Here is a 72,089-nt window from a genome sequence, read left to right on the forward strand (position 1 = left end):
TGACCGATTGAGCTCAAATTTTCACAGGTTTGTTATTTCATACATAAGTTGAGATACACTAACTGTGAAGGCTAGTCTGTGACAATTACCAATAGTGTCCAGTGTCTTTAAACATGATGTTTTTATACAAGTGGGTACAAGCAGATTGTTTTACAGTGTAGAAAGTAACTGCTGCCAAGATTTTTTCCGAGTAAAATCATTTATCAATCTCTTTTGGGAAGAGTGTTGGCTCTGAGAAGAGCCGGTGGTCTCGACGTTTCGAACAGTATACTCTAGTTGTCTTCAGGTGAAGCTTCCAAGCTTGAACTTGTTTTTGATTTCCGTCTCAATTTTTTTTTTCTTTTTCGTACTTATTTCGCTTCTATTATTTAATAATACATGTGGACACTATTGGTTATTACTCAAAACAATCATTAGCATAAAACCTTACTCGGTAACGAGTAATGGGGAGGTTGATGGCATAAAACATTGTGAGAAACGGCACCGTCTAAAGTGACGTAGTTTTCGAGAAAGAAGTAATTTTCCACGAATTTTCGAGACCTCAAGTTTAGAATTTGAGGTTTCGAAATAAAGCATCTGACAGCACACAACTTCGTGTGACCAGGGTGTTTTGTCTTTCACTTATTTTCTCGCAACTTCGATGACCGATTGAGCTCAAGGTTTGTTATTTTATGCATAATGTTGAGATTCACAAAGTGAGAAGACTTGTCTTTGACAATTACCAATAGTGTCCAGTGTCTTTAATTGGACGAACCAAATAAGTGGAAACGGTTATCATGCACAACATAGCTTAAAACACAGTTAGAACATAAAAATCAAAGGTATTGTGTAATTTTCCATTCAGTAAAAATGGGTAGACCATACTGCGTATAGTTCACATACAATCAAGACAACTTAATAAAAACTGCTCCGGTAGCAGTAGTAACATAACCATTGCTGCATATTGACTCCCGGGTATAATGTAGGCCCTTTGTTCCTTAATAATGGAACAAGCTATTTCATAATCAACTTACACAAAATGTCGATCTTAAACAAAGGAGACTAATTTGATATGGATAGTAGATCGAGGCTACCCTCAGCGTCACTTAGCAAAGCTTGACATTTCGAAGTCGCTATAAATCTTAAAGGGAGTAGTGTTGGGTTTAATTTTTTTTCAGAAGTGCACTTATTTTCTTTTGTTTTTTTTAACTACATCATACAATTACCTGAACAAAAAAACAATTATTAGGAATGGAATTAAGGTAACAATTTAGGCGTCATTCTTTACATTGTGACATTACGTTTCATTTAAAGGGAGTACTAATAATGTTCACAGGATGTGGAGTTTTTACCTTTCAGGAGTAGTTATCTTGTTTTTTAATAACAACATCATACAACCAATTTCTTGTAAAAATGCACTACACGATTAGGCATGGAGTTTAGGTGAATATTTAGGCGTCAATCAGAAAGTCTTGACATTTTGAAGTCCCATAAATCTTTACATGTGTACCATTTAATTTAAAGGGAGTAACACTACTTGGTGTATAGTTTGCATGTGTTTCTTCTGGGGTACAGTCCTCTGTGTTTGTATAACTATTTCTAACTGATTTGCTGTAAAAATGCACTTGATTTTAGGCGTTACTCGGAAAGTATTTACATTTTGTAGTGCCATAAATCACTGCATGTGCAACGTTTCATTTTAAAGGGTGCATACATGTCACTGGATTATACATAGTCCTCCGGGTTGTTATAACTACACATTTCAAACGGCTACCCGTTAAACTGCAAACAAATTAGATGTGGATGTATGGATTTATGTGAAAACCATAGGAAAACAATTAATTGGTTTGCCAGGGAGTTTGTGTCGTTCACATCTGGCCTATTTATTGATCTTAAAGCTGATCTTCTCAGAGTGGACGCTATTTCAAAAAGAAATATTTATATGGAAGTTGTGTGTAATAATGGAATGACGTTTAATCAATGAGATTTATAATTAAAACCAATAAACCTTTTTCGAAATTGACGATCTGGGGTGGATTTCACAAAGAGTTAGGACTAGGCTTATCTCGACTTAGGACGAGTTACTCATCCCAACTGAAGACTAGCAATGCGTTTTTGATATCTCTAAGGACTAGTCCTAAGTTAGGACTAGTCCTAACTCTGTGTGAAATCGACCCCTGGTGACCTGTCTTCTAAAGCAAAGTATACATTGGGGGTTTGGAACCGTTCGTTTGTTCTAATCAAATTTAAAAACAGATCGTTGCAATAAATGTTATTTAGAAAATGTCATTTGAACAGGTGGCCGCGTTTTGAAATATCGCCGAAAATCCGGGAAAACGCAATGGAGACTTTGGAACACCAGGTGGCAGCAGACTTACCAGGTAAACTTCCGCGTCCCAAAGGTCTCTTATTCTTGATTTGAATACACAATCTGAGAAACGTTAAGACAGTAACACTTCTCAGATCAAAATTTCAGGGCATACACATGGATATGTTTAATTAATAACTACATTTCTTCAAAGTAAAATGTTTCTCAAAATGCTTTGTACTACGGAAAGCTGCTTTAGTCTTCAATACCGAACTTTGTATTGCAATGTATTTTAGGAGTGATCACCAAACGTAACTTCCCTTTAATGTTTTAGCTCTTTCTAAAACACTGCTAGCAGATCAATGCGCATGTATGTTAGCTACCTGGTAACTAAAGAACTGAGACTGTTGAATACGTTCAAGGTGGTATCAGAGGTAACAAATGCAGACAGAGTTAATTCGGTATCTAATATCAAAGTCTCTTTATTCGACGTTGACTGATCGAATAATGGCAGTATGTCACTATTTAAAGTATTAGAGTGTTGGCGCAACGAGATAATACCAGTGAAGTGTCCGGTTAAACCACTATTCGTCTCTTTAAAGGTACTTAAACTCACCACGAAGACGTTAGACGTAAACAATCTGGCCTCGACTCAGTGATAAAGTGAGGAAGGTCGGAGGTTCGTATCCTACACAAGGATAATTTAGATGTCTTTCCCAATCACATGGATACTAGACTTGACTCAAGTCCCAATCCCGTGCCATCCCCGAAGAAAAGAAATTACCCCAGAAAACTACTGTTTCGGTGTGATGCTCTGCATTTCTGCTCCCCATTCTCGGGACCACTTTGACGGCGACCACGCGCTGTACTGTATGCTTGATAGTAAGTTGGCGTGATGTGCTTTTTAGGGACCTTTCACACGAGAATTGGACTTGAATCAAGTCTATATGGATACACGTGACAACCTTAATGTTTTGTCTGACTGCATCAACGAACGGACAACTAAATTATTAATGGGTAAAATTGAATTGAGACAAGTAGCAACAGTACGTGCAACGCCAATGTATCCAACAGCGATAATGCAATAACTTTGTTTGTATTCGTAATGACCAGCCTACCCCCAACACACATCCAGGCACCCCGATCGGAACCTCCCAGACTTGCTGCCAATTTCCCTCCTTTTTACTGTCTGAGATAATGTCCCCCTTACACAATGCCACATGGCAATCTAGCCCCCTGTAAAGGAAATGAATTCAGTTTCAAAGAGTATAAAGAATTCCAACAGTGTTCTGAGTATAGAGGATATTTATGTTGCTTGTTAATTTTGATGCCATGTGATGGTAACGTACGTTCAGTGCGTGTCTGGGCCCTAGACGGACCATCAATCATGTTTTGATTTTGAATTATGTATTGGACGTGCTTGTTGACTGACTGTCTTCATACCCTAACATGTACGCCGTTCAGGATGGCTGCTGGGCCCTCAGGACCTATTATATCGATCAATGAGATAAATGTTTTTGTGGAACAAATTGGTAGGTCTTTTAAAAAAAATGTATGTGATTTACAATTATCATAAATAATTAATTGATTTCGGTCTTTTGAGTTTATTTTGTGTATCGATACTGACACCTTTCTCTGAGTTGTTGTTTGTTGTTGTCGTTGCCGTTGTTGTTGATGTTGTTGTTGTCGTTTTCGCTGTCATTGATGTTGATGTTGTTGTTGTCGATGTCGTCGTCGTCGTCGTCGTCGTCGTCGTCGTCGCGGTCGTTTTCGTTGTTGTTGTTGTTGTTGTCGTCGTCGTCGTCGCTGTCGTCGTCGTCGTTGTCGTCGTTGTCGTTGCCGTTGACGTTGCCGTTGCCGTTACCGTTGTCGTTGTCGTTGTCGTCGTTGTTGTTGTTGTTGTTCTTCTTCTTCTTCTTCTTCTTCTTGCTGTTGTTCTTATTCTTGTCGCCAGGGAGGGTTGGCTTGAGCCCCTCATCATCTACCTCTGGGTGCTCTAGCTCTTTCTGACTCAGTTGAACTAAGGTAAAAACCGTTTCCATGGCGAGAGCATTGACGGCCTACCTACTCAAACTAATCAACGTAACCAAACTTCTGAAGGACAAAATTTATCTCTGAAAAAAAAAAACATGTTTCCGTCATATAGTTCGGTAAAAATATCAAACTTAGACCAATTAAGAGTAAAATGTGCTTTGACGTAGGGGCAACATGATTTGTTTATGAAATACTGCATGCTGTTCATTTTTAGCCTCTGTACAGCAATTGCATTCTTCTAAAGATACATTCTTGATTTAAAAGAAATGCCCGACAGAGCCGATCACCATCATTCCGTCTGAGATATTTACGCAGTCAATCCAAACATCAATTTGGAATGTTGTTTCCGATGTGGCATACCGTCATCTATCTACGACGTGAACATCCTCTCACGCCGCCACAAAATACTTAAATCTTAAATCGTTCTTGAAATGTTAAATTTGACGGTGCCTGCCCTCGTTAAGGTACCGTTAATCGCAATTCCAAACGGCAGCGAGCTGAGGGACTTGCAGGTCGCGAATCCTTTACTCGATCCGACAGCTGACGTTCTACATTCTTGAGTCGTTCTAACGGGAAAAAAACCCCATGAAACTCACATATTAAATACGATATAGCAATCACTTCGTATTTAAAGTGTTGGTTAGTAGTCAATTTTATACAACTTAAGATACAAAAAACATTGCCGTGGGTGGGGAATCATAACCCGGAAGATTTTGTGGGGCAGAAAATAAAATTTGTTGAAATCTCTGAACTAGAAATTATAACTCTACAAAAAGGTTTTTGTGGGTCACATAATTTACCACCCTGCATTTGATTCCCCTCCTATACACACGCGCCCTAAGAGCTGATAGGGATTTTTTGAAGTCATGAGTGATTTATACATAATACCGTGTGGGTGACGTCATTGGTGCGCCATTTTGAACGGTGAAAATTGCAGGCATCTTTTGTGTAGTGCCCTGTATCATTTGCCTCCATAGGCATAATTGCAGTATTTAGGGGACCATACTTTCTCCTCTTTCTGTTAATGTTGTGGGCTAAACATCGGCTTGTGCTCCGGTACCCGCTCCGGTACCCGCTCCGGGTTCGGATTGAGTTGAAACACCTTGCGTTTGGTGGGGGCACCGAAGCTGAAGCTGTAACCGGAACCAAGTCAATGTTTGAAAAAGACATCGATAGTTCCTTCAAATGTCGCCCATGTGTTTTAACGCTACAAAGGAAGTGTGAACCTGAGAACCTAAGAGGTCCACAAAGTGTAGGAACTTGAAACACTATGTGGACGTACATACGTACATATAGTTTTCTTTTTACAGTGTTGAAGAATACGAGTTTCTTTGGTGTAAAGAGCAACGGAATGTACACACAGTCTGCAACACAGAGCTGTGCCCTTCTAAACACGTTAACTTACCAGGGCCTAATTTCATAAACACTGTAAGCACAAACATTAATAATTATGCTTAGCATGAAATTGCTTCCTTGATAAAAACCGGATTACCAACCAAATCTTCACGTGATTTTCAGGATTTAGCAAACAACATTTGAATACCAGTATCAAGCAATATGCAACTAATGAAAATTTGGTTGTTAATCCTGTTTCTATCAAGGAATAAATTTCATGCTAAGCAAATGTTTGTGCTTACAGGCTTTATGAAATTTGGCCTTGCTACTTTTAGCAAGAGAACGAAGATACCCAAACATATGTTCTTTGTTCCACTGGTACCCCACAGAGAATTTCTTAGATAGGGAATAACATAACAGCAAAGGAAGTACCCCACATACCGGATCTGTAGGGATTGGTGTATGCTTGAGGGGGGATGTAGGGCGCCTTATCAGCATAAATACATTAATTTAACCGATGTAGATGTTTGTGTATGGCCGTTGAGTTGTGAAACAAAAACAATTTGTCTTTTTTTCTCTAAAAATATTGTAACTTCACCCCAAATAAAATGTCAACTATCCTTTTTAACAAACAAAATAAATAAGAAAAGTAGTATTTGATACCACAGCCCGATCGAATTCCATGTGGAGTATTATTTTTGTCGCAATCCGCAAAATGTCATACTGTTGTCAATTAGAACTCAACTTCCGTCCGCAAGGGAACGTGAAGAGCCGGTTAAAACTGTAAAGTCTGATCCCCGTTTTTGTTTTGATTATGAAATATTTGGTTGGAAGGGTTCGCATGGGAAATCTTGAGTCGGTTCAGTCTGTTCTCTTTTATGAATCAGAATGCTTCATCATGTTTTAAACCAGCTCATTCCCTAAAGTGTTATGTGATTTTAGTAAATTTATTGGAGTTAAAAATCACCTGACATTTGTATCGGCACGTGAGCGAGTTCTTATTAAACGGTAATTTAATTCCTGAATTGGGTTTTAAGACTGTATTTTGTTATCACGATATTCAGGCTAGAGGTGGCAGTAATGCCATTCTTTATCTGCTAAAAAAACAAATAGGCGATAATATACCGAATATTGAGTGCACTTAATTGGGCAGTTTTTAATATTTGAAATATATTGCGCTATTTGGTGTAGAGCAATATTTGTTTTGTCATCCAGTGTGTATCACTTATTCGGTATAGTAGCTTTATCCACAACGAAACAACAACTACAAAAACAAACAAACAAACAAACAAACAAACAAACAAACAAACACACAAACAAACAAACAAACAAACAAACAAACAAACAAACAAACAAACAAACAAACAAACAAACAAACAAACAAACAAACAAACAAACAAACAAACAAACAAACAAACAAACAAACAAACAAACAAACAAACAAACAAACAAACAAACAAACAAACAAACAAACAAACAAACAAACAAACAAACAAACAAACAAACAAACAAACAACAAGAATACAATGATACTACTTATCCGTCAGTGCCGTTAAAGTTCAAAATCTTACGATCCAATCTGAAATGTTGTATATTATAATACGAACTTTGGTTATAGTATAGGGACCATGAACTAACAGTAGCTTTATAGTTTGTTGTTAAAAATAAAAAGTGAAAGGCATTAATTGATATTATTTGTTTTTTATGTTTGAGTTGGAAATAAAACCTGCAACCCGTCGATCCCAGCTGGGAATTTATTTACAACAAGTACCCTGGTTCGTTCTCTACGTCTCCATGTATCTCTGACGCTATATATAAATACATTATTATATAAATGAAATAAAGTCCCTGACATAATTTATACAATTGTTCCAGCAGAACTAGAGTCAGACTCAATTAGAAATACACTACGCATGAAAGCCCTTAAAATCGCACTGTCACGTCGACTAATTGGATAAGACGTATAGGGGCAGAATGCAAATCCACCGCTAACCCCAAATCCCAACAAATTGCCATTTTCTGCGACCGCATTATTTTTTTTTCGTGCGACCTAGTTTTTTTTTTTTTTTTTTCCATTCCGAAGTAGATAATTCCACGGTGTGTGCTTGTTTTCATATAAACGGTCTCCAGAATGGATTGCTTGGTCGCTGTTTTGACGGTGAGTCCGGTGGGGGCTGATAACGTAGACTTCGTACCCGAGGTCCAAAGTGCGAACGGCCACCTTAAAGAGTTGCTCCGCCCACCTTGCGCCAAAAATTAACAAGTATGAAATTCGCTTAACTTATTATGAGAGGCTAAAGTTAAGCGCATCAAGTTTTTAAACAAAATAAATCGGTCACTGCAACTTTCCATAAGTTACTGAAACGAGTTTCCTTTTATATCTAAGTAAACAAATGAAATGTCAAATTTCAAATAGCAAAGAAATACTGCAAAAACGTTTGTCCCACCCACTCAAAAAACTAAGTCACACGACTTATTATCTAATAATAAAGAAAAGTGATACAAAATAAATGGAATCTTTGGAAATTTCTGTGAAACATTTCTGTCTTTTCTTTAGGATAGGTAGAAGACTTGGTGAGATTAAAGTTAATGTGTTGGAAGGGCTGTCTCAGATCGTCTTTGATCGTATTTAAGGGGGGGGGGGGCAAACGGGTCGATTTTTGAAGATGTATTTTAGCAAATCCCTTGGTGTAGATGTGGGTTTTTTTGTTTTTACGAGTGTACTAACAATTTGTCCAAGGAATGGGGATAAGCCTGCGTGTTTGCAATCGATTTGATCCGGTGGTAATATTTATTTTGCTTGTTCCGAAGCGCTTAAAGGCACTGGGCATAAAACATTGTGAGAAACGGCTCCCTCTGAACTAACATAGTTTTTGAAAAATATCGCACACAATTAATAAAATACTTCAGGCATGAAACATTGTATTATTTATCTAAAAGCACACTATTTTGTGCAGCAAAGGTGTTTTTACTTTCATATTATTCGCCTGCACTTTCGATGACCGATTGACTCCAATTTGTCCTAGATTTGTTATTTTATACATACTAATGTTGGGATACACCAAGTGAGATTACTGGCTCTTTGACAATTTCCAAAGGTGTCCGTCAGTGCCGTTAAAGTAAAATGGCTATAAAAAAAAAACAGCGATGCAAATTGTATTAATATCAGTACCCATTGATCACCCCAAACTTCCCAAGTCAGTTAGAAGTTCACTTTTTTTTGCTTTGTCACTTTACCAAAGATCTTCTTTTTTTTGTCCCGATCAAAAATGTCGCCACCCCCCCCCCCCCCTTCAAACCAGATTGCTAACCCACTTCTGTACACATTTACTCTCGTTCTACAAGATTGAATTCATTGCCGACCCCTTTTTGATAAAAAGAAAAACCAAGAAGTCGGCACGCTCACAGTCAACAAATTATTGAGTGTAAATTCATAGCAGGAGTCCCTCACTTTTGATTCGAGTTTAATCGAGTCAAAGATCACTTTGACTGCACTGCAGTCATCTTTATTCGTCGTACTTTGAGAGGAAAACAAAATCACTGTTTGTTTTTTAGCAGCCCCCATCACTAGGGACAGTTTTATAGAACGCACGTCCATGTTTATCTTTCAACTCTCAGATGTGTAATCCTATACACCAATGTTTGCAGCAGGTTTTTTTGCTTGATCTTTAAAATCACTCCACCCCGGAACTTTCAGCCAAACAAAGATCAGTCTGTGGATTTAACCACCGCCACATCTTCCAGAACAACATGGCAGATGTTAAACGCATACTCGTTAAATTTTCCATCCCTGTGGAGAATTTCTTTGAAAGTTGAGAAACTCCCGTATAGACTTTGTAAACTAAATGCCTTGTTGAGCACACCAGTCTTTAGAATTCCCCCTATGGAGTCCGTTTTCTGTTCCCTTTTCTGTTTTGTTCTCGGTCTCCATAAGGTAATGAATAAGAAATCATAGTTGGTACACACAGCAGTTTTTAAATTAATTTTTGTATAAGAACTTATACTTGCAAATAGAATAGTTAATAAATGTCGTTTGAAAAAGTACAGCGTTTTGGGAAAATCGTTCATGAAGTCAGAGAATAGACTCTTAAAGGAACAGGTTGCCTTGGATCGGACGAGTTGGTCTACAAAAACGAGGTTAAAAGAAAACCACGCAATTTCGAGGCATATTTGTGTAGATCATTGTATCCTACTTTTACAACATCTTTCTACCCATGTCCATTTTATAACAAACGGTTACAGAACAGTTTTCAAAGACCAACTCGACCGATCCAAGGCAACGTGTTCCTTTAAGTGTATATTCGTGGATACAATGTACTCGCTTTCGGCTCGTACATTCTATCCACGAATCTACACTTTCTCGTTCATTCTCCCTGACAGAGTCGGCGCTACAGACGCCATCTTTGTTAATGGTGTGGTTACTTGATGTTGTCTGTTGTTTCCACGATCCAACTACCACCTGCAGTCGAACACACCTTATATGACGCATATCTATCACTTTGTAGACGTAGGGAAATTCGCATTTTATTGAAAACAGCAAGATTTCTAAATCACGGTATTTACCCAATTGCAGAAATTGCACTTACGGGTTTTTCCATTAAAAACAATCAAAAGTAGCAACAACAACAAAAACCGAAGCTCCTGTGAAAGATTTGTTAAATTTAGCTCTTCATTAGTTTCTGTATTTTGTGCAACAGCGCCAGCCAAGACTTCAAGTTCGATTCATTTTCCAAACCTTCTACGACCACTAATGAAATAAAACAGAAAAATAAACTCATCATTGATAAGTGAGGATCAAAGTGATATTTTTAAGTGTTCCCTAACAAACAATACGTCATGCAATCTTAAGGTTGATTCCAGTGCCTTTGGGCTAATACTGGTTTGCACCGGTAATCATGGTGTCGTGTCTGGACTAGAATAAAGAACAAAAAGCCCCATTCGGGAGCTAAAAGAATGAAAAAAGAAAAAGTTGACTGGATCCGTGTCTCGCCTCGCCGAACTGTTGTCTCTATCAACAGTTTATGGTCCCTTGCCGTACGAACGCGGTGTTGTTTTACATTTTTCCGTAAAAGGACGGGGACATACTGCGACGGGTTACGGGGGCTGCTGAAACTCGAACCCACGCTCTGTGCTTGATTAATTGGTTGAAAGCATTTCATTTCCTGGGTACTTTGTAGAAATGTGAGGATCGAGAATCATCGATTTGGCCACGGCCAACTGTTTTCCTCTATTTCTTTCGCGACTTGGATTTTTTAAGTTGAGAATTGCTTAATTGCGAGGATGTTGGTTTTTGTTGGTGTATATAATAAGTTGAAATAAGCTAAGGGGTCTATACTAGCGCGGTATTTAAGTGTATAGAATTAAGCGGCTGAAATGGATACCCGTTCTTAAAGACGGTTATGCCGGGTATTTCTGTTCGTTTGTTGTGTCCTTCCTCCAACGAAGTGTTTTCAATTGGCATTGAGTCTGTACTAATTTACATAAACTCGCAGTGTAATTGATATAATCTCGGGTGTATTTTTGTTTATCAATAAAGTAGTTTTTAAACAGGTGTGGAAATTGAGCCAATCAGATGCTCATGTTTGTGCAACAGAATTTCGATTGTAATTTTCTACACGATAGGGTTCCATTGTATACAGAGCTGTCTTAGTGTAAAGCAAAGTGTAGGTATAGGGTGCCAGTCGTAACAGGGTTTAAATCTTTATGCAATGTTGCTGGTTTTGTGGAAGAAATTTGCCCAGTATAAAGGTGGCTTTAAAGGTATATTACACTATTGGTAATTACTCAAAATCACTGTTAGCATAAAACCTTACTCTGTAACAATCAATGGAGAGCTGTCGATAGTAAGTATAAAGTTAGAAACGGTCCCCTTCGAAGTTACGTAGTATTTGAGATATTAGAGTTAATTTCTCACTCAAATGTTAAAATACTTAAAGCTTTGTTATGCATATGAAAGCACACAAGGAATGCAACATTGGTATTTTTCTTTCATTATTCTCTTGCCACTTCGACGACCAATTGAGCCCAAATTTTCACAGGTTTGTTATTGCATGTATGTTGGGATACACCAAGTGAGAAGACTGGTCTTTTACAACTCCCAACGTGTACATACAGTGCCTTTTTTAAGGTACATATATTTTTTCAAAGATGTGTTCCGTCTAAACACTTACAAAATATTCTTCATGCACCTTTGACTTTTCCAACCAACAGTTTATAAACGATCTTTAATGCCATTCCACTCAATGATTTTGGTCAAGTTGAATTACCAGTGACCGATTTCACAAAGAGCTAAAGATCGATCTTAGCTGCGTATCAATCTTAATTGCTAAGCACTGTGTGATGTCACAATGCAAACCACTATGGTGATATTGACATCTCATCGTGCTTTGTAAAATCGAGCACAGTGTTTGATTCCACTTAGAGCAAAGATTGATCTTAGCTGCGGGTCACCTTTAATATTGCTAACTTAAGTGTGATGCCACAAAAGAAAGGGGCCGATTTCACAAAGCGCCAAGATTCAGAGTTGTCAGTTTCACCGTAGTTGTTTTTTTTTTTTTCTGTGACGTCAAACTTTCTCTAGCAGTTAAAATGGATACATGGTTATAATCGATCGTATGGCTCTGTGTAAGTATAAGTCGGCCCTCAATTCACAAAATGCAACGGCTGTTGTCCCAACGTGCGTTCCGTTTGTACATCAACATTACCACTGTCGTTGGTAGTGCTTTTCAAAGTGGAATTTTCGCGTTTCTAAATCGTATTTCCTCTGATCTATCTTGTGTATATAAGATCTGTCTTATGTACGTCTGTCCGTATGTTTGCATGTGTGTCTGTTTGTCTGGCTGATTTAACAAGCTTCTGCTTATTAAAACAGCCCATACTTTATTTAATACAATAACCCTGCTCACTGTTTACTTGGTGTTTTTTTTCTGCTTTACTCCTCAGTACAATTTAATGTCGACATTTTGACATGGAAGTTTGGAAACAAAATATGTATTTTTAATTTAAATTGAATTCTACACTACAGACAAGAACAATTGCGTTCCGTTACCGTCCCACGTGCCTTTCGACTTAATAAACAAACCACGCATGAGACTCGGCTCAAACCGGAACAGCTTCAAAAACACTAGACGACCAGTTCTCCCGGAACAACTGTCCCCTCCCATCAACCGACATACCGTCATTCAAACCCTCACCTGGAATTTCTCTCGAAACAGATTTCTAATTAGCCCCCGACTCCGGGCGCACGTGTTTTTATCATACCCTCTTTATCGGAGCCAGTACTTAGTTACCAACAAATCCCTAGATATCTTACTCAGATTATTTTAAGGACCAGTGGATGTATTATTAGCCTTAACTGGTGTACAAGTGAAGGTTGACCTGCTTTGGGGTTTTACACAAACATAAAAAAGACATTGACCGTTACCCGGATATAATAAATCTGGATATTAGTTTACGCGCGGTCGACTGAGCTGTATTTACGACAAATACCTGTCAACTCAATTCAATTCACATCCATACTGTCAAAAACACAGCAATACATAATGCAATATATATGTAATGTAATAGCGAACAGATTTAAGGTTTGTACAGTCAAAGAAAAGGAACAGTATGGAGGCTGATTTGATACCGGTGTCAGATGCTATTGTGACCACTATGCAATACTCTCCGCTCCGGACACTTTTGCATGTGCAATCGTGTCCGGGGCTATGCAAAACACCGTCCGGTGGACATGTTTAGACTGTACATGTATGTGAGCGTGCATGCACTGCACGTATATTCAGCATGAATATTCACGTATTAATTTTATGATTGCAGCGAATACCCAACGGCCGAACATTTCCCATGTCATTCATGACATGCACACTTAGCTTGTAAACAAATTGCGAACTTGTTTCGTCGACCAAGGGCGTTTAATTTACTCCAAGTACGGTTTTGCACGGGGCGGACACAGTTGCATATGCAAGTGTGTCCGGGCGGACACGATTGCATAATGCATCAGCGTCCGGGCGGACACGATTGCATATGCAAAACCGTCCGGCGGACTATATTGCATATGCATAGAGGACATAATTGCATGCGACACCGGCAAGGCTTCGGATTGATGATACCCAAGCCTACATCTGTATGGACTGTAAAAGGAGTAACCCTGTTTCAGCCCTAGGAGTAGGTGGCAACGGCCTCTGGAAAAAAAATTGTACCTCACACCTTGAAGTGGCCTTCAGGCCTTGTGTGTCTGGCAACTTGCATAGAAAAGAAAAACGAAAACAAAACGAGGCTTGTAGTAACCAGCCTGTGGACAGACAGAGACAAGACAAAACGGACAAACAAATGACGTATGTGCGGCACCATAATGTAGCCCGAGCCCTAAATGTAGCCCGACCTAAATGTAGCCCCAAACATGTACCTAGATGTAGCCCGGACCTAAATGTAGCCTTAAACATGTACCTAAATGTAGCCCGGACCTACATTTAGGGCTCGGGCTACATTATGGTGCCGCACAGACGTACGAATAGGAACAAACAACTTACAAACAACAACAACGCTTTTAAGTTAAAACCAAAATTTGAAATATTATGTATTATGAAAAGAACAAATGTTAATATACCCGGCAAAGCAGTCAATGGAAAGAAAGCTCTGTTACATGAGAGTTAATGACTCTCTTGAAGGAGGCTTGAAAACGGTCACCTTTCTCGAGATGACATTGCATCAATTATCTTGCAGCTGGCTGGACGGAAACATTTGTTTTCCTATAATCAACTGTATGAAGGTTTCAATTTCCCAGTCACAGCATATTTGTGTTTGATTGGAATGTAACAACTGTTTGTTGAACCTCGATGTTGCCGAACCACCAATGCTAAATTAATCGGACACCATTCTTTCTTGATAAGATCGCTTCAGAATCATGGTGTAAATCTTCTCCAACCCTTTATCCAAATGTCTTGATCCCTTGCAGAGGATTACGCGATGCTGTATGGCAACCAATAAATTATTCGTTTTGAGACATGACAAGGGTATTGCACTCTGCGAAAAAGGGTAACCATACAGGTGCATTTAAAAAAAAATACATATATATATATATATAATGAATAGGGTAGATGGCCTTAGCTTTCGATCCAATCCGGACCTTCTTCAGAGGCATAAAACAAGTACAAACAAATACATATCCATTTATAGAAAAAGAGAGGGGGAAAGGGATTAAGGAAAGGATCCAGAAAGAAGCGGGAAAATAACAGCCAATCAAAGTTCCTATTTCAGAAACAATATTGGTGGCTATGAACCAATAGGAGTGGAGTGGCGAGGACAAAGGATGTTTAGAATGAAAGGAAGGGTTACTGGACCATAAAAGTGGTAAAAGTATTGTTCGACAACAATGCAGGGAGACATGAAAGGGTAGGATTAGAGAGCAAGTTGCATCATGATGAAACTAACAATGGTCAATTAATAAGAATAGCAAGATCAAAGGTATGATGATTTTTAAAAAAAGGTATGAGGGACCTGTGGAAAAAGGGGGGGGGGTTACTTACATCAGATAGTTACAGTGATGAATTTAATAAAAACAACTTTAAACTAGGTTAATTTATACTTTATGTACAGAATATATACAACATATAAGTTCTTAGGCAGAAGTGAAGTGGAGGGTAATGAGAAGTTATTTAACACCAGTGTTTATGTTAAGTCCAAAGGGAGGGCTTAATGTGCAGACACGTTTTGCATTTGGAACGGGTACATTTGTGACAGCCCAGTATATCTGTCGGGGGTTGTGTTTGGACTGTACCTGGGGGAAGTTTGGCCCTGACTAGTATGTCACCAAGGTTCTTAGGGCGGCGGAATGCAACCATGGGAACCTCAGTGATTGCTGAGTGTAACCTGCTGGAGGAGTGAAGTATAGGCATGTTATTATTGAGAATTGAGGGAAGTTTGGGTAGTTTGGGGTGGAAAGTGGTGACCAAAGCAACTCTATTGGTAGGAGCTTTTTTAGCTCCCGTGTTAGTCAACAGAGTATGACGAGGTACGTTGAGAGCCCTGTTGATAGCAAGTTGGACCCTACGTTCGCTGTGTCCCCTAGATACAAGGTGTTTCCTTAGCTCTGATGAGCGCCTCTTGTACAGGGTATCTGTGGAACAGATACGCCTGATACGTAAGGCCTGACTGTAGGCAATTGCCTTCTTACAGTGACTAGGGTGACAGCTATTGGAGAGAAGGTACTGGTGGGTGTCGGTGGGTTTACTGTAAACATCTGTGACAAGGCCATTAGGAGACTTGGTTATTGTCACATCTAGAAAGTTCACACTGGTGAGAGATTGTTCGGTAGTGAACTTTATGGTGGGGTGAAATGAGTTGATATGGTCAATAAACTCATCCAAGCTGTCTTGGTCACCACACCAGATGGAGAAAATATCATCAATAAATCTCCACCAAACTAGTGGTCGGTTGGGGGCGGAGGACAGGAGTCTGTCCTCCAACTGAGACATGAATATGTTAGCATATGAGGGTGCCATTTTGGTACCCATGGCAGTACCCTGTACCTGTAGAAAATGCCTGTCAGAAAATGTGAAATTGTTCTTCATTAGAATGTGGCTCATGAGTTCCTTAATATGACTCACTGAGGGGCGGGACTGATTACTAGCATTGAGGGCAGAGACACATGCACTCATGCCTTCATGATGGGGTATGTTAGTATACAGTGATGAAACATCAAAAGTAACCAAAATAGCAGAGTCAGGTATTTGGTGCTTGACCTCATCTAGTTTGTGGAGAAAGTCTTTGGTATCCTTGATGAAGGAAGGAATACGGCAGACTAAGGGTTTGAGGAAGCTATCGACAAACTCAGAAATGCGCTCTGTGGGGCTACCATTCCCAGATACAATAGGTCTCCCCGGGTTATTGGGCTTGTGTATCTTAGGTAGAAGGTAGAACCTTGCTGTACGGGGGTCATGTGGGAGGAGATAGTTAAATGTATCTTTCTCAATATCATTGGCATTATAAATCTTAACCAGGGTGTCGCTGATATCTTGGGAGAAAGATTCAGTGGGATCAGAAGCACATTCAATGTAATGATCAGTGTTACTGAGCTGTCTAAGGCCCTCAGCAATGTAGTCATGTGTGTTCATGACTACAACTGCGGACCCCTTGTCAGCCCGTTTAATCACTATGTCTGGTGATTGGCGGAGTTGTGTAAGGGCGTGACGCTCAACTTGGGGGAGGTTGTTGGGAGTAGGGGTACTGGGGGCCTTAAGAACCTCGGAGTTAACCGAATTGATGTATGTCTCTAGAGACACATCTCGGTTCTTAGGAGGTACCCAAGTACTCTTTTCCCTGAAGCGGTTGCGGGGAATAGGTTGGGTCTCCACAGATGACTCGTCATCCATGGAGGGCTCTACATGAAAGTATTCACGTAGGCGTAACCTACGATTGAATTGGGCCATGTCCTGTTGGAAAAGAAGTTGGTTAGGCTCTCTGGGTGTGGGGCAAAACTTAAGACCCCTTGAGAGGAGTTGAACCTGTGGGTCAGTAAGGACCATGTCAGACAGGTTAACTACAGTATTGGTCTCTGGCAACCTAATAGTAGGAGGAGCAATGGTGGCTCTCTTACTGTGGAAACGTCTATGGGTGTGTTTCTTATGGTTAGCCAGGACATTAATACGTTTCTTGTTCTGTTTGTCCATTAGGGTGGACCTTAAGTGTTTGACGTTACATAGTATGGTATCTTGTAACTGTTCAAACTCTTCAATAGAGCATGACTCCTGGAGTTGAGACTCAGTGTTTGTTATCTCAAGTAACTGATTATCAATGAATTGTTGGCATTGATTTTCCAGCAACTTGATCAAACGGAAAGACGTATTAGTGAGTGTCTTGTTCCATTTCTTCAAAAAGGATGGGTCAAGGTCCCCAAAGGAAGGGGTACACTTGATCTGTAGGCCTTTGGGAATGATACGGGACAAACGATAAAAACGGTAGTTATCAAGATGTGACATGTAACGGGTGTTCTTTTCCTTAAGCTTACGAAGCTTGCGGAAAATGCACTTGGTGTCGGGAGCAAGTGCCATAATAGATGGGGGAATACAGTCAAGGGGAAATATCTTAAATCATTCCTGTGGAGAGAACGGGTTATAAATCCTGTACAAAATTGATTATTAATTAACAGACGTGAAAGATAAAAGTAAAATAAACCTGCGAATAAATGGGGTTAACAAGACCCTGTAAAAGAACGGGTTAAACCTGCAAAAAATAAATTATGTACAAACCTGAAAAGAAAAATGGGTTAACACAAACTTGTTGAAAAATCAAAGTAAGTACAAAATCTGAAAAGGAAGAGTTATGTACAAACCTGAAAGGGAAAACGTTAATATAAACTAGTGGAAAAAATAACGGTAAATATAGTCCTGTAAAAGAAAGGGTTATAAAACCTGCAGAAAAATATATACGTTATGTATAAATCTGAAAAGAAAAGTTATGTACAAACCTGAAAGGGAAAACGTTAATATAAACCTGTGAAAAAAATAGCGGTAAATATAGTCCTGTAAAAGAAAGGGTTATAAAACCTGCAGAAAAATATATACGTTATGTACAAATCTGAAAAGAAAAAATGGGTTAACACAAACTTGTTGAAAAATCAAGTTATGTACAAAATCTGAAAAGGAAAAGTTATGTACAAACCTGAAAGGGAAAACGTTAATATAAACCTGTGAAAAAATAGCGGTAAATATAGTCCTGTAAAAGAAAGGGTTATAAAACCTGCAGAAAAATATACGTTATGTACAAATCTGAAAAGGAAAAGGTTAACAAAAACTCTGAAAAGGAAAACGTTAACGCAAGCCTGTGAAAAAAAGCGGGTTAAACACAATCCTATAAAACAAATAGGTTAAAAACCTGCCAACAAAATTATTTAGTTGTATTTACAATCCTATAGGGCGAAAAATAATGATTTATTAATAATCTGTAGAGGAAGGAAAAATGTTAAAAGTGTTCTGAGAAGAACAGGTGGGAAGTGGGAAAAGATAAAAAGGATATGGTTATGACAATTAAAAACAAAATACAGGCAATTCAAGGGGATCACCCCGAAGGGATACAACAACAGAGAAATAAAAGTTTCTTACTACGACTTGTGGAGGGTCTGTTGGAACCGTTGAGTTGCAGACAGGAAAATCCTGGTGACCGGGAATATATATAATGAATAGGGTAGATGGCCTTAGCTTTCGATCCAATCCGGACCTTCTTCAGAGGCATAAAACAAGTACAAACAAATACATATCCATTTATAGAAAAAGAGAGGGGGAAAGGGATTAAGGAAAGGATCCAGAAAGAAGCGGGAAAATAACAGCCAATCAAAGTTCCTATTTCAGAAACAATATTGGTGGCTATGAACCAATAGGAGTGGAGTGGCGAGGACAAAGGATGTTTAGAATGAAAGGAAGGGTTACTGGACCATAAAAGTGGTAAAAGTATTGTTCGACAACAATGCAGGGAGACATGAAAGGGTAGGATTAGAGAGCAAGTTGCATCATGATGAAACTAACTATATATATATATTTTTTAATTTTTACAAATGTGTTCAATTCTCATATTAAAATAAGCTGCGGAGAATGCTTTTAACATCTCTTATGATTCTAATATTGTTTTACACAATATTATGGAATTAATGCAAGTATATAATAAAGTTACTTTACCATTGTGAGCCTTTTTTCACATATACCAAACAATAGCGTCCATATAGTAACACTATCACATGGACATTTTTTGTTGGTATGTTCTGATTATTTAATTATTTAGTTATTTTAACTTAAACGTTTGTTAGAACTTTAGATCTTCCTAAAAGTAAAACAGCGCATCCCTTTAAAGACTGAGTTTTTTTTTTTATTGCAGGCTTAGTAGCCTTGCAATCCGCTCGAAGTTATTGTCAATCCGCTTTGATCAAATTAGCTAGATTTCACGCGCCAATAAGAGGTAATATTAACCTAATGGGTTTATCAGGAGTCTAAAGATTCCCGCAAGCGAAACACCCAGTGTTTTTTAATAAATAAAGGATGTATTCACGAATGGTGAAGACGATGTTTAATTGTTGATTCTTTCTGCGGATTTTGTTGTTTCAATTACTTTTGACGTCGAGGTCATTTGGATAATGAATAATATTGTTATCATATCAAGTGTGTTTTAAAGCGTTTTAGCCAGCGTTTGAGTATTATTTTGTTTTGCTTTGAGGACACAATATTCTTTTTCTGTACTCATGCTATGGTTGTTGATGATTGTGTTGTTGTCGTCGTCGTTGTCGCCGAAGTCGTCGTTGTTTTGCCGTCATCATCGTCGGTGTTGTTGTTGTCGGTGCTGCTGTTGTCGTTGTCGCCGTTGTTACCGTTGTTGTTTTTTTTGTAGTCGTCGTCGTCGATGTCGCCACTGCCGTCGCTGTCGTGGCTGTCGTGGTTGTCGTGTTCGCGTTCATTTTCGTGGTTCTTTTTACTGTCCTTGATATCGTCGTTCGTGTTGCAGTCATCGCTGTAGTGATTCTCGTGGCTGTCTTCATTTGCTAGTTTGTCTTCACTTTCATAGTTATTGTTGTCGCAGTCGTCGTTGTCATTGCTTTCGTGGATGTCGTGTTTTATTCCCTGTCACCACTGTTATGGTTGTCGTGGTTGTTTTCACTGTCGTTGCTGCAGTGGTTTGTCGTGTTTGCCTCCATTGCCTCGTTTACCTTCAATGTCAGTGTTGTCGTCGTGGTCGTTTTCATTGTTGTCCTTACTTGTCACTTTTGATCTTACCGTTTTGAAAGCTCACACACCGGTTCTTAAAGTACCAACGAACGTCACATCCAACAGGGAAGAAAATATGATTGGACCACACGGCACACAATATCAACAAATGGCCCAGAATCATGTCCACCTTTTATTAAAAATGAATTTCATAAATGAAAGCGATTGGGAAGGTTGGGCAGCAACGGCTTGTATAACTTCACCACATGTTTGTTTTTGACCCCACTATGAAATTACTAAGTACCATCGGAATGCCCTGTTTGAAGAAAAAAACGCCTTAGCACAGTCTGCCGGCCCCTCCGTAATCCCGAAGGTAAAACCCCGGACAAGTCCAACTGCCAAAAATGATCATCAACCCTATTAAAATTGAATCTTGGTCACCTGTTTGCAAAGTTTTGACTGAGAATGCTCTAAAGAAGTACGCCATGCACGTCTGTCCCTAAATAGACCTTAAGCCTTCAAACATTACAGTGACGATCGGACTTAAGGACCGACAGATGTCTCCCATCGCGTGCGGCCCTTCATTCAAACTCCAATGCCGTACACGCGCTCCGCTTGTCAGGTGATCCCCCCTCAAGACCGTGCGGACTTTGGACACACGTTTATAGGCTCCACTGGGACAATTCACGAGAGTTTTCACGTCTGATTGATCAAGTACGATATATTTATGATGAGTCGTTTTTGACAGGATCATGTTGGACGGAATAGACATGCGCTCACAACTCTACATGAGAGTTTATTTCTTGTATTTTTTTCCCCGCCACACAATGTCGCGCGTGCCCGACTTGGCGCGTGTGATTTCTTCCGTATAAACAACATGATGACGATTATGGGTTAGGGCTTGGAGCGCTGCTGTCGTCGTGTGTATGTGTATAGTGTAAATGATTTCCCTGGTGACCTGCAAGATAACTTCGTGGATCTGCTTTGATGCTTGTTGATGAGTAAGGAGCGTACCTGTGTTAGGCAATGTGTTGGCTACCTCAAGTCAAGTGCACCATTTTTAAAGATCTGTTTGACAAAAACGTTTTAAAGGCACTGGACACACCGTTATTTATTACTCTTCTAAGAAAGATGTTAGCAAAAATCCTACTTTCTGATGAGGAATGGAGTATAAGAATGAGGTGAGACACGGCTCCATCTTTCAGGCATCTGAAATCACACAAATTAAGTGCAAAGTGGTTAATGTTGTTTCTATCATGATCCTGCAACTTTGCATTGTTATTTTATGCATATTGTGTTTGGATACACAAAGTGAGAATATTGATCGTTGACGATATTACCAAAGATGTCCAGTACCTTTAAGATTATATTTTTGAACCAGAAACATGAACACACAACTTTCTCATATTGTGTACGTTCACGTTAAGTTTGGAAGTATTGTGTACTCGTGCCCGTACGATAATTGAGAGATATTTTTTTTTCAAGTGGCGGCAATACACTTCCGTACTAACTTGTCAAAAAAAGCCAACATAGTGCTGTCAAAATGAACCAATGTCGTTGAGAATTCCAAACCCGGTGAAAGATTCTGCACCATCCCAAAAAAGAAAAAACGGAGTTTCGAAAAAAACAAAAACAAAAACGACAGCTCCACGTTATTAACCGTAGACCAATGCCTTGTTTTTCCAATAACCGTTTATTTGTGCACGTGTTCTCGTTTCGCGCCGTGTACTGTAGCTATAAACACGCTGCTCACTTTCGGTTGCATCACGTTTTATTTATAAACCACTGAGTTGGAGCAATAAGCCATTTGCGTGTTAGATTTGAATGTTGTCTTGTACAATGGCGTGCTTGATCATATGTTACCACTATGTTTTGAATTCCTCAGACTATCAAAGACATGTGTATGGCAATGGTACCAGGGTCTGCTCATCTCGAGGTTGCTATACAATAGCTTGCTCCGAACCATTTGACATAGCAACTGTCTCTATACTCAATGTTACATTCTGACTAATTAAAGGCAGTGGACACTATTGTTAATTACTCAACATAATTATTAGCATAAAACCTTTCTTGGTGACGAGTAATGGGGAGAGGTTGATGGTATAAAACATTGTGAGAAAGGTCTCCCTCTGAAGTGTGGTAGTTTTCGAGAAAGAGGTAATTTTCCACGAATTTGATTTCGAGACTTCAGATTTAGAATTTGAGGTCTCGAAATCAAGCATCTGAAATCACACAACTTCGTGTGACAAGGGTGTGTTTTTTTTTCATTATTATCTCGCAAGTTCGATTACCGATTGAGCTCAAATTTTCACAGGTTAGTCATTTTATGCATATGTTGAGATACACCAACTGTGAAGGCAATTACCAATAGTGTCCACTGCCGTTAAGCAAGTCAGTGTAGTACCAGACCAAATTCGAATCTAACTTACAAAGTGGCTTATTCGTCTTTGAGGAAGGGTATTGACAGGATGGTAGTTGTTTTGACTTCTGTTTCAGTGTTCGTCTGTTTGAACTAGGGGGTGGCCGTCATCAGCTGGCGATAGATATGTCTGACACACGTCTAAACGTTGATAAAGCAAACAGTTCCTGGCCATGTGGTAAACATATGGAGTTGTTTCTCTTTCGTATGTAGTACTTACGTCAGCAGACATGGAAATACTCTCACAATAACTCTAACAAATATTTGGACCATACATTTTTGTTATTGGAATATTTGCACATCTTTACTTCGTGTTATGTGATTGATTTCAATCAGACATCAGCTAAAATTAGTTCACGGGTTCTCAAAATTGTTTTGTTTTCTCCAATGTCGAACATTTCAATTTTGTTTATCTCGTCATAGGTAATTTTCACCAGCTATATCACTTCATCCTGTTTTCACTAAGCTTGATATAAAGTTCTATTTGAAATTACCCGACTTAGAACTGTGATTTAAAATTTGTGTTATACCTACAGATACATTGCATCAAGAACTTGTCAATTTTAATGGCCCATACAATATTGCGTGGTCGCTCAATACGGATAACAATGATTCGTAATAGACCGATCCAGTAGGCTCCGCCCACGACGCACGTGTGAGCAAGAACACGTGGGGCTCTCCAATGCCTTTCTGCACAACTCTGCCACGCGCGCCAAGATACGCGCACGCATGGGACCTTTGTTGCGTTGTGATTGGTCAATACGCAATGGGCGGAGCTTAATGGATCGGTCTATTCTTTTTGCACCGGTACCCTTAAATCGAAGCAAGTTCACCGACAGTCGTGTATTACACTTGTCATGCACTAGCCCTCGTGCTCCTGTTAAGCCCCGGTAACTCTCGGCACTTAAATGTAACTGGAGACAACATTCAGATCAACTCAAGAGACATGCTTGTTTATACAGTAAAGTCATGGGTATAGAGCGCCCTCTGTCATAAATGTACGAAGCGGATGGAGCTAAACACAGCTCCGTTTGTGTTTTGCCATTATTGACCAGCAGTCTATTTCACAAAACTCTTCCTAACTTAGGACTAGTAGTATGACTTTAGACGAGTTAAGTTCTAATCCATAACCGTATAAGAAGCAATGAACCCATCTTAAGTTAGGACGAGTTACTCGTCCTAACTCGAGATAGGATTAATCCTAGTCGTAAAATCGGCTACAGATTGTGACGTTTGCGACACTATTTGGGTTGGACGATGTTGAAGATTATTATTACTTTTTCCATGTGTAATTTTTGTTTTTTATTAATTTAAAGAAAATTCACTAAAAAGGTAACTTTATTAAATTTAAATTATTTGATTCATTTATTTTTCTAAATTACTATTTGTGTTTTTAATTAAATTACATTTATTGACTTTCTTGACTTTTTATTTGATTTGATCTGATTTGACTTGATTTTTTTTCTCTCTTTCTCCCTCTCACTTTTTTCGTGTGTTTTTCTGTAAAAAAAAGCATTACCCCTGAAGTAATTTCAATTTTGTGACTTTTAATTTGAATGGTTTTTTTTTCAGATGCTCTGATGTGTGAGCCGAACTGGGACACTACACTGTGCTGGCCAGCCACATCCGCTAACAGCACCGTCACAGTCAGATGCCCAAACTTCTTTTGGTTCAACCCAGACAGTAAGTCACTTTAAGGCCGTAGCCGATTTGGTGGCTAAAGCTACGGCTACGGCTGTGACGCGGAAATCTAGCCGTAGCCGTAGCCGTAGCCTTAGCTGACATTTCGGACACGGCCTGACAATGTCACCGTTGTCTTAAAGGGTACTGGACACCTTAGGCACAGCGTAACAAACCTTTTAAAGTTTGGACTCAAATTGGCCATCGCATTTGCAACGCAATAATGAGAGAAAGAAAACAAATACCCACAAATTTGTGTGCCTTTTAGATGCATAATAACATACTTCAGGCCTGAAGTATTCAAATATTATTTGATTGAGGAATTACCTCTTTCTCAAATGCATTTACTTCAGAGGGGGCCATTTCTCACTGTTTGCCTACTCTCAACCAACAGCTCTCAATTGTTTGTTACCTGATTTTGTATATCAATTATTTTGAGTAATTATCAATAGTGTCCAGTGCCTTTAAAGGATTTGGGTACTTTTTCAAAACGTCCATAGATTTACATTAAACTTACAGGGTTTGAAGATAATGATAATGGAAAGCTTCCCTTCAAATATTACTTATACTGAGGTGCTGTAGTTTATTGAGAAATGAGTAAAACAATGTCATGAAAATACGTTTGTAAATGATTAAAATTGTTTTCGTCTCATGAGACGAAAATTATTTTCATGACATTGTTTTACTCATTTCCCAAAAACTACAGCACATCAGCACGTAATATTTTCAGGGAAGCTTTCTACTATCATTATCTTCAAACTGTGTAAGTTTAGTGTAAATCTGTGGACATTGTGTTTTTTGTCCTACAAAAGTTCGTAGACCCTTTAATTACATTAAATATCAGTATTGTTCAGCTGTGACAATGAAGGTGACTGCAGTTATTGGCTTCAGTTGCAATCAACATCACGTTACACACTAGACATGATAGATAATGAATTGTGCTAATTTAACATAACAGAGCTAGAAATATAGTTTGACATTTCGATTAATTAAATAAAATAATGTTAAAATGCGAACGAGAAGGTCAGTAAAATAGTAAAGCTTGCATCCACAGTGTAGGCCGTCCTGTACGTCATGAGAACCCATCTGCCTTGTACATGTCATTCGGTATATAACACTAATAATATTGAAAGAGGATGCAAAGTGTGCACCTACATGGGGTTGAGCAACCTTTTAGAGAAGCTTTTCGATAGAACCATATAGCTAAACTCTTCGTCCCCCCCCCCGGAAAAAAAAAAAAAAAAAAAAAAGCTGCGAGATCTTTGAAAACAAAATCATACCTGATTTGTCGTATTTGATATGTGAGTTTCTGGTAGTTAAACCAATGATTCATCGTAAGTGAACTTAATCACTTCAGGTCGTAAGTCTTGGGAAATCTGTGCACAAGGGTGCTTGCTATGTAAAACAAGAACCAATGGGCTTAACCCCCTACTGTTCCACGAGGGACTGCAGTCCTAACGCAACATGGGAAACCACTAAAATACAGTTTATTCTATACAGCTATTCTAACATTTCAGACACCTTGGCGAGGTACTGCAGCCCAGCCGCAAAGTGGGAAACCACTAAAATAAACCCCTTTTCTTAACTACAGCTATTCTAACATATTGTTTTCATATGGTTTCATCAGACAGCTTGACGAGGTATTGTAGTCCTAACGCAACGTGGGAAACAGGAGGAACGTACCAGGACTGTTTCACAGAGGGCGCCAAGAGCACTATTAACGGCAATGAATCATTCGGCAATGTGACCACTGAACAGATAGAGGTAAGGGTTCAGCAGCCGTCGATTTCACAAAACTCTTCCTAACTTAAGATTAATCTTAAGATTTAGGACGAGTCCCAACCCTGCACTGTAGCAAGCAGACCTTAAGATTAATCCTAAGTTATACTCGTCCTAACTCGAGATAAGACGAGTCCTAACTCTTTGTGAAATCGACGGCTGAATCATAAAAGATGATCAAATATACCGAGATGATAACCAAAGTGTTGAAAAAACATTAGTGGCAACTAGTACGGTGTAATAGATGTTAAAGGAACATTACAGAATTGGTTTGGCTGACAAAACAGTCGCTGGCAGTGTAAAGACTTTATGCAACTGCGCCAACGAGCCAAGTTTGGTCAGTTTAACTGTAAAACCAACATATTCCAAATTAGCCCCTTGTCCTGCCTCAACAAGCTCCTGAACTCCTTAAACCATTTTAATATATTGCTAAATTTCTTGGTCTTAAATGTATATAAATGTAGTCATTACTGTTTGTACATTTTGGCAGGCCCTTGTTTTTGTGATTTTTTTTTAATCAAATGTTCACTATGTACTTTCTATTGTTTAAAAGCTTTTTAATAATTATTGTAACATTTTTAATGATTGTAATTTATGTCACAATTCAGCGGTATGCTGCGATTAAATTAAATAAAATAAACCATTCACAAACCATTCATAAACCATTCATAATGTTATCCACCAGATATATAAACTGACAAACCTGTAGAAGTTTGAGATCGATCGGCCGTCTGGGCCCCGAGAAAATAGTGAAAAACCGATTCACAGTTTTGCATGACATTGATGCAAACATTTATAAAAACGCCCAATGAGCGATAACAAACTCCAAACACGAAATAAGATTATTTATTTCTTAACAAAATTAATATGACATTTCAGACAATAACATTTCATGGGAAGTTTTCTACTATCATCACCATTACACCGTGTAAGTTTTATGTTGATTTGTAAACTTCATAATTTTATGTTTCTTACCAATTCTGTAACGTTCCTTTAACTTTGCATCGGGGGTAAAGAATACCCATTGAATTGGTTTTGTATCCCAGACACAAAGTTACATCCATTAGGCCTTAATCGTTTGAAAGTACCCACTGCTAAACATAGGAATCGAACTGCATCTAACCAGTTGGGCAATCTCGGTGGTGTAGTTGGTAAGACACTGCTCTAGAATTGCAAAGGTCGCGGGTTAGAATCCCACCCGAGTAATTATTATGCCTGTGATTTTTTTTGTTCACAGGACTCGGGTAAGTACTGAGTATACAGTGCTAAAACACATCGTTGTACGGTTTACATTTTTTGTTTTATCCTAATGAAATAGGTGACAACACAATTTTCAATTTAAACACCCCAGTCTTTGACATTGTACTTTTTAATATTTAGAGTACCAAGCTCGACTTCTAAAAAGCACGAGACTCCACCTGAACATGAGTTATCAACGCTACATGCATACTATTGAGTCGCACTTATGACATCACACATTGATCACTTAAGAGCTCTGAGCTCTTTGTGGGAACTTGAGCCGGGGGTTTCTAGGGATAATTTCTAGCTTCGCAAACACATGCTTCACCTAAATAACCTTTTGACGTAAAGGTTAATTATCATGCTATCCATCCATTGTCTAAATAGATCATGGGTGGATTTCACAAAGAGTTGAGACTAGTCTTATCTCTACTTTTGGATGAGTGATAGGGTGAGTTACTCGTCCTAACTTAGGGCTAGCCGTACATTTTTAATATCTCCTAGGACGAGTCAGGACTAGTCCAAACTCTTTGTGAAAACGACCCCTGAGAACCTCTACACTACTTCTTTCCTCCGCTGTCAACCCCCCCCCCCCAGGCATTTTTGTCTGTAGTGTAGAATTGCCATTCTAAAATATTGTCCTGATTTGTTTTTTATAATTCCCTTTTGTCAATCGATTTGAAACAAATTGTATATTGGAAAGCATTACGACAGTGGTTACGTAGTGAAGAGAAAAAAATTCCGCCGGTTACCATAGGCATGTTCATAGCTTTGCAAACCCCTACTTGATCACCTGAATGACCTTTTGACATATAAGGTCAATTATACTATCCACTCGACATGTTTAGACTCTGTGACCCCCCCCCCCCCCTGTCACCGCAGGCATTTTGTGTCTAGCTGAACTCGAGTATTTTCGGCTTGTACAAAATACCATCTGTATCGATCGAGATGTGCAACGAATTTAGGTCCCTTGAGCAAAGTATGACCATTTAAACTGTGTCAAACGTGTTCTGGAATTCACACTATTCCAGTTTCTGCCGCACGTTCTTAGTATTGGCATGAATGTTTGTGCAAGTAACGCGAACAAAATGCGTAAACAACAGTAGAACATAACAACCTGACAAGTAGATACACACATGGTGTTACCACATACCAAATATAACTATATTGATACACTTCATCATATTATTATTGCCTCAATACTCATAGTTCAAAAAAATAAATGTCCTGTTGCCAATATCATAGGGTTTAATCATAGTTTTATCTAATCAAATCTCGGGCTGGATTTCACAGAGCACTGGTAAGATTCAATTTATTTGAGATGGGTTTTCAATATCACCTTAGTGATTTATGTTGTGACATCACACTTAGCAATTATATTGATACACCATCAACGTTGATCTTATTGGACGTGTCCGAATTAGCGTTTACGGCTATGGCTACGGCTGTTGCTAAGGGTGTTACTAAGGACGCCCCATACCTCAACGCACGATGACGCGGAAATCTAGCTGTAGCCGTATTAGCCGCCATTTTATGTTCTGACACTGCCTTAGCTCTTCGTGAATTCGGCCTCTGAACATTTCAAGGCAGGAATATCACTTACTTGAAAGGGGGGGGCACAACTCACTTCTTTGCAGTAGGATTTATTTGTTTGTAAATTAATGATTTTTTAATATTTTTCTACCGTAGTTCTACATAGAAGTTTTGGAGGGAGCAAACTTCATGCGTTTGATCGGCGTTTGCCTGTCATGGGTTGCCCTCGTGGTGGCGCTGTTGATTTTCTCATCATTTAGGTAAGTCATTAACTATTCTGTTTGAATGTGCTCTTTCGACCCAGGCCAGAATATACATTGACGCTGCCTCTGTTGCTCCTGGTTTTGGCCTCATTGCCCCTTGGAACGTTTTTGTTATGTACTTTAGGTTTTGTCATTAGGAGTGCTCTTTGTTAAATGAAAATGGCATTGCCCCTCTTAGTTAAAGTTCAAGGCCTTCACAATGGTTCTATAGACTTGAACTAAAAGGGAACAAATTAAGGACAAAATGCGAGCAAAACATGTCACATACGGCTGTCGGTTTGAGTTCAAAAATTATTATAGTTATCAGTGACGTTCTAAAATGCAACTGTAATATCATGCGTCCCTGCAAATGTCTCAGACTTGCTCTGGCCTTCATGTTTTCGAGTTAATATGACTCGGGAAGCATTTCACACATAACATACGCAATGCCGAATGTTTGCACTGCTAACTTCCCGAATTGAATTATGTCAGAAATGTCTTCTGCGAAGAAACAACCCCAGCCAAGCAGATGTACTTTGGTTTAAACCAAGTCAATGACTAGTGAACCTTTACCAAGCCGTGTTTCCCCACTTCATACCGTCCATCGAACCGTCAACCCCCTTATGTTTCGCTTCATCATCACCCCCCCCCCCCTTACTCGCACCTCCTTCGCCTCTTGTCACGCCGTGTCTCCCCTCCAACGTTCTTCATTTTCCAGCCCAGTGGAAGATGGATAAACATGACGGAGGCCCTCGTTATAGAACTGTCTGCTCTCATCCCAAGCATCACTAGCTTCTGCCTCGGGGCGCAAGCATGGGACCCATATCTCTAGAAGCAAGATGTTTTTTATCCTTAAAGACACTGGACACTTGTGTTTAAATTGTCAAAGACCAATCTTCTCACTTGGTGTATTTCAACATATGCATAAAATAACAAACCTGTGAAAAGTTGAGGTCAATTGGTCGTCGAAGTTGCGAGATAATAATGAAAGAAAATACACCCTTGTCACACGAAGTTGTTTTCTCTCAGATGCTTGATTTCGAGACCTCAAAATCTAATTCTTCTATAGGTCTCGAAATCAAATTCGTGGAAAATTACTTCTTTCCCCAAAACTACGTTACTTCAGACGTTTCGCACAATGTTTTATACTATCAACAGCTCCCAAATTACTCGTTACTTTATTTATGCTAATAATTATTGTGAGTAATTACCAAAAAGGTCCACTGCCTTAAGGGTTTCCTTTTCCATGGGTATCCCCCCGTCTTCCCTTTTGAAAAGCACAAAGTGCAAGAACCGCAGATGAAATGCAACTCATCAACGCCTCGACACTTGTGGAATTTCGCTTCTTCTTTTTTCGACGTCGCCAAAGGCAATGAAGAATCATGCTATAGTGTCTCCCTTATGAGGGGTCGATCTACATCCCACCAATCAGTCGAAACACAATGACAGCAAGATTGTCGAGCTGATGACACTCGCGCGTCGCCAGTAATTAGTCCCGTTCAAAGAGCTGTGGTATGATGTCGGGTTGCTGGAGGATCATTAAAGGCACGTGACACATTTGGTAATTGTCAAAGACCAGCCGTCAATTTCAACAAACTCTTCCTAACTTGGGATTAATCTCAGTACTTGGGATGAGTCCAATCCTTGCATGGTAACATGAAAACCGAACTTGTCCTAGCTCGAGATAGGATTAATCATCCATACATCGCACGTGGTTTATCCCAACATAACATAACAAACCTGTGAAAGTTTGTGCTCAATTAGTAATCGAGTTTGCAAGAGAGTAACAAAAGAAAAAACACCCTTTTTGCATTACTTTGTGTGTCTTCAGATGCATGATAAAATGCTTCAGGCATGAAGTCTTTTTATTATTTGAGTGAGAATTACCTCTTTCTTAAAACCTACGTTACTTCAGAGGGAGCCGTTTACCAAGTCGTTACCAAGTAAGTCGTTATGCTAACACTTATTTTGGGTAAAAACCAATAGTGTCCAGTGCCTTTAACCATAAGCTATTCCAAGTGTGGTTGAAGGAGATACATCTTTATGGCGCGTAAACCGGTTTTTCTTTCGGCTGCTGGCGATGATGTACGTTGTCACACCGCGGATGGAAGGAGTGTTCTGTAGCATCAATGTGCTCGCCACGGCAGCTGAGAATTGTACAATTAGACAAATCAATACTAAGAAGCGAAATACAGAAATATTCTGAGTACCTCCCAAGTAGTTTCTGATTCCACACGAACCCCTCTTGTAAGATTAGATTTCCACTGAGTGCCATGTTTCAGTTTCGACACTTATTATAAGCGTCAATTGAATCTGGACCCTTGTTAAAGGGTACAGGTACTTTTTGTAGGACACAAAACACAATGTCCACAGATTCACATTAAACGTACACGGTTTGAAGACAGTGATAGTGGAAAGCTTCATTAACATATTACTTGCTGAGGTACTGTAGTTTTGAGAAACGAGTAAAAGTCACGAACATATATTTCGTACTGGTACATTTTACGAAAACATCGTCATGTGGTTTTTACTTTTTTTTCTTCAACAACTTGACGATTCACATGTAATGGCCCAAAACAAAAATATACTAAAAGTATAAAAACCCTTTAAAACCACAGCCCTTGATTGGCTGTGAAGCTAAAAATGGAATTGATTTATCAAAAATATATCACAATTAGCGAGACTGTAAACCATTGTATAGCCTTCATTGTTCCCTGTGTTCGATAGCATTACCTGGTACCAGCTTTTAACACACAGACTGTGACCAGACTATAATTTTACCTCCACAGCCTTTGCCGATTGCTTGATTTAATTGTGATAACTTCAAATTAAATAATAGTATGATAATAATGATAATAATAGTGGCTTCCTATTAAAGGGAAGGTACACGTTTGGTAATTTTCAAAACAAATATTAACTTAAAACTGACTTGGTAACAAGCATTGGAGAGCTGTTGATAGTAAAACAAAAAACTGTGAGAAACGGCTCCCTCTGAAGTAGCATAGATTTTGAGAAAGAGGTAATTTCTCACTAAAATAGACAATTTGACAGTTACCAAGCGTGTCCAGTGCCTTTACAAGTCCATCCTCTCATCTTGTTAACACGTTAAATTCTCAATTAGAAAAATGACAAACTCCCGATGAAAAGTGATAAAACATTTTTTTTAGATTTCCTTTCGCAATTTCTAAACACTAGCGGTGAGGCTTTTCCCCACGTTCCCTAATAACTTATCTCTTCCTTGCTGTAATGCCCAGCATCGACCTAGGGATTCCTAAATCGGTGGAATAAGAGTCCGTCCAGGAAAAACCGATAATTTCCTTGTCCGTCCCGGGAGGCTACCCGAGCTAAACTCGGAAAGCTTCTGCCGGAGAGGACCACCGGAGGCGGGGACAACGTTTGATAGAAACTGGAGCAACCCTTTTATACACCAGCGGGCCCACAGACGGTTGCGTAGTCCCACCACTTTGCACCCCTCGGGCAAATGGGACACCACCGCAAATTGCTGCCGAACACGGGCACAATGCTGAAGAGACGAAGAAGGTGCCACCATTTGCGTGGGGGACAAATTTACGAACTGGGAAGACATGCATTTTGTGTTTTTTGTTAGGGGGCAGCGACTCTTAGGATGATTTCAATGGAATTTTCTTGGCTTTTAGTGGAAACCTGAAACGGCATTTTAGTTATTTTAGACTTGTCACAGCATGGTTGCAGGCGGTTAGAAAACAATTATAATAAAGAAACATCAAAACTCCATTTAGGGATTTCCTAGTGTAGAAAATGTATTTATGTAAGATTGGACAAATTTGTATTTTCACAAATTAAATGAGCCAGAAGCCTTACTCTAAACTTGGCTATCGTCTTCGGTGGATTTTCCTATAAATATCAATATAATCTAACAGGCGATTACTTGACAGTGTCGTAGTTTGTGGTCTACGTGCAATGATGACGTGCCTTGCTATACCATACAGTAACAAAAATTCATACTGAACACTCACACTGTGAAAACTGGGGTGTTACAGATGACACCAGTTGGTGTTTGTCACATAATGTATACATCGAGTAGAGACTCAAAATTAAAATCTAACGGTGTTAAAGTAGCTCCAGGCTAAAAAGGTTTTAGCAGAAAATGGTTTTATTTAAACACCTTTCGGGGCAAATGTTGATTCTGTCTTTATTAGTGGCAACACCCGTTGTGTAGTAAATTTTCACACCCTAGGTTGTCAGTGCATGATTCTCTCATGCCTTCATGATAGAGCGTCCACTCTTGTACAAGTACATACTTCTCTTCTTTACAACTTGATCAATCTTGACATTCTAACTGGTGCCCTAACTGGTGCCCTCTTTCTGCTAGGCCAGACATTTCTGTCCATTGAAAACGTTTGTGCCTAAACAGCTGACATGAAAGTAAGCCCAGATACCCAAACGAAACCATAAATTACGGACTTGTTATTAAGTATGCTTTTGGTATCTCTGTTTTTCTCTTACATGTAGGAGTTTAAACTGCAACCGCATCAAGATTCACAAACATTTCTTTGCCGCCTTCTTGATCCGTATGACCCTTGAAGTCATCCTGGTTGCCGATAAGAGACACAGAGACCAGTCTACTATGTACAACGGAGTCAATGATGTCAAATCCATACATTTAACGGTGAGTCTTTAAAGGGAATGTTGTATATATGTTGGTGTTTAGAACTGTTCTATTGTTTTAATCTGAGTTCTGTGAATGCCTCTTGACTCTTGAAGTCATCCTGGTTGCCGATAAGAGGCACATAGACCAGTCCAATATGTACGAAGGGGTCAATGATGTAAAATCCGTACATATAACGGTGAGTCTTAAAGGCACTGGACACTATTGCTAGTTAAACTCAAAATTTAGATTATGTTAGTATAATAACTTACTTGGTACAAGCAATGGAGAGATGTTGATAGTAAACATCGTGAGAAACGGCTCCTTTTTAAGTAGCGTAGTTTTTGAGAAAGAACAAATTCGTCACTCAAAACATTAATGACTTCAGGCCCTAGGCATCTGATAGCACACACATTTGTAAAACAAGGGGTGTTTATTTCCTTCTTTATTCTGTTGCAACTTCGATGACCATTATAAAGTAAAAAATATCTTCCGCTGAAAGATTAATCCGTTAATGAAACACACGAACTGCGAAATGTATCTGACGGAGACTTTTCTCAGATTCAAAATTTGGGGACGAAAACTGATAAATTTGTCGATACCACAACCTAGAGGTGAAATGGTTCTCAGTGCTTTATACTATCGAAAGCTGCTGAGGGCCTACTTCGCCAAGTAAGTTTTGATTGCCATTAAAGATGCTATGTCAGATTTTTGGCCTATACTATTAAAAAATAGATTTTTTCGAGTGAACTGTATTTCAAAGTTTATCACCCGGCTCTAGCGGAAAAAAGTTTAAATTTTTACTTTTAATGGTGAGGAACCATGACACAAAATAAAAACGTTTCTTATAAAACACATAAGAATTGGTCACGTGATATATTGTCGGGATCCCGACAAAAACTAATTTTGAGCACTTTATTTCACTGCTACTATTAATTGGCGGACTTTTTCGAGCAATGGCTCAAATGAAAGCTTGTAACTTTCTCAACCCCCATCAAGAAAATGCCTATCGAATTTTAAATCAAACTTTTGGGGTCAAATCGGCAACAAATCTGACGAAGCATCTTTAATTATAGAAGGGGTTACGAAATTTATACATTCCCTTAAAGGGGGCAGCATCTTGGGTTTGGGGATGATGATGATTTAAAACCTTAGGAATTGACGTCATCATACCGCCATCTTAGATTTGAAACAATGATGCAACAATGGAAAATACACGCACGGCGACGCATGTTCCAATTTAAAGCAACCTTCATTTGACCACCAGCCGAGGGCGCCCTACACAAGTGACGTCATGTGCGTTAGATCCATACGTTGTTTAGCCTGAGCCGTGCCTGTGATCTTTCTGGTTCTACTAATCAGTTACAAACAAAATTGTTCCTATCAATACATTTGTATTTTCATTGGTATTAGACTAACATGTTGATGTCATTTGATCTTTTTTTGTAGGGATGGATAGGTTCCCAATAATACCTCTGTTGTCGGTGAACACATTGAAGTTACCATGTTACAAAATACTGTTACACCTTTGTTTTATTTATTTCACATTAATATAATGCATTTTACCCTATGAAATCAGATGTCTCATCTACAGTACATAGCCCTTTCGACAAAAACATTTTGCTCTGCCCACTCCATTGTAACTTCCTAATTAGTCTCGCAAGTCATATGAACAATTTTTTTAATAAAACCTCTTTTCAAGAATATCTAAGACCGCCCAGGGGTTTAACGGAGAAGCCTTTTTCCACGGTGTAGTTATTAGCGCACGTCTCTTTCAATCATTGAATCCATGCTCTCTCTACCTTGGAGTCGTTGGGAACAAACAAGAGAGCTCACTCGCAATTAAAGTAGGGACCCTTGGGCAATCAAGCAGCCATATTTATTGAGTTTTGTTTTCAATTTGAAGGGAATTCAAAGAACATCTTTTCTTCTCGTCTTAGTAAATGCACTATCACGAACAACAATAGTAACAAAAACAACAAACAAACCATCAGCAACAACAACACCATCAGCAGTATAATAACAGAATTGACAGAAAAAACAAAGGCAATAACAACATAAACAACAACAACAACAACAACAACAACAACAGCAACAACAACAACAACAACAACAACAGCAACAACAACAACAGCAACAACAGCAACAACAGCGACAACAACAGTAAGAACACCAACCACCACAAACAGTAACAACAGCATCAACAAAAACAACAACCACAACAACAGCACCACCAACACAACAACAACAATAACAACAACAACAACAACTGCAATACCACAAATTATATTAACAATAACCAATTACGTCTCTTTTGACTTAAATTTGTAATGTTTCTTGTGTATAAATATTCTCCTCTGCTTTAAAAAAACAAAAATTATATAAAAATGTAAATCTGTATTTTAATTCAGTCTCTGGACTGAAAAAACAACACGAACAACGACAAGAACAACAACAGCATCAATAACATCACCAACAATGGCAGCAATGAAACAGTATTGTGATGCTTCCTCTAACGGGTGTATTTTTCTCTTTAGGAATAATTTAGTTTTTAGCGCGAGAATGTTCAATAATTAGCAATCTTGTACTGTATCCTTGAGGGTGGTATCCATCAGATTCTCCGGCGTGTTTTGAGGGGTTGGCTGTTCAGGGTGCCACCGCTGGGTGCAAACATTGCAGTTATGGCGCGACGCAAGAGGTTTGATGGGTGGTTGTAAAATGCCAATTTGCTGAACGTGGCGTTCATCTAGTTTGCCCTCAGGAATTTGTCAATTTCATTCATTAGGGTTTGGTTTACCCACCCCCCCCCCCCCCCCCACAAACCGGCCTCGAGTAATAAATGAAGAAAGCACACTGCGATTGCCAGACATGTTGATTGAATGTGTGAGCGAATGCGTGGAACATCTTTAGAGTTCCCTTTGGTCGTTTTCCTGAATTGTCTTACACTCCGACCACAATGACGTCATACACAGCGCCCTCTTGTGACGTTCATTTCAAAAAGTTTGTGTTTTAACGAATTATAACACCATGACGCAACGTGAAAGTAGAATTGGCTGTTGCAAACTGCTTACCGTTCAAAATGACCTATGGTATATAATTGCACTAGTATATATATAACACTAGTTTGTGGCCGTTACAAAATGTTTCGTTTTGTTTTACTAAACAAACACAGCACAGGAAAGGTAGTGAATGGCTGATGACCCCATCAGCACCTTCTCAAAAAAGAAAAGCCCATGCGGTTGTCAAATAAAAAGGGCCACACATCCACCCTTTAACATCGAATCCAATCCCTGAATAACAATGCAATTTCATTCACTGATCAATCCAAAGGAACTAATCATGATTATGTGGTAATGTAATGTCGGTGAGAACTTGTTTATCCAGTCAACAAAAACGGAAATTGTGAAAGGAACAAAGGTGCATCGCTCTCTTGATCACTTGGCTGCGTTTAAAGGTATAGCTTTCTCACTAAAACCACTTTTGTTTTCTTCTGTGAAACATTTCACTCTGAAATGAAGTCAGTTTTGAGAGAACTGTTTTTGAAAACCGATTAAAACCATATTATTATTATCAATTTGTTTAATTTTTAATTGGTATATACAAACTAAAATGACCAGCAGCAGTATCTGTGAAAGGGGCACTTAACAATGTCAACAACAAAAAAATAAGCAGGCCTATACATGTACATGTAAACAAATGAGACAAAAACATATTAAATGGCAATCATAGTTAAGTACCAAATTTACAAAACCATGATTTCGGTTTTGCATTTAACGCGCTGTAAACATTGCAACGTTTAGACAAGCTAAACATTCTGTTCGTTTGTTTTTCCTTTTGTTTTCTTTCTCGACTGACTAAGCGCACTTGCTCACAGGTTTGTTCTTGCGTGTGTATGTTTGATAACACTAAACACAACTAACGACGACTATTTCGTCAGCTCTACCAATCCTGTTTAACACCTTTAAGGGAAATCTACGACAATAACCCCAGCCTCGACTGCCTGTGAACGCCGAGGTAATTGTATGGCAGGCACCCTGATTGATTTCTCTATACCCCAACGGCAGCTATCGGATGATTAGAGAAAATAAGAAAGAAGGGCAAGGCAAACTTTCTGAGCTGCGTGGGTTTGCGTTCTGTTTGTATTATCAGCAGCGTGTGGGTTTGGGGACAGCCAATTGAATTTAATTAATTAATGTTCAAAATGGTTCAATTTCTACTCACGGGTTTGAATTTTTACTGGATTTTTATATTGAACCATTTCGTGACACCGTGGGGACACCATGGACGGGAGAAATAATATGGAGTACTTTCATCTGTTTTGAAATGAAACAAAGAAGTCAATATTGCTCAAAATCTTTCAACTCCCATGTTATTATTATAGTTTACTGAACGAACCATTCGAAATAAATTTAAATCACGATAAATAAACGACTGGAAAGATTTCTGTGCTCAAATAATTTGTGTTCGTCTGGTAGTTTCAATGAGTTATTTAAAAAGGCAAGTCACCCACCCCTTTCATAGATTTTTACTAGGCATATGAAAGCACACACATTTGTGCAACAATTGTGTTTTTCAAATTATTCTCTTACAACTTTGTGAACCTGTTGAGAAAAAAATTTAAACAAAATTGTTACTTAATTCATAATGTTAGAACATACAGCAAGTGATACTGGTCTTTGACTATAACTAAATGTGTCCAGTGCCTTTAAATGCGATTCGCTGTGACTATGTACTATGACAATTATTCCATTACTCAAGAGTTAATAATTTAAATTCAGACACCTTTGCATGCATGAAAGGCTGCTTGAAATTCACGTTGACAGATGTTTGCCCACGTTGCCATGGTACAGCTGCGGTAGGCCTGACTTTGTGCCCAATTTCATAGAGCTGCGTAAGCAGTAAAAACATGCTTAAAATGTGTCTGCTTTCGGGCAATCTCGGAGGTCCAGTTGGTAAGACGTGGGTTCGGATCCCACCCGGGAAAGTACTGATAGTGCTAACACATTATCGGTGTAAGGGTAAAACCAGAATTGATTATTTACAGGGACAAAACGGTGACGCCTCTCTTTCTTTATTCATTCTCCTGCAGACGAGCAGAGTACGAAACGTTGAAACGACATCGGCTCTTTTTAGAGCCAACACTCCCATTATCAAGAAATAGTCGTCGTTAGTTGTGTTTAGTGTTATCAACCATACACACGCAAGAACAAACCTGTGAACTAGTTGTGCACAACAAATATTGTTACATGGTTGTACCGAAAAGTTACTTCTTATCTATAGTTTTCTATTTCTTTCTTTTTTTGTTCAACAGCCAGTTTTGTGTGAGTTATTTGAGACGATCAGAGAGTACGGCAGGTTGTGTGCATTCTTCTGGATGTTCATCGAAGGTCTCTACCTGACGTTTCTTGTCTCAGCAAATGTCTTCAGCAAGCCAAGATTTCGGATCTATTACTGCATTGGATGGCGTAAGTCAGATTACTTTGTTTCTTATCTCTGATAAACTAACCGCTTGAAACTTTCACGGACACTTTCTCACAATGATGTTTTAAAATGCTAAACAGGATGGGCTGAGCAGACAAAATACTTGCAATATGGATAGGTTTGCGGTTATACCATAACGACCATCTCTAATGAGTTGGGGTGGTTCTGAAAAGAACCGTTGGTTTCAACTCGACGTTTCGATCAGCGATCAGAGCATACTGATCGAAACGTCGAGTTGAAACCAACAGTTCTTTTCAGAACCACCCCCAACTCATTAGAGATATAGTCATTACATGGTGTTACCGCAAACTCCTTTCCATATCGTATTTCCACCATGCAAAGTTTCAAATCCTACAAAATAATTGCAGACAATGTTTATTTTGTTTTGTGAGTTAATATTAATATCGAAGTCTTATATAGCGCACGTATCTACCAAACCAGGTACTCAAGGCACTGAGTATATACAAACTTTCAGAAGGATAGCAGTGATGATTTCTGAGACCCAATTATTTAGCACCTTATAAGGGTTTACAAGGTGCTCGGCGCATACAGCAGCCACAGCCAGGAACACCGGGGCGAACCCCTTCTCTTTTCTATAAGTGCACTGGATTCTTTTTACATGCATTACACAACACATGGGACCAACGGCTTTACGTCCCATCCGAGTTGATGTACCATACATAAATTGACAACATGTACAGATTTTGGTTAGATTATATCTAACTTTTGATTTGTCTTTTCCCCATCGCAGTTATACCTCTCCCTACAGTCATGGCGTGGGCTATCGCCATGTACCTTACAAGTAAAGAAAGGTTGGTATCTCACTTCTCAGTCAACTTCCATTGCACAATTTATCTGCTCGATTGATGTTTAACCAAGCTGCATGCAGACTACATCAATCAGCGTGTTTAAGAATCAGGCTGGGCTGTGGCATCCGGTTAGGTTGTATTCGTTCGGCATTAGGACAGGTGCATTCATTTTGTTTTTTAAGTGACTTGGGGCGGGTAGATCGCATCAACATTCAAACTGCTATAAACGTCATACAGGAAGCCAGTTGTGGTGCAATTTGTTCTAAAGTTTTCCGGGGATTTTTTTTATTTTTAACACAAAATAAGTGACTTGGGGCAACAAGATATCATAGGAAATACCCAGACTGCAGTAGATGTGTTAAACATCAGCCAGTTGTGGTGTAATTTCTTCTCAATTTTTCTGGGAGAAATGTTCATTGAAGCAAAAATAACTTTTGCCATGATATCATGTTCTCTGATTGGGTCAGGTTACACGAGGGAACTTACAGGCAATCAGTTCCAGGCAAATGCCAAGAAGATAATTCGTTCACTTTTGAATGTTTTACATATTATTCTTGGGGATCGTAAGACATTGTTTGAAAAGTTAAAAACCAAAGTAGTCATGTAGCATGACACGGGTAAGCTAGTCATGACGAATACTTTCATCTGCAACTCGTGTTCCAAAAAAGTGTTGGCCAATCTCATTTTATTACTAGGACATGCAGATCCAAGCGTGCCAAATAATTGAGTTTTATTAATATCAAACACCACACCCCCACCCTCCACAAAAGAAAACACTTTGGTTGATTGAAGTTTTAAAGGTTGTGTCTATGAAATTGCCTTCGCGTATAACAATAAGTAGAAATGGTAAATGGAAAGGATTGACCTTTTCAAGAACAAATGATGCATCGTGTGTTTAATGGTGTTCTCTAAAAAAGAAATTTGTGACCGGCAATGTTGTTATCCCTTGTCAATTCCAGCAGTGTTGCCATTGATGAAGAGCAATCGACAGCCACTCTTGGGCAGACCAAACCATTAATCTTTTCATTTGTATCAAATAAAAAAATGATCCCCCCCCCTCAATCAGCCCCGCCAAAGCCTTGCGATAGTATAAGCTAATGCACGAAGGGTTATTCCATAATGCCTAACAGATAAACAAGCCTCCAACGCCGGAGGGCGGGCAATTACGCCACCCCGCATCTGCAGAAACACACAGTGCCGTTTTTAAACCATAGTGCCGGATGACACCATGTACTTTTCTCCATCCCCCTCTCTCTCTTTCACTCCCCCCTTTCGTCTCAATGCCATTAACGTCGCCCTGGGACTAAACTGACCGCATTTTTACATATATGATGGTCCAACCATCCCTCTCTCCTTTTTAGTCCCCCACTCACGATAGACCAGGAGATCCGGGCAAAAGGATCTTTCTATCAGGGGGTTTAAAAGGCACATTTCCGACCGGTGAACGAAGCGGGTTGGACACCCCAAGGCTAAGACAAGAAAGGTCCCATGTTCACCTATTTTGTCCTCAGTCGAAACATCGTAAGGAGGGCCTGTAACAGCTCCTCGTATACCCCTTTTAAAAGAAACAGAAAGAAAGACAGTTGTTTCAGGCGAAGTGTCGATGGGTTTGATTTTAACTTCACATCGGCGGCATGTTTGAGTGCTGGCGTGACACAGCTGAAATACATGTGTTGGTAGTCGGCAAATAGTTTATTTATAAAGAGATATCGCAAGAGAGCTTTACATTTGGGGGCGTGTGTTCGAAACCAATGGGGATTCATATTCAAAGGTACTCTAAAAGGCATTGATGGATTCAGGATAACGATGTATAAACCACGGATAAACAGACCTACAAAGTGACTCCTGTGCTAGCGGGGAAGTATGAAGTTAAAAGTGTCAAATGTCAGAACACACTGTGACTAAACTGGTTCAAGTACTCAAAATTAATATTAGTTATTAAATTGTGTTTTGACCCATACACCGATGTGTGTTAGCACTGTATACTCAGTACTTTCCCGAGTCCTGTGAAAAGAAAAATCACAGGCATGTTACTCGTGTGAGATTCGAACCCACGACCCTTGCAATTCTAGAGCAGTGTGTCTTACCAACTATATAAAATATTAGTTATAGAAGAATTGCAAAATATACTAGTAGAACCATGCAATTCTTACACTAATTGTGCCTGGTTTCTTTTTTCACTATATTAATTAACATTGGATCTACATAAAAGTGAATGTGTAATTCTACTTGGGTCGAATAAACTTATCCTTGTGTGAGACATGTCTGACATGAGAATCTCACTATCAAAATAATGTATACCTTTTCAATGTGTAACCTACCTAAGTTTTTCAGGTTTTGTATAAATTGTAATAAGCACGAAATAATGCACAGATGATAAGTAAACTTCGCTGACCAGCGGCATGTATAGCACTAACTAAGCCTAAACCACATGTTCAGAGAATATTCTCTATAGCCACCTTGCGTTCTCTAATGCAAACATTACTGATCCAAAACCAAGGCTGGAATAAAAAATGATAAAATAGCCTGACCCAATTTCCAGCCGAATGAAAATCAGTGTTCGTGGCACACAGGGGACGCGGCAATCGTCCCGTCGCATTTTAGATGTGAAAGGGGATATCTTACCGACTTGTGGATTCAAGAGTGAGGGGTCAGACTCTCAGTGCCCTCTCTTTAGCCGTCAGTAGTCCGGACTCTGAGCCCCTTGGAGTACCCTTTCCAGGGGGCTGATGATACTAACCGTTGACAGGTAGTCGATTGCTTGGACGCCCCTCGGTGAAATAGACCGACGGTGTTTCTTCCTCTTATAATATTCTCTCTGCATGGATCGGTCGCGAGAGGGCGACGACCTATGAGATCACCACTACCTCCCTTTGGCGATTCCTTTCAACGCTTCTCATTTACCTTTCAGTTAAAGCTGAGGTATTTATTTTTGTATGGAGAGACTTTCGAAGAAAATGTCCATTGCGGCAGTTCTGGGTTTGAATTTGTAAAACTTGAAACCACCTCCTGATAGATGTAGCCTTCTTTGCACATCCTCACCTGTATTACTATACCAGGTGTCAAATGCATCTACAACGTACACTGTCAACCCTCCTACTGTCTGACCAGTCCACAACATCGACTATGGTTTTGAGTATTAATAAACTATGCCAGATCTAAGCTCAATACGTATGCTGTCCGACCTTTCAACATGATGGTCTTTAATAAATTTGAATGATATGCCAGCATGCACTCACGGTATCATGTGGTGAATGCATGCAGTGCACAGTCAACCCTCCAACTGTCTGACCATTTGATATCATCCACTGTGGTTTTGAATATAAGATTAAAATGCACTTTTATTCGCGACGCTCACGACGCTTTAACGTAGTAGTATTTGCCGGTAATGTATGTGTGGGACTTTACGTTCGAATTATACTCCTATGACATAGCACCATGAAGTTGACTATAATGTGCTGTGGCACAAAATGCGGCCAATCAAACCAGGTACTCAGGCCGACCCCCCTTCTCTTTTTCAAAGTGCTCTGTGATCTTACGTGCGTTATACACGGCACACAGGACCAACGGTAATTTACGTCCCAACCGAAGACTAGATGGAGCTTGCTTGGTGTTGAAAAACCACGGGTGTCATGAACTTACTTCTTATATCAACCCATGTAGCTGTATACCAGTGGTAGTTCCCACCGTACACAAGTGCAATCCTAAAACTTGTGAGAAAAGAATCCCTCGACATTATGAGATGGGTTCGACTACAAAAGCCACCGAAATGGTTAAGTAATGGGACGGACAGTGTGTCAAAATACGAGGGCATGGTAAACTTGCAAAAGGGAACACGCGTGTAACATGCTGTAATTAAACACAACTGAATACATGGCGAAGTGTGAATGACGTGTAACGCTACGGCACTGCCAACAGCTACGTTAAACCCCCTTGATTGTGTGTTTGAAACCACTCGATCGTGTGTGCATGGCTTTCTCCAGATGTCCCCTCATGGCAACCGTACAGTTTCCTCGCAGAATAAACCCTTTTTATACAATGAGGAGTTTTTTTGTTAAAGTTACACGGTGTCAGAAACCCGTTAATGGAGAGCGTGGACCGCGGCACTAAAGATAGCCGAAGGGTGTGTTCTTCTTCGCGCTCCATCAAAACAAGGCGTAATAGCTCGTGTAATCGTCGAGCACTGACGGGAGGCAGAGGGCAGCCAACCGTTGAAGAGCCGTTTTTAACCCATGGCGTTGTCAACAAGCTGATGCCTCTTCAACCTATCATCTCGTTCTGTTTCAAAGAAACAAGACAAAAAGGGGAAGTGAATGAAAACGCATGCACTTCTGGAGATGTCACCTATCAGTTGGGGATCGGTATCGCTTGTTATGTACGTAACTCATCCACGCCTCCCTGTAACGGATGGAGTTTATGCGTGCCGGTGCACACGTAAATATCACCACATCAAATCCAACTTGACTACACGAGCCGGATGCGAGAGAAGTAGTTTCACCTTATCGAGCACGGTACTATTCGACTACTTAAAGATCGATACTAGAGAAGCAAAATAATCGACTCCCTGCCGAACTGATATCAAAAATGTCACTGAGCGATGAGCGAAATAAACTCCTCATTTGAGCTCGGTGCTATTCAATTTGGCAATCGATACCTGAAAACAAAATAATCAACTCCCTGCCGACCTGGTATCAAATTAATATTGTCACTGAGCGATGCCCCAAAAGATAATTCTCATTATTAAACCTCATTCGGTCTTGGGAATATTGGTTGATCTCACGCTTTGATCTCACATCAGACGAAGGGCTCTTATCCAGGTGTTCATCCTCGATTATTAAAACTGCAGCAGCACAACTCAAGAATCTTTCAAGCAAACATTGAAACACAGCTCTGTATTTTATGCTTTGTGGATAACCCTTGATACGTTTATGCACTAAACTAAAGGGTGAGGACAAAACAAAAAATGTGTGGACGTATGCAAGTCCATGGGGTTTCAGGTCCTTGCACAGTGTGGACACCTATTTATCCCAGGTCTCCAACATTAGTGAAAGCACTCTGGTTACTTATTTGAGCTCACACACTGTTTCAAGTCTATCCGTTGTGTGGACCTCTTTTATTCTCAGGTCAGCACTTGGTAGTTAATGCTTGCCCAGGAAAGCCCAATAAGATTGATCATCACCCGGAAAGGTCGATACCCTGATTTTTTTTGTTTTTTAGTACTTGTTCTTATTTGTAGTTATTTGTGTGGAGTTTTGCTGGTTTTAAACTTTTCCTAGTGTGCCGTCTGATACTGTTTTGGGCCCAAGGGTATAGCTTAACTTTTTTAAACAATAATCAGAGAGGGAGTTTAAAAGATTGTTTTCCTTTCTCGTTTATTCCAATCTGATAGCTCCTGTTCGTAACTGTGACCGATTTCGCCTTCATTTTTCTAATCTTAATCGGAACATCAGACGGCAAAGAGACAAGCGAGCGTGTTTAACAATCCATAAATATATTTAAAGATGAATAAAATAAAATTGCTCCAATTTGTCATTTTGCATTCTATTTTCCTTTTTTACAGATGTTGGAAAGACCACGCAGTCTCAAATTACTACTTGATCATCGAGATACCGCGCAACGGGGCACTCATTGTAAGTAGAATTTAAGTCTCACTTACCCCCTCTGGAGTCGAGATTCCGGGTCTTGATTTCCATAGTTTGATGGCAAGTGTCTCTAAACATCATGTGCCTGCATGAACAGTCCGATTATTGAAATGGGTTTAGTGCATCAAAAACGTTGAACTCAATATCATGATGAATTGACCGGTTTGCATTGCGAATGTAGATTTACTTTGAGTTTATTGCACTTCAATTGAAATTTCATTAAAATGTCCCTCTCTCTCTCTCTCTCTCTCTCTCTCGGGATCGAACTCGAGCGGGAAATAAAGTTGGCGAATGGGGTACAAGTTGCAGATTGTGGTTGGGTGGTACTGGTGCTTTGGATAGTCGGTTGGCCAGTATTTTTTTGCTTGCAGTTTTTTTTTTAATTGAAAGTTTAATTTCTTATACTTTTTACAGATTTGAGGCAGACAAATCTACATTATGTGCAGTGTGGATAACTTCCTTGTTCTTGTTCGTTTACAGTTTCACTGGTTATTTCCCAATAATGTTTAATTGTCGTATTGTACATTACATTGTTTTACGAAGTTAAATTGACAAATTTACCAATATATCAATAGAATACATTCTGTTTTTAATTACAAAAAAAATCGAGATAAAATGAGCTAAGTTTACTACATCAAAACGTCTTGTTTTTGAAATTTAAAAGCCGATAATTAAACTTGCACTTTTCCTTTCTAGATCAACGTATTGTTTCTAGTAAACATCGTACGGGTCCTGGTGACGAAGCTTCGAGAGAGTAATTCAAGCGAAACAAAACAGATCAGGTTGGTGTTGTCTTTTTTTAAAGGTAGATGTTGGTAACAAGGCAATGGGGCTAAAAGGAAACAAAACAAACAGCAACAATATGGTCCCCCCAAAAAAACTATTTAAACCACCAAAACACACAAAAAAAAAAAAAATATTTTTGTTACTGCAGCTGTTGTTGTTGTTGTCGTTGTTGTCGTTTTTGTCGTTGTTGTCGTTACTGTAGCTGTTGTTGGTGTTGTTGTTGTTATCGTTGTTGTCGTTGTTGTCGTTGTTGTCGTTGTTGTCGTTGTTGTCGTTGTTGTCGTTGTTGTCGTTGTTGTCGTCGATGTCGCTGCCGCTGCCGCTGCCGCTGGTGGGACAAAGCCTTATGGGGAACTTTGGTAGGAACTGCAAACCCAATTCATTTACAATGCTGGAGTCTGGGCTCGTCTTTGAAACGGGATCCACAGAGGTGAAAGCAGGAACCCGACCCCAAACTCTTACCCCTCTCGGATTAATTTCCAACTTTTTGCCTCCACAGAAAAGCCGCAAAGGGTGCCGTGCTGTTGATACCACTGTTGGGCGTGGCTAATTTAGTCTGGTTCATCCCGTCTCCCAACGTGACAGACTCCAGAGCCAGCATCGTACTCTACAATTATCTGTTTCTTTTCCTTGACGCTTATCAGGGCTTCTTTCTCTGCGTCATGTACTGCTTCTTGAATCACGAGGTGGGTGTTGGGTTTTGACGGGTGCAGTTACTGTAACAATGCATTCTTTAAAGGGTGTATGTAACTTTTGTAGGACAAAAAACACAATGTCCACATATTTACGCTAAACTTACACAGTTCGAAGATAGTGATAGTAGAAAGCTTCCCTGAAATTATTACGTGCTGATGTGCTGTAGTTTTTGGGAAATGAGTAAAACAATGTCATGAAAATAATTTTGGACTCATGAGACGAAAATTATTTTCAGCATACAAACGTATTTTCACTACATTGTTTTACTCATTTATCAAAAACTACAGCACCTCAGTAAGTAATATTTGAAGAGAAGCTTTCCACTATCATTATCTTCAAACCCTGTAAGTTTAATGTAAATCTATGGACATTTTGAAAAGGTACCCAAATCCTTAAACGTCGGTGTTCACCGATCCCAATTGAAAGTGGTTATTTAAACCAAGATGTCCCATGAGTGAACTCAAACACTGTAGCTCGCAATCCTCAGTAAACAAGTAAACAAGGATGCTTGCTAATTGTGTAAACCAGAAAGCAATCTTCATCGATAAGTGTTTCGGTGTTCTTAATTTACATGCACTACCAAACTTAGTGGAATTACAAAGGGACCTGGCTTATGCTTCATGCGATAAACATGTTGGTTGAAGTTTATCTTGCCACGACTGGGACTAGAGTATGGTGCTCTTATTCGCTATGCCGACACACAATTGAAATGACATAGTTGTACGTGCGTAACATTTTCACATGCGTTTGGATGTTTCGAAACTTATTAAGTAAAATGGAACGAGGATAGAAATGAGAACCTTAAGTTTCTGCGCGCAAGAATCTGCATAATTTGCTTTGAAACACGAAGTACAGCGGATATGGAAGCGTCTTATACGACGTACAAATAAAAAACGATACCAACGTTGTTGTGAGTATAATACCACTCAAAAACCACCCTCTAGTGGCAATGTCTAATGCAAGTAATGTATTAAAGCAATACTTTGACCAAACGTGACCAAAAGAGTTCTTAAACAAGTCAAGTAGTCATTAATTATTTCATTTGAGTCTAAATCGCTATGACTCCATAACAAACTTGTTCTTTGATACAACTCACTATACACTCTAAAAACTAAAGAGTCGAATACAACACTTGCATGAGTTCGGTGAGTGACTACACTTTGAAAGTGTTTGATCCAGCGTTGTGTTTGTTAAATCTAGCATTTTAATTTTTTGATCCAAAGCAAAAAGGATTTATTCAACAATTGAACTGTTAATTCAACATTTCTCAAAAAAATTCCTTCGAATTGTTGGATCAGCTTTTTAAACGTTTAACTGGCACTTATATTGTTGACCAAATACTTTTAAATGCTGGATTCAACACTTTCAAAGTGTAGTCACTCACCGAACTCATGCAAGTGTTGGATTCAACTCTTTAGTTTTTAGAGTGTACAGTGCTTTATTTAGTCCATCAGATAATCCTGAACGTGTATGTTTGTTATCCAGGTGCGAATGACAATACATCGGAAATGGTCTACATTGCGATACTACAGAGATCCCTACCCGTTCCTGCGTCGAACATCCGTCCTGACCTCAACATCAGATGTAGGTCAAACTAAACATCCTTAAACGCTAGGTGGCTTTATACGCATTTTTATTTTTTTTTCAATTCTCTAAACATCTGTCCTGGAATGTGGGTTAATATAAAACAACCGTAAAGTAATTTGACAATTTCGAAACCCTTCTAAAACAAACAACATAAATAGGGTTGTAGGGTTGAACTAACAAAAACTTACCTCAAAGGAACTTGAATCTGTGACCTTTGAATGTTGAAGATTTAAGTCAATGCTCTTGTTTATAGCCGCTCTTGGTCAACCCACAATCCTGTTTATATAAAAACAACTCCTAGATTTTTGATTAAAACTTATTTTTCATTTTGTTTGTCTTTGTAAAATCAAGATGATGAGCACAACAAGAGCTGCCTACAAACCCTCACAGAAAATGAACGGCACTGCAGGCGGGGAATACGTAAGTGCTTTAGAGAGTCTCACAGCAAAACTGTGTTTTTCTTTCAACATTCTCTTGCAACTATGATGACCAATCAGGTCAAAAAGATTTGATGTGTGATATGTATACGTTGGGATACACGAAGTGAGAATACTGGTCTTTGACAATTTACTAAAGATATCCAGTGCCTTGGAGTAAGAAAACAAGTGAAAGTTTTAACAATCACACTGCAACCTAAGGCCGACCATACAAGGTCTGTATTTATTTTGAAAGTTACCTGTCTGGTTACTTCTCAGTTTAAACCCATAACACTCTTGCCATCGTTCAGTTTCCTGTTTTCCTCATTCCACCGCACATTACCAAACCGACCAGAAGGGAAATCTCTGTACCTTTTTTCCCTGCCGACAATTTGCTATGCATGAATGACACCTTTTACAGAGAGCACTTCTCCCGCCAAAATCAAATAAATTAAGCGACACGAGAAGGTGTGGAGGTTCGGGGCTATCGATGACCATTCCAACTTATCATTATAGCTTTAATTTGTCCAGGGAGGTTGTGTCCGTGTTTAATTGGCGTTAAAAAAAAACACGGCCCTCGGGACAATTTCTGGCACCCTCAGTAAACAGTTTTGACAAAGCGGTCAAATCTTTAGGTTGATAATAAAACTAGGAAATAACAACACCTAAATGGTAATGACCATTAAAACCCTTTGGGGCATTTTTCTATGTGAATAAACCTCCACCAAAAAAATGAATATTCATGATTGGATGACTTTCCACGTGGTCAACGTCACCTCCGGCTAGTAGATGTCTATTGCCATTGGTTAAATATTATTGTATTAGGTTTGGAAAACCACCGGCATGTGGATTATGGCCTTGGTTTGCTCTGCCCGTGGTATATCAGATATTGGGAACAACATGGGATCATAATTGGAGACTAGTTTTAATGAGTGTGTGTAGGACAAACAAAAGGTCTCCAAAGGGGAATTCTAACGACTAGCATGCCCCACAAAGAATTATGTGTGCAAAATCTATGGGAGGTTCTTAACGACAGGGACAAAGGGAAAGCACAAAAGTTGTCTCCACCGTGATGCAAACACAAAATATGTGTAGATGCCTATTTTGAAAACGCAATCTCCGCAATATTTTGTTTAAAAGAACACGTTGCCTTGGCCAGGACGAGTTGGTCTTTGAAATGGCCGACCGTGTAATTTCGCAAAGTAAAAGTAAAACCACGCAATTCCAATGCAAACTTAAGTGAAAGAACAATAGATGTCTCCACAGGGATGCAAACAAAAATATGTGTAGATGCCTATTTGAAATCTCCGCAATATTTTGTTCAAAGGAACACGTTGCCTTGGATCGGACGAGTCGGTCTTTGAAATGGCCGACCGTGTAATTTCGCAAAGTAAAAGTAAAACCACGCAATTCCAATGCAAACTTAAGGGAAAGAACAAAAGATGTCTCCGCAAACAAAAATATGTGTAGATGCCTATTTGAAATCTCCGCAATATTTTGTTCAAAGGAACACGTTGCCTTGGATCGGACGAGTCGGTCTTTGAAATGGCCGACCGTGTTATACGCAAAGTAAAAGGAAAACCACGCAATTTCAATGCAAACAATTGTGTGGAACATTGTATTCTATACTTTTAAAACATCTGTCTAACCATTATGCATCTTTTAACAAACGTTTTTCATAGACCAACTCAACCGATCCAAGGCAACGTGTTCTTTTAAGGAGCGATTATTTTTGATTACTAGAAGTTTACTTGTTCAGTAACTTGTTTATTAATTGATGTTCCTTCTGGTTTGGTTTTCCCATAACAGCTGAAGATGGCTGCGATCGATGAAATGAGCAGTACGCATGCCTGATGACCCTTGACCTGATGAATTAAGAGGACACGAACCATGTAGTGAAATCTTTAGAGCAACATTAAGCCAAGATTATCTGTCTGCTTCTGTGATCTCCGGAAAATATGGAAAGGTCCGTCAAACTTTAAGCGGGAAAAATCGAGGTATTTGTTGATGGACTTGGAGCCATGTATATTAGCCTACGTATTGAACTCGTCCAGGAATCCTCCAGTTGAAAGCATCGAGACTCCAGTGAGAAAAATAAGCTCTGTTTAAACGGAGAGCCATTGGCTAATTGAAAGCATCGTCTGAAGCTTATTGGTCAGATGAAAGTAGCGACTTGTGTTGAAGACATGAACATTGAGAACTCTTATGGGTGGAAAGAGCTGAACACGTAAAAGGCATTTTGTAAATAATAAAATTATTCGATCATCATGAGCGCAAGACCAATTTGCGGGTACAATCCACAAATGCGTTCAAAGGTCTGTCCAGTTGTAGTAAGGCCTGCTGACTATAAGGGTCGAAACGTCGGGCCACTAACTACTTGTTAAACTATACGTACACTTTTCACATGCGTTTCTATGGCGATATCATATTTACCAAACAATAATTTTGCAACACTAAAATTATGAACAATAGTATGACAAAAATGAGGCTGACTAGATAAAGTGAAAGTGATCCCTTTACGTGGTAATAATTATTCGTTAAAATTGATAAACACTCGTTTCCTAGCTTGGGGTGTCTTGAAAACCGAGCAGCGTTAAACTATATAGCGCCATCTCGAGTCGGGTGTATGAATGAAAGGGAACTATATTTTGAAGTTTGTGTGTTATGTGATCGAGGTTTCTGAATGTGATGAACGTTTGTTTGATATTGGATATTGGATATTGGGCATGCACGTAGGAGTGTACAGCGCATACCAATATTTTATATTTTACGTATAAAGTGAATGTCCATCGTCCAATATCGATGAACAATGTAGACATTCATTGTACAAACCAACGTCCAATATCCAATATTGCTGTCCAATGTAGACATCCACTGTGTAGACACCTACGGGAATGTCCAATATCCATTATCGATGTATTCACTGTACAGACCTAGTGAATGTTCAATGCCCAATCCCAAACTCACTTTACTGTCAATGAATGTGCGTTTCTTCCACCAAGTTGTGTTTAATTTTGTAGACAGTTATAGAAGACTACCTTTTCACATTGTGGCTATAAATTCAACAGGACTGTGCTGTTGAGTGTTTTACTGGACAAGGTGACAAAAAAATATCAAGTCAGAAAAAAAATACAAGTTATTGGATGTTTGCATTTGGGATTACAACACATAGTATGTATACATTGATATATTGTGAGAGATGGTAGACTGTTTGAATCAGACGGTGGGATTGTGATAAGTTAATAAATGAAACATTTATTAGACTTTTCGGGCAGTCTTGCCTTATCAGTAGAGACATTATAGTAGTATCGATGACGTCACAGACTGTAAACAAGCAATGACGTCATCTGTGGATGTTTCTCCATTCAAACTATTGCACTCGTATTCCTCTGTATTTCTTCTGCACACACTTTCACTCTTAAAACAATAATAATTGGTAAATGGTACAACTATTGTTCCTCTATTGTTCTTTATAAATTCCTCTTAACTGTTTGTTTGGAATTTGTTATTCATTTAATTAATCTTATCAAACAACTATTTATTTGTTTATTTCCAACTAATATATTGCCTATGATTTGATACTGATTGTGATTTTGAAACTGTGGAAATAAACTGATTGATTGATTGGGGTAGCATTGTTAGTAATTATTGGGTAGGCCTACCCTTACATCGCTGGAAGAGCACCCCCATTGTCAACCTCGATAACCGGGAACCCCTGAACCCTTGATTCTTAGAAATACAAGAATCCCAGGAAATTCCTCGATAATTTTCACCCCACCGTCACCTCATGTTTTTTCACGCTCGATGCTCTTTATTTTGCCGATGAGAAGACTATACATTTAGAATGCTAACCCGTGATTATTTCGCACAGCCATGCTCCCAAGCAATGGTCGGTTTTGGGGGTTTTTTTTCCAGCGAAATAACTTTTTCACAGGTAGTCGAGTGCAATTCAAAGTATGAATAGGTCAAAATAAAAGGTCACATAAATCTCCCGCGTCATTCGTCTACGTGTGACTGTTTTGTAGCGTCACCCAAAATAATTATAGCCATTTAGGCCTACGTCATCAATTTGTCAAAACGATTGGTTCCCGTTTTTAACTGGTTCCTACCGGCCAGCTCACTCACCCCTTGGTAAACAAGCGTCCTCGAACACACATGGTACCACTATTTTTTTTTTGTATGCATTGTAAATACTATCAATAGACCAATAAATATATTTGTTAATTCTACATGGTCGAATTTAAATTTATTATGTGTTTTGAATGAATGCATGACTTTTGCATAAATGTACATTTTGATTAAAAAGAAGAAGTATTTTTATTTGAATTAGTTTATTTAAATATTTATCATGCAAAAAGAGAATTCACTTATTGTGTTAAGGAATTAAGAGACAATATGTTTGAAATTAGCACGAAAACTCATCTATGTTGTTTTTTAATACAATTCAATGTTTAACTTTTGATCAAAACTTTGAAAATAGTTCTGAGTCTACGTCTCAATGTTGAGATCACGTGTCCGCAACGTCACCAGGAAGGTCATGGATGCTATATGGGTCTTCCTGCTGATGAAGATCGTAGTTTCAGTCGAAATGTATCAGTACGGACATATTTGTGATTAAAAATGTAAACATTTAAATGTATTTGATAATAATTATTGTTTTTGACCAAGTGCTTCTTTTATACACTTTATGTCACATGACAATGTGCAACTGGTGTCCTGCTTATTTCTGAGCAGAAAGTTGTTAGGCAATTGTTGTTCCCCCGGGCACAATTTCATGCTTACGCAGATAATAATGCTTGAAAGGCCGTGGAAACTTTTGGTAATTACTCAAAATAGTTATTAGCATAAAACCTTACTTGGTAACGATTTTTACTGGGGAGCTGTTGATAGTGAGAAACTGCTCCCTCTGAAGTAAAGTAGTTTTCGCGACGAAGTAATTTTCCACGAATTTGATTTCAAGACCGCAGAATTACATTTTGACGTCTCGAAATCATGCATCTGCAAGCACACAGCTTCGTGTGACAAGGGTGTTTTTATTTCATTCTTAGGCAACTTCGACGACCAATATTTGAGCTCAAATTTTCACAGGTTTGTTATTTTATGCATATGTTGAGACACACCAAGTGTGAAGACTGGTCTTTGACAATTACCAGTTTCCAGTGTCTTTAATCATTTTCTGCTTTAAAACAAAAATGTGTTGGACAAAAGAAGCTAATCACAACAAAGATGGTGCCTACCAGGTTATGGTTACCATCCAAAATACCTTGTCATGTATACCTTTTGTGAATGGTATCCTGCGCACAATTCAATTTGATGTTAATCTCAATGGGCCCTATTTTGTAGCATAGGCATATAAATAAAGTTTTGAAATCGATGTTTAGATGCACACACGAAAATGGGTAAAGTGTTACTGAATTTTGCATTTGCGTATCCAACGTGTTTGAACACTTTTCAAAGGGAATAAATGGTATACCTTTGTAACATGACAACATTTTAATTGTTTTCTTTCTTACTAGTTCAGAAAAACCACAAACGGGAGAACCGTTTGTTTTTTTCGATCCCTGATTCTGGTTATACGTGTAAAATTTGAGAACATCCAAAATTATAGAAGTTAAGCCAGTCTTAGTAATTATTATTTTATTCATAAAAAAAAAATGCATTTCATTTGTAAAAAATATACATAATAACTTAATAGTTAATTTTTATCTGAAGGAATTACGAATAAATTATATTGTACTTATATTGTAAACGAACAGGTTATAAAGAATACTTTCTTGAAGATATTCCGAACACTGATCGAAACGGCAATAATCTACTGTCCCTTGAAGCAGGTGAATGTGCCGCATGTGTCAAGGAGCTTGACGTAGATGACATGATGAAGTTTTTTAATCGGACAAAACAGAGTGGAATACTTCACGGTAGAGTCATATTTCGGAAAAAAAAAACGAACAAAAAAAAAGTGTAATTGGTATCATAAAACTTATTTGTTATGACAACCTTAATGGTAGTAAACATCCTGCGATAAAATTAATATTCATAACCCCCGATGCAAATTAAACATATTAAATATCATGCGATATTTTTTTGTCTGAAATGCCGCTATCAATTTCATTATGAAAATATACAATTTTGAATCTCCAAAAGTCGCATAAAGGCGGCTCTTGGAGAACCAAATTTACGAGATGATGTTTCTCACATAGTTCCTTTATTACTCTGTAGTAACCAGCTGGAACTTTCACATTCAAGTGAATTTTATTGTATGATAATTTGGTATACAAACCAATCATTATTAATTTGACAAAAATCAATCTGTGGCCCTACCTTTAAATTAAATGCACTGGACATACTACACTGTATTGGTAAATGCTCAAAATAGTTATAACAACTTGCTTGTTACGAGCACTGGAGATCGAGCTGTTGATATAGCATATAAAACATTGTGAGAAATTGCTTCCTCTGAAGTAAAACGACTTTTAGAGAAAGTGGTAGTTTCTTACTCAAATAATAAAATACTTCAGGCCTGAAGCATGTTATTATGCATCTGAAAGCAAACAATAGGTTTTTTATTTCATTATTGTCTTGCAACTGATGCCCAGTTGACACCAAAATAATGCAGGTTTGTTATTTTATGCATAATGTTGAGATACACCTAGTGGTAATACTGGTCTTTACTAATAACTAAACGTGTCTATACCAGTTTGGTTGTTTTGTATACTTGCCATAACATACCGAGAAAGTTATTTCAACCACTAAGAACCTTTGAAACACCTATTAGTCCCCACGTCATCGGAATGTCCATTGTCCCAATACCACTCCATCCATCTCAAAGGAATTATACAATCCATTGATAACACGATCAAGCATCAGTCCACCATCTTGCAGGTTTCCTTTTTCCCCTTGCATGGGTAAGGCCGACGTAGTGCATTGACATAAGAGATAGGAATCCAAAGAGTTGTTCTCAAAGTTAGCTTGTTTGGAAGTATCATGGACTACATACGCAAATGGCCTGGACTTGTGTGTGAGTTTGTTTCGGGCAATGGCGTCTACAAGAGAGTGCCAGGGAATCAACTTAACATGTATTTTCGTTTGGAACACTGTAGAGGGACCGATGACAAACCTGTAAATTTAGAAAGGTAAGATTTGACTCAATATTGAGGGGTAAAATATTGTCTTGTTTAAGTTGTGATAACGTGTTTTTGTGCTGTTGTTAGTCAACTGTCCGAAATAGGCGTATTTGGGTTCGTCTGGTATAGCCATTTTGATCCACCATTGATTTGGTAAGGTAGCTGCAGACGTAGCCATATATTCACATACAAGTTGAAGTCGGGTGAACTAGAGGGCGCTCTTCAACTTTACCAACAGCTAACAATATCAGGGGAGCCATATGTACAGTCGTCCCTCGTTTGACAGAGCACATAAAAAAGGGGTTCTGCTTATAAAAATTACATTCCGAATCTCATTTCTGCTTGTGTGTTTGTTTGTTGTTGTTGTTGTTGTTTTTGTTGTTGTTTTTTGCTGTCCTGTTTTATAAAGAGGAAATTTTTGTCAGTCCTAGCGATCGTGTTATATCGATAGTCGTGTAGGCCCATAATAGATAGTCCACAATGATGGAGGAAATAATGAACGCAACTTTGACTGTTTGGCACATAGCAGCTTGCTTGTTGATATTATAAGGTACAGTTCCGTATGCTCATGTGGTGTGATAATAAGCCAGATGGTCAGGCACAAAATGATATTAATTTCCACTGGAAACATAGAGGGCGCGAACAGCATTCCCCGATGAAAGATCTGGGCCAAATTTCATAACGCCTGTAAGCACACAAACTTGCTAACAACAGGAAAGGTGTCGCTTAACAGAGACGGGATATACCAGACAAAATTACACTAAGTTTCTATTGCAGTACAGGTGTCACGATCAATGTTTGCTTAACCAAAAAATGTGTCAAGCAATATGTTCTGCTTAACAGCTCATTCTTTTATGAAATTGAGCCCTGTTTCCATGTATGTTCTGAACATCGTAATGCAAACCCATACTAACCATTAACAAAATGCAAGTATTAACAGACCGGAAGAAGAAAACTGACTGGGTGATTTTTATCCAATGTTGGGTTGCAGAGACATTGACACGAGTGGGATTTGAACCTACGATCAACACGGCTTATTTTGTGCTTTACCAGTGAGCTGTTTTTGGCGGTTTCTTTCTAGCATGCGTCCAGAAAAAAGTTTAAAACGAAACATTAATATTTTAAAGTGTGTAAGACCGAATGGCTTCCCAAAATATTGCTATAAATTCCGATAAATAACTTTAATTAATTTTGTTACAGGAGTTCCAATTCGTGAGTGTGTCGATGCTTGTTGGTAGCGGCCATTATTCGCAGAATGTCTCACCGTTGGTGGCAGTGTGTTAATACGCCTTTGTGTTCCATTGACGTTGGAATCTACAAAACATACACAATGCACAGTTTTTGACAGCTTCATGTAGAATCATGGCAACGAAAATCCAGGTAAAACTTTTTTGTTTTTACATTAAAGGAATGATCGTAGGAGATTTGTGTCACCACTTTGTTCAACCTTACGCAAACTTGGAATATCTAACAAAATAGATAAGGGGGCCTATTATTAATTTCACAAGAAATGAAAAGGTGGTTGCAGGAACCGGCAATTTTTCCGAATTTAAATTTGATTTATAGTGTTCGAGTTTATTTACTACATCTTGAAATTCATGGTTTTAGACTGAAGCGTTCGAACAGCATTAAAAGTATATACTTTTTCCCAACAAAAAACACGATGTTCCCAGATAAACATTTAACTTACACAGTTCGAAGATTATGATAGTAGAAAACTTCCCTTGAAATTTTACTTACTGAGGTGCTGTAGTTTTTGAGAAATGAGTAAAAGTTATAATTTTCGTCTCAGCATGTAAAAACGTATTAACCAGTTATGCTATGCTTTTGGTATAGTATCATAACTGGTTAAGGGGATTTTACATTTTGGTCTCATGAGACCAAAATGATTTTTTGACTTGTTTTACTCATTTCTCAAAAACTACACAACCTTAGTTAGTAATATTTGAAGGGAAGCTTTCTACTATCATCATCTTCATACCCTGTAAGTTTAATGTAAATCTGTGGACATTTTGAAAAAGTACCCAAATCCTTTAAAACACACTGAATCCCGGCACAGCGCCCTCTTTCGAGAGTACTTGCATAATCGCAAGCCTTCCAACTAAAAGAGACTTATCTAGACACTCTAGCGCTAAACTCTAGATCTGGTAACAGCTAAAAATCGTACGGTACCATAATGCCATGAAGTGTTAGATAACATACCGTAAAATATTACGATCCGGCAGCGTCGTATCTTTGTCATCATCAACCAATGACGCTCAGAGTATCATGCACCATGAAGCATGACCGAGTTCCCGCCTTTATTTTCCCAACTTCGTGTCTTTGTTTGGTATCCTGTTTCTCGATGATAAGTCAGAGGCGTCTGGCTGTAATGTCTTAATGGAGTGTTGGGCGAGCAAACCTTCCCCTTAAGAGACGAGGAGATTTAACAATTCCTCTGGAGCGTTTTCAATCTCTCATTAAACTACATCTCTAGTAGTCGTGTTTCAAGGCGTTATTGCCACAGTCAATGGAAGAGGTATCTTGGTTATTTTAATTTGTCATTAATTTTGTCCTGTTGTGAGACAAATGACTCTCGGAAAAACGGGCTTAATCACTGTACTAGCCAATAACAAATTGGAGAAAAGACAATTTTTAGATTGAGATGTGGGAGGAAAACCTCATTAATCCAAGGGGCAGCCAGGCAGGGACTGAAAACATACGTAGTGCCCCCAGTGAGATTTGAACCGGGGTTCCAGAGGGGAAGGCGAGAGGAGCTATTACAACCTCGCCCCACTCTTGTCTATTGACCTAATTTATAAATTCATTAATATTGCTAACCATTTCCGTAAAGTCACAATATTCCACTACTCTCCAAAAGTAAAATTCATTGTATTTGTTCGCCCCTTGTCTACATCTATCTTTGATTCGGAAACATTAATACCGAATGTTTAGACGGCCGTCACTTAATACACATTATTATCATTGTCATACGAAATTCTTGTCAAAAGTCATAACAAAAATATGATTGTTAGCTTTTGACTGTAATTTCACATCACCCTCCCAGGCCTGTTTGTATCTCTTCTACAAACTTGTTACATTCTCTTGTGACTCGTGCTAGCTGGCACGGACATGAGACTCTCATAAAGAATTAAACACGCACGAAACGAGACTAGCACCTCCTCGTGTTTATGACAAGAAGTTTAATCGTTTCTTTTGGCGACGGAAACCCATGCCGGTGAACGGATTCCTGCGATCCATGTTGCCTTACGATGAATGGTTTAGGTTGTTAGTAATGTGACTATAGCATGCCGAAGAGGGCAGACGATAATCTCACACTGTGGCGGGAAGGTTTGGGCGGCAAACATTATTCCCTTTGGATATTTTTTTCAATAGTAGTGATTTTCAATTGGGGATTTTTTGTCTTCTAAGTTGATTAAAAAAAGAGATCTTTTAAAGAAAAAAGCATGAATTTGTTTCAGAGGATGGCACTTTTATAGTAAAGAAAAACTTTCCAGTGAATGTGGATCAAGGGAACGCGTGCTGATAGGGTGTCACTGATGCTGATTGGTTCAAAAGTATTGGTGTCTGTTGAATATTAATTAGATTTTGTGTGATGACGTAAGTAGTAGTCAGGGAGCGCATGTGAATATTCACGAGGGAGTGTGACGTGGCAGCTTGTAATTGGTTAGTTTTGCATATACCATCATGACATGGTGAAGCGTGCACATGCGCAAATTAAGTCTACAAATTCCACAAAATTAAGTCCACGTAATATATACATGTATATGACGTCAATGCTGGGAAGTTTGGTTCAGCCGACTCAATCCCCCCCCCCCCAAAAAAAAAAAAAAATAAATAAATAAATAAATAAATAAATAAATAAATAAAAAATAGGAATTAAAATAACTCATTTAATAAGCACTTGTTTCAAAAATAGCGATTCATTATTTGATTACTTCCTCTTGTGTCTGTACAGTATGATTGCTTTAGACATGTTTAATTTCACACAGCCGAGGAAATCCATTGAAATGTAGACGAAATCAATCATCAGAAATTATTGTACGTCAAAACATAGAGAGGTACGAACGTGACCCAACTCGAGTTGTGTTGATTCGGTGGAGTGCGAGACTTTCCTTCGGGTATATGTGGCGGTTTTTGTCTTGGAAGCTTTTCATGTTTTGCATCGTCTTCCTGAGGTAGGGTAATATACAAGACACACTTTCGTATTGAATTTCATAAAATCTGATAGCAGACTGGTTGATGCGAGTAAATTATATGTAGTGAGACTTTAAGGCATTACTGGTTATTACCAACTCAAAACAGTTTTTGCCATGAAAACTGGTGGTAACGAGCAATGCAGAGATGTTGATAGTGTAAAACAATGTGAGAAACGGCTCCCTCTGAAGTAACGTAGTTTTGAGAAGATGGTAACTTCTCTCAAAAAAAACACTTTTATTATGCATCTGTTTGTTGTCATCAAAGAGGGATTAATTCTACCAGGAATGCAATTCCCTTCTTTTTCCGCTGCACCAATTCTCTGCCACTTTCCACATACCCTATTTTTCTTGTTAAAAGCTTCGTCACTTTGAGAAAGTGATTCCAAAATGTTGCGCTGTAAACAAGAAGTAGGTCACACAGAAACCTGGAATCTAGAGGTGTTACCGTATCTCGTTATTTATTGAGAGCCAATTAGGATTGTCTCACCATTGAACACTTACTCTTGTTTAGTGTGTTTTGGGGCTCCACAAAGTTGGGTAAAAGATGAGCTCAATCGCTCCTTAATTTCACCTGATTCGTCTTGCCTCGGGGATGGTGATGCCGGACTATTTACCGTCACACCGATGCTTCAAATTGACTGTCTAGCCTCTGGCCCTGGAAATGGAGACCTGTTTGTAACACCCTGTCAAACCTCCACCGCCGGAGGGGGTTGAACGGCGAGTTTCACGGCAGCTGAGTCTAGAGACAAAACCGCTCAGCAAAAGAGATCGCCGCTGTCCAGAGAAGGACAGCAAAAAAGTACAGGGTACTCCGGGAGTGGCAAGCGGATCGTTCCGAAGCATTCTGTACCGTCTGCCTCGGGCTATGATCGGCGCGAAACTTGCGTGGGCCACGCTGCCGGTCATGCAGTGTAATGGAGTTCCCTAAATAACGAATTTTCAAGAATATTTGATTAGCTCCCAAGGTGAGATCAACCCACTTTTTTCGCAGTCAATCCCTTTCAACGATTTCAATAGTTAAGATTCGAATCTTATATTTTTTTTACTTTTTACGCAACGTTTGCATTTCAAGGGGGTAAACCCCGCCCCTCCTCCATCACATGTGTTATCAGATGGCATGATATCGTACTGAGTTGGTCGATTTGAAGTTATGCAACGTCACGCATCTTATAAAGAAGCTTTCGGAGCTTCCAAATTCGTTATATTATTGCTCTCCGCGTGAAGAAACAAAGTTTGCTTGGTGCATGCACTGGCAACTTTGTTACAACGGGTTTAACGTGACTCTCCTTGAAAGCATTGCTCTGTGTTTTTCACCTTTTTATCTCAAAAACTTGACGACTAACGTGGCTGAACATTATAAAGTTAAGCAATATATATATATATATAATATATACATCTTCATTCACAGTGATAAGGGGTTCATGTCATGGCCAAATAATTGATCTACAAAAGGTATCAAAACCCATTAATTGCAAAAAAAAATCCCAGTTTCAAAACACAAAATATCCTTCCTCACGGTCGATGTCCTCAGTGACGCAAAGTCCATCACCACTCACTCCTTGAACAGCTTCCAGTGTCGCTCAGAGATAGATACCAGCCTAAAATAGGCAGTCACCTGCCACACAGGGCGGCAAGTTAGCATAAGGGTCCTCTGTAAATACACAGGGTACGTGACCAAAGAATGAGCTAGTCAATGCTGGTTATGACGTCATCACTACTCTCCCGTGTTATGATACCTCGAGTTACTTTTGTTGGGTGCAAAATGATTCCCGATATCACGGTTCCTCATCATGCCGGTTTTTATGTACGTGTATTGTGATGAACCGCCCAAACCATGAAAATGGCATGCACCAAAATGACTAAGCGGGTCCTTAACGTAAGAATGACCCTGTTTGAAAGCTTCAATGCATGCCTGTATTAAAGGCAGTGGCCACTATTGGTGATTGTGAAAGACTAGCCTTCACAGTTGGTGTATCTCAACATATGCGTAAAATAACAAACCTGTGAAAATCTGAGCTCAATCTGTCATCGAAGTTGCGAGATAATAATGAAAGAAAAATAACCCTTGTCACACGAAGTTGTGTGTGTTTAGATGGTTGATTTCGAGACCTCAATTTCTAAATCTGAGGTCTCGAAATAAAATTCGTGGAAAATTACTTCTTTCTCGAAAACTATGGCACTTCAGAGGGAGCCGTTTCTCACAGTGTTTTATACCATCAACCTCACCCCATTACTCGTCACCAAGAAAGGTTTTATGCCAATAATTATTTGGAGTAATTACCAATAGTGTCCACTGCCTTTAAACTAAACCCAATTCAAATCAAGTCAAAATGTATTGCATGCATGCTCTCAGATTTAAAGCATATGCAGAAAATTACACATACTTATGCCAAATAATATGGAGGAGATTGAGTTATAGACCCATAGTCATAAAGAGAGAATGAATCATAGCCTAGGCTACTACATTCGGTAATACATTTCGTCAGAAAAGAAATCACAGCTTTCTCTAATACCTCACAGGAGCAAGCACATGCAGCCATAGGGTAAATGAGTTTCCTGTCCTTCTATCACACTAACAAATAGGTCGACTCAAGGGAAGGTAAATTGTTATCACTCTTAAAGTGAGTAGATATGCAAACTTTTTGTTTGAAGCCTACAACAGCTTTCGATAGCATAAAATTGTTTAAAAACATTTCACTTAAAAGCATCCTGGCATGGGGAAAACAAATTAGCTCGTGTCCCCCAACATTTGAATTTGAGAAACATTACTGCCAATAACACTTTTCAGAGGGTAATTTCTATTAGGGGTTACCCTTCCTGCATAATAGACATATAACCGCTCAAAACTTTATCTTAAAAAAAAACGAGACAATATGTTAGTTGTGTTTACATCTAAATTTTTATAAAGGATTAAAACAATCAAACAATTCTAAAAGACACATGTACACCTGCCCTTTGAATAAACACGTTGACGACGCAGCGGGTTTATTTAGAGTACTTGAAAACTTGTCAGAATGCGTTTGTAGATTTGTGTTGATAACAAGTGCGGAGTTTAAAATGACAACAACAAGCACCATTCCCAATGAACCGTAAATTCAAAAGCAATTAGAGGGAACGGCATATAGACAGGATGAGAACAAATCTCGAGAAAAGCTAAACTAAAACAACAGTCGAAATTCGAGAGCATTTTTTTTATCCAAACAGAAATCAATTGATTTATTTCTCTCTAGAAACGTCGTAAATTACCTCAGTCTGCCAAAAAAAAAAACGTCCACACTCGATTGAAATCTAGTAGATCTGCAGGGATAAACGACAGATAGAGGAAAAAATATTTGACAAAATAGTTAAGGCGATGGTTGAACGCATTAAAATGTGAAGGCAATATATTTTAAAGGAGTGGTGTATAGGGTGTCATGTGTAGCTTTTGTTTGATGTAAAACGATCTTTATTGAATGTGTTTGAGAGTTTGGGGGAAGGGTAAGTGAGTCGGTTGTAGGGGCTTCAGTAACGCCACATTTAGGCCTAGTTCTTCCCCCACCCATTTGGGGGAAGGGTAAGTGAGTCGGTTGTAGGGGCTTCAGTAACGCCACATTTAGGCCTAGTTCTTCAACCATGGTGGTTTTTTTTTTTTTTTTTTTGCGGCCGAAATATCTACCCCAATTCTAGTTTCGAGACATTTGGATGTCCTAGATTAAAGGGAAGTAAGGTCATTAATCTGTTCTTTTTTATAATACCGTTCTCCCTGTAATGTTTTTAACTACATTATTTTCTGTAAATTGTTCTGTTCGTTTTCACTGTTTTATTTTGTTGTCCCTACAATCACTGTAATTTAATCACTGTAATTTGTTTATTTACCCTTTGCCTGCATTTGTTCTCTATGCGTATTCTCCGACTGCGTACAAAAACAGGCTTCGTATTTGTCTTTCTTGTTCCTTTTCCTTTTCCGGTAAGGATAATGATTCACAAAATAGTATTTTCCGCGTCTGCCCGTCTTCTTGAATGTAAAATAAACACCCACTGACTGTTTTGCAAGTTAGTACTGGGCTCTACCCTAACAAGAAACTGTACTTTAAACAAACAGTATATTCAAACGAGGTTTACAAACGTTGCTACCGCAAACCTGACAAGTTTAAAATCCTACAAGCTGTTCTTTAAAGGAAGTCAGATTGTTGACTCCCATAAATGGCCGACCGTGTTAGTTCGCAAAGTTAAAGGAAAACCACGCAGTTTCTAGGAATTTTTTGGGGGATCATTATATTCTACTTTTAAAATATCTTTCTAATCATATGCATTTTATAACAAACGGTTACAAACGCTTTTCAAAGACCAACTCGGCCGATCCAAGGCAACGTGTTCCTTTAAAGTAGACATGTGATACATGTGTTTTCATTATTCTTAGTCTCAGATCGCGAAGATACAAAGAAAGTATAAAGAAAGGCACTAGAACTTGTCGTTCATTACCACCATGAGTTTTCCCCGTGTGTAATGCATTTGTACAGTTTGTCTTCTTCAAAACATACTGTTCGAGGCAGACGTACATTATTATCAACCCAATCCAATTTCAATCCAATAGCAGTATTGAAGTTCCTCACACAGCTCAAATATCAATCTCTTCTCGTCATCACTTCCCGGATGGATTTGTCATATTGGCCCAATTTTTGATGAGGTTGCACGACCCCCGTGAACCTGATCGTTAGTCCCACGAGGCGATCTCATGTCCATTCTCATCTCGACAGTTCATTCACATGTTATCCACAATATTAGACTCCACTCGAGCCGTTGGCTTAAAAGCTCCTCGTCAGGGCGCCAGTTTCATGGTGGTGAACTTGATCGAGGGAGTTCTACCCCGCCTTCTATCTGTGTAATGAGACTAGGAGAATGAGCTTATGATACATGCCGTGTTCATTTAGATGATTGGGGACAGCAAGCAAAGCGACAATGCTAAAGGACAGCTCAATATGAAGAGGTGCTGACGTCACGGTGGGCTCACTGTCGTGGGAAATATCCTCCAGTTTTCCCCAGACCTTTGCCGCTGCTGTCACTTTTCAAGTTGCTTGTTTCTCAAGTGAGGACGCAGCGAGGCAAACATCGGGAAATTGGAGCGCGTCTAACTCTTATCAACCTTACGGCCTACGTGGTTACCCTTTCGAAGTTTTGCTTGTCTTTAGCTCTCAACTTTGGCTCTATCGTATAGCTGGTGCACGGCTGTTATTAGAAGCATTATCACTAGTTCCCGAGCGACACCAGCGAAATCTTGCGTGGTGGAGGATTACAGAGCAGGATTGTAAATTTTTACTAAACTTTAAAAAGGTTGTTGTACGAATTAGTTTATCCCGCCGAAAAGATTTGTGTTAGTTTGCGTGATTAATGCCCTCGCTGCGTGACTGTTGCCCGCGAATTTGTTTTTATACAAAGCAGGATTGAAATGTTGGTATTTTTATATAGTTGTAGCAGAAGTTGTGCCCGCAGCACTAGAATAATTAATGCAGAGCAGGATTGATGTTTGCTTAAACTTCAGAAAGGTTGTAGCCGAAGTGGTTACTCCCCAACAAGTTAAGTTTGCGTGACTGCCTGGTGTCCTGGGCCCAATTTCATAAATCCTGTAAGCACAACAACTCGAAACAGGTTACCAGCCCAAATTACATTAAGTTTGTGTTGAGGCTGGTGGCCTACACAAGTTTTGCCTCTAGAATTTGATCATATGATTGTCTATGAAATTATTGTTTTCGCCAGTGAAGCTCCGAACACCCTGTCGGCTTGATAAATAGCTTTAATGACCCCGAATCCATCGCTAACTCTTTTTTTTTTTTCTATTATTATTAAAATAATAATAATATTAGGTTTTGGTCAAAAAAAACAGCAATGAAATGTCCAATTGAATTTAATTCACTAACCCCGATTTGAAACTCATTTCGGCATTTACATCAACATTTTACTAGAAATACATATCATTACAGGACAACAAGTTATTACAAGCCAAAATACTTAATGTAATAAAATAAAAGCTGAGTTTTTTTTTTTGACCTGCCTCAGGGGTTAGACTGTTCCCATTGTATCAAGCTTCAATTTTATGTTTTAACTGGAATTCTCGGTCAAATAGGGTCACACACCATGTAATGTTTGTTTACTTTCTGAAAATAAATAAGATGATTTTACAAATCCAGCGTTTGGCATAGGAGTTGTTCGTGTCTTCTGCTTCTTGCAACGCCGTCTCTAAATCCCTGGGGCCCTTTCCGATGTCAAGTCCCATGAAACGTCTCCGATGGGTATGAAAATAAAACCTGATCCCTTGCTCCGTCGAACCTGATTAAAACAAGGTAGCAATGATCTACAGCGGATCGGGGAGGATTCCGGAGTGGAACATGACCCCGAAGTGATGTGTTGTTGAGTGAATTGTTGAAGCTGTACATCACTTTGCGAACTGTCAGTGGTTAACATTCAGTAACATTTATTTCAATACAATCAATAGGGGGGTTTAGCTACACGTTACGCGAGAAAGTACGTCAACGTGAACTAAAGTAAAAAATCTCACATTTTAAGCACACATGAAGTTACAATTTTTCACGTCAGGTGCGGACGTGCAGACGTCATACGTGAGCATGAAATAAGGCCAAAGTGGCGAAGTCACCTGTGTTGACCTTTACGTTCACATTTTTGCTCGATTAACGAGCAGCTAAACATCCCTAATAATGTACATTTATGTCGAAATTCAAAAAGCAAATTTTAGTATGAGATATGATGAAGTACACAATTGTTTAACCATAATCAGCAAACTAGTGACAACATTAATGTATAGGGTTAAGCGAGGTGCGTTTGATCCGTAACCTATGGACAGACAAACATTTTGGTATAAGAGTACAACCAGGGTATGGTAACATGGACGTAAGACAAAATGAAGCAGACAAGCCGAGTTTATGAATACGAGTCAAGGAACTGAGCTCTTAATTTTGTTCAGCAAAGACAGATAGTACAGATAGTAGTGTAATTCTTCGAAATATTATGACTTTTCAAACCTAGACCCATGCACGAACAAAGCAACTCATTTGATCGCAGGTTTCTTTTGAGTGACGCTATATCACAGTGTGTGGAACTCAATACACAGAGATGGAATATCTCGACACACACAAAAGGGACTCAAACGTCTTCAAGAACTTAATCCGATCGGCGGAATGTTGTTTTAAAGGAAATAATAATATTTGTCTGTTTGATAGGTCGGTAGACTTTTCAAATCCAATTGAAAGGTGTTATGGATTTATTATGTTCTCTTGAAGCCAAGGCGAATGTTGAGATGAAAGTAGGTCAGAAAGTATAATACTATTGGGTATGGTTTCGTTTTATACCGTGACACTGTGTATATGTGTATTTGATGCACAATTTTAACAGTTTGTGTTTATTTCATTTTTTCTAAATTATGCCTCTGGTGTGTATTGATTTAAGCCCCGTGAGGCTTTGTTTACTTTCAATTTTCTTTACATTGTAAACACTTTTGAAATTTGAATGGTGTCAACCTTGTTTGGTTGATTTTTGATTCAGATAATTAAAAAAATAAAATCGGATATGAAACTTGCCATCATGACTTTTCATTCCGAGTTTGGCCAAGGTAAACGCCGCCTCTCTAATATTAATAGAGACTGGATATTATTGTCGTCATAATTACTGAGTTTCAAGTAATTGAACTCTGCAGTTCACCATGTAAACGTTGAAGCCATGTGAGAGATTGACGGTTTTAACTATAGCGTTTGTATTATTCGCTTGGTGTCTTAATAACATGATCGTCTAAACAAATAAATAAACAATAAGAAATTTTTTTTATTAAGAATATAGAAATAGCTTTTGCAAACTGTGTAGGACCTATGACATAATGCTTAAAAAGGGTAACTGCCTGACGTTTCGACCCTAGCAGGGTCTTTTTAGAGCTTTTGAGAAAGAGTCTGCCACAGTCGAAACGTCATTAAAGGCAGTAGACACTATTGGTAATTGTCAAAGACTAGCCTTCACAGTTGGTGTATCTCAACATATGCATAAAATAACTAACCTGTGAAAAATTGAGCTCAATCGGTCATCGAAGTTGCGAGATAGTGATGAAAGAAAAATAACCAGTCACACGAAGTTGTGTGCGTTTAGATGGTTGATTTCGAGACCTCAAGTTCTTAATCTGAGGTCTCGAAACCAAATTCGTGGAAAATTACTTCTTTCTCTGAAAACTATGGCACTTCAGAGGGAGCCGTTTCTCACCATGTTTTATACTATCAACCTTTCCCCATTACTCGTCACCAAGAAAGGTTTTATGACAACAATTATTTTGAGTAATTATACCAACAGTGTCCACTGCTTTTAATTTGAGGCATTGCATGGTGAGTATTGAGATTGTGTTTGCAGTCTTCATTGATGGTACACAAAACTCGGACACTGGATAGTTCAGTGAGGTTTGCTCATTTACATACATTTGCATACTGCTGAGTTAATTGTAGATCCCTTACTTAGCCTCTAGCCATGCATGCGACACCCTCGCGGGCAAAAGTTTCGCATCTCTGAAGTTAATTTGAATATTCACAAGATGTAGTATCACGTGGCAATCAATATTCTCCCCAAGTGATTGACATTTTTGTAAAGATGTCGTTGCCATCTTGGGTTTAGTGTTGGAAGTAGAAGTGTAGTCGTTGTTTTACATACAGCAGAGAACTTTGGTTACTGAAGGTCGCTAACTCCTAAATGGGCTAATGTTGCCATAGTAAAAAAAAAAGGGCCCTTGGCTGTACATGGGAAAGTAACTCTCGCCGAGTTACTGCACGTACGTGTGCTCTCTGTGACACAGATACATGGATGGGGGTTCATAATTCCTTGTTTGTTTGTCAACGTATAAATACCGGTACTGGTAAATAAATATCAGTACTGGTATAAAGACGTTTTGCATGAAAACATAATTTTCGTCACCACAGACGAACATTACTTTCGTGATATTGTTTTCTCATTATTTTCTCAAAAACTATATTACACCAGCAAGTTTAAAGACAGTGGACACTATTGGTAATTACTCAAAATAGTTGTTATCATAAAACCTTACATAGTAATGAGTAATGGGGAAAGGTTGATAGTATAAAACATTGTGAGAAACAGCTCCCTCTGATGTGTCCTAGTTTTCGAGAAAGAAGTAATTTTCCACGAATTTGATTTCGAGACCTCAAGTTTAGAATTTGAGGTCTCGAAATCAAGCATCGGAAAGCACACAACTTCGTGTTACAAGGGTGTTTTTTTCTTTCATTATTATCTCGCAACTTCGACGACCGATTGAGGTCAAATTTTCACAGGTCTGTTATTTTATGCATATGTTGAGATACACCAACTGTGAAGACTAGTCTTTGACAATTACCAATAGTGTCCACTGTCTTTAAGGGAGGTTTCTACCATCATTATCAAACCGTGTAAGTTTAATGTAAATCCGTGGACATTGTGTTTTCTGTCCTACAAAATGTATTACCACTTTCTCCATCGTGATCCCTGTATACATAGTAGTATATAAAATACATATTCTGCTGTACCGGAAAGGGGACAGACTATTGTAATTTCCAGCCTCGTTTTGTTTTCCCTTTATTTATTCTGAGAAAACAAAATGGCTGGATATAAAAATAATATGGAAAGGTGTGAAAGACAGGTAAATGCGTTCACTCTTTCCCTAACAACAAAATACAATCAACACTTTATATACAACAGACTGCCCGTTTCGCAAAATACTTGATTGCAGTTAATTTTTTACATGGAATCGATCTCCGTCTGAACCAATTAATCATTAAAAAGAACGATTGTTTCTTTGATTAACTGCGCTTTCTCCTTTAGAAGTGTTTACAGTTTTAACACCAAAAATCAATGGATATGACGTACATGAGTGACCAACAAAAAAAAATCAATTTATAACAAAATATGAACTATTATTTTGAATATTTATTTGTTGAGTCAGTGCACTACAGCTTGACAACAGCCGACGAGTTCAGTGTCAACAACAATAACCATCGGCTTGTCGAGTGCCAAATTAAATTGTAATAGAACTTCTGGCGTGGGGAGAAAATCATCAATTTACGGTGGCCTGATGGGTTGGTTTAGAGGTTGAGAGCACGCTGCTGGCGCTCATTCATTATGCTACCATAAACTACTTGAAATGTATGACTGTTACCTTTACTCTGTGGGTTCCCTGTTTAGAAAGCCTTGCTTTGTGGAATTTTGTTTTATGTTTCTGTGTCCATAAACAAAATAAAGTGTGAAATGAAAAGTGGGTTAAAGGCAATGACACTATTGGTAATTACTCAAACCAATCGTTAGCATAAAAAACTTACCTGGTAACAAGCAAAGGAGAGCAAACAATGAAAGAAAAAACACCCTTGCTGCATTACTTTGTGTGCTTTCAGATGCATAGTAAATGGCTTCCGCTGAAGTCTTTTATTTTTTATAAACTGAGTGAGAAATTACCTGTTTCTCTAAAACTACGTCACTTCAGAGAGAGCCGTTTCTCACAATATTATGTATTACCAATAACTCCCATTGCTCATTACCAAGTAAGTTTTTACGCTAACAACTATTTTGAGTAATTAACAATAGTGTCCGGTGCCTGTAAATGAGATACCATTTGCCATTAAAGGAGATTTGCCTTAAGCGACTTAAAGAGCAATCCACCTGAGCGTGCAACCAATCCAAATTGAGTTTTCATTCGATTTTGGAGTTGCCCGGGGACGAGATTGAACTCACTTATAAGACAACCTCATTCCCAGCGGTCAGTCTTTGACACTACGCAGTCCGCTTCTTCTGCCGATATACACTGACCCATGTGTAGACATGATTCGTATGCAACATTACACTTGATTAAGTCCAAACGCAAATCTAACCAAATTAAAACAGGCTTTGGTGTTGATAGGGTTGTAGTCCGTACGGTCTGAGCTTGTCAAATAACTCATACTTGTCCTTTTTGAAACCATTGTTGGGCTGTACTGAGGCTGCGTTCGCCATTTTTAAAATGTCTGCCATTTGAAACCACGGCTGTTGTGTTTCTATTTCTTGTTGTTTTGGCCTGGGTGTCTGTGATCTTGTTTTTGGTGCTGTTTTTGTTGTTGTGTGTGTTATCGTTTGCTGAAAACGTTTTTATCTTCGTTGGTGCAGCTGTTGTTGTTGTTGCTAATGTTATTGCCGTTGTTGTTTTCGTAACCCATTGATGAGAATCAAATTAAATTGACCGCTTTTTGAGATCGAGGTTCAAACCGTGCACGGCATTACGACATCCTTGTCAGTAGTGGCCCCTGAGGGCGTTTTGTCACCGTTTAATGTCAAGATACTCGTGCCGTTATCAGTGAAAGTACAACCCCGACATGATATCACCCATCAGGCCCTCTGGCGTCAATTGTCCAATTCTCACTGTGGCGACGCAGGCTGGGTGTGCATGAGAAAAACTGCGAAACTGCATTTGGGGTAGAGTTAGATGATTTCTTCGTTTTCTGAATCAATTTA

General features: G+C 38.9%; 2 protein-coding genes across 2 annotated transcripts; one reads left to right on the plus strand and one right to left on the minus strand.

Moving 5' to 3' along the window:
* Positions 1–19,878: 19,878 nt before the first annotated feature.
* Positions 19,879–20,908, minus strand: LOC117300213 (GATA zinc finger domain-containing protein 16-like). Its single transcript, XM_033783941.1, has 2 exons — positions 20,870–20,908; positions 19,879–20,256 (listed from the first exon to the last, which is right to left on the minus strand). The coding sequence occupies exons 1-2, from the start codon at positions 20,906–20,908 to the stop codon at positions 19,879–19,881; spliced, it is 417 nt and encodes a 138-aa protein (XP_033639832.1).
* Positions 20,909–21,516: 608 nt separating this feature from the next.
* On the plus strand, positions 21,517–54,150 carry LOC117300214 (PDF receptor-like). The gene is made up of 14 exons (XM_033783942.1): positions 21,517–21,521; positions 22,837–22,937; positions 24,332–24,442; positions 26,067–26,203; positions 29,147–29,250; positions 33,724–33,880; positions 39,171–39,324; positions 40,092–40,152; positions 45,710–45,779; positions 46,488–46,573; positions 47,077–47,263; positions 48,759–48,857; positions 49,212–49,280; positions 51,086–54,150. The coding sequence occupies exons 1-14, from the start codon at positions 21,517–21,519 to the stop codon at positions 51,128–51,130; spliced, it is 1,386 nt and encodes a 461-aa protein (XP_033639833.1). The 3' UTR covers positions 51,131–54,150.
* Positions 54,151–72,089: the final 17,939 nt, after the last annotated feature.

Source organism: Asterias rubens, chromosome 15 (genome assembly GCF_902459465.1).
Source record: "Asterias rubens chromosome 15, eAstRub1.3, whole genome shotgun sequence".
Classification (NCBI taxonomy): Eukaryota; Metazoa; Echinodermata; class Asteroidea; order Forcipulatida; family Asteriidae; genus Asterias; species Asterias rubens.

Bases quoted from the DNA above. Each gene is read 5' to 3' on its own strand.
- LOC117300214 (XM_033783942.1), top strand. The intron at 33,881-39,170 runs GTGAGTCTTTAA...TTTGTTCAACAG, and splicing joins TCAAATCCATACATTTAACG to CCAGTTTTGTGTGAGTTATT. The intron at 45,780-46,487 runs GTAAGTAGAATT...TTTCCTTTCTAG, and splicing joins CGCGCAACGGGGCACTCATT to ATCAACGTATTGTTTCTAGT.
- LOC117300213 (XM_033783941.1), bottom strand. From the start codon at position 20,908: ATGGGAGACATCTGTCGGTCCTTAAGTCCGATCGTCACT. The intron at 20,257-20,869 runs GTAATGTTTGAA...CAGTGGTGACAG, and splicing joins CCTTAAGTCCGATCGTCACT to GGAATAAAACACGACATCCA.